A 70,917-nucleotide genomic window follows, 5' to 3' on the forward strand; every position below is an offset into this window, starting at 1 on the left:
CTACGACACCTCATATCAGATTTTCAGATTTCAGATTGCTTTTTTGATGAAGTGGAGACAGACAGACAGTCAGACACAGAGACCCAGCAGAGGAGAGCTGTGACATGTGTGCCAAGTTGTAAGTCCAGTGTCAAACAATAGTCTGTATTACATTTTATTAAATTCTACAAATCTGGCAGCTCTCCATTATCTTTCGCCTCAAACGGCAATCCTTATCTGTGGCTCGCCATCTAACAAGGAGAGAAAAGGAGAGGGAGAGACAAGCGTGTGTCTAACTGTACCTAACTTGTGAAGTTTTTGTTATGATTATGTGACATATGTTTGGCCCGCCAGGAATGGTGTGGGGGCATGTCAGACTTGTGCCCAGGGGCATACAATCTGCCTGAGAGCTTCTTCAGCACACAGACTACATAGTTAAACATTAATAACATTTTATATTAAACATTAAATGAATTGAGATTACGTGTTTGTGCAGACCACATTTATCCACCTTACACCTGAATCGGTATCGTCTCTCTTAAAATAACAGAATAATTAAAGAGATTTGTTATTTTTACACGTTGATGCTGTGTCGCATTTTAGCTGGTTGAAAAGAGGTCGTAGACTTTCAGGCCAAACATCACAGTTTTCAACTAGAAATCAAGCCTGTAACTCAGTGAACACCAACCGCGACTCACAGTGAGTTTAATCAGAATAACAAATCAGATTTATATAGCGCTTTTTAGGACACTCACAGCTTTACAGTGCTGAAAAATAACAATGATAATGAAATAAAAATGAGAAATGACTGGTGGAAACTAGGGAAATGCCAGTTTGAACACATGGGTTTTTAACAGTGATTTTAAAGTCTGTAGAGAGTCTGCATTTCTGACGTTGAGTGGGAGGGAGTTCCAGAGGGTTGGGGCAGCGGCGGCGAAGGCTCGATGTGTTTAATTCGTTGATGTTGAAGACATTCAGAGAAGGTTCGAAAGTTTTTATTAATTTAATGGTTACATTTATTACAATACTGACTTTCAACTGAGAGATGTGGTTGTGATTTCTTAGTTATGCTCCAAAATGATGACAGACCATTATTTGCTCACTGTGGAGATTAAAAATAAATCTCTTAAATTAAATTAAATCTCACCATTGCAGTATGTGCCACAGTTTGTTTGTTTTTTCATCTGTTTGTATTATTATTGTATATACCATTTTTTCGGTCACCTTTGTGTGTTTTAAATGTGAATTGGAGCCTTGTCAAAGGAGAATTTCTGTCACCTTTGGAACAGAAAATAAAGTTTATCTTATCATTTTGGCCAATAACAGCACTGCACAACTCAATGTCTCTCCCTCTGTCTCACCCTTCCTCCACAAACCTTTTTCTAATATATATATATAAATATATATATATTGAGGGGAAATCCAATTTTTCACTCTGTTGTCAATTACACACAGGTCCGATCACACACATGCACAAACAGGACCTATACATGCACTAAGTGGAGAGATGTCAGGGTGGGGCTGCCCATGACAGGCGCTCCGAGCAGCTGGGGGGGGTTGGTGCCTTGCTCAAGGGCACCTTGGCAGTGCCCAGGAGATGAACTGGCACCTCTCCAGCTACCAGTCCACGCGACCCTCCGGTTCCCAACCCAAGTCCCTATGGACTGAGCTACTGCCGCCCCCAATATAAATACATGAAAGAAAAAGTCTCTACATTATTCATACAGTCAAAAACCTTTTTTCTATAACAAGACATTGTTTCATTACTCAGGTCAGAAATAATATCTCCATGAATCTCTTCACAGTAAAAGCTGATATTTACCTGAAGCTGAGAAGGAACAGCAGGAGTGCAGATGTAACCACGAGAGTTGGGTGGATGTTGGTGTGCTGTGCCATTTTTCTACTTGGATATAATGTCCGTCTGTGTCTGCACTGAAACTGGTTGGTGCATCGACGCTGAGCAACATTGAAGAGGAAGTGAATAACATATGACTCAGACTGAGATGGTGGGGGAGGGGCAAAGTGAACGTTGGAGTTAATGCTGCTGCTCTCTGTGGTTGTTCCTAATCTCTTTCTGCTTCATGAGTCTGTTTTATGGGAGGTTTTCTTCAACACACAGTGTTCAAGTTTTGTTTTCTGTCAGTCACTCCAGAGAGATGACTGAGGAAATCTTTCTTTCTTTATTCAGTGTAACTTGGTTCAGTCAGTGACAACTCATGAAACAGGAAATGAAGCAGAGAACCACAGCGTGTGTCTTTGTTATCACACTGTTTATCAAAGTTAAACTCTGCTGATCAGCTCTCAGCTTAAAGTTACATATTTGCCTTCACATCTGGAGTTAAACCAGTGTAACCATGGAGATACAGGCTGAGACCTGCAGAGTGTTTATCAGAGACGAGGTGGAGTCTGTACTGCTGCACACAGAGACACACTGGGGACTTTTCTGTCAGCAGCTTCAGTTTTATCACACATCATGGTCTTTATCACACAAACAGAAAGCTGGAAAGAAGCCAACTCACAGGAACAGGTCACTGTGGGTCATTTACTCTGCACATGAGTGTTTTCTCTTCTCACAGCTCTGTGTGTTTCTGCTCCATCACATGTCAGAGGGAACATGTGACTGCACCACATTATGAAGGAGTCACTTTGGTCTCTGGCTCATTGTGACCAACATTTCTCACTCATTTCACTGTTTTTACAAACCAAACAATCAGTCCATTAATGGAGGAAATAATCAGCACATTCACACACAATGAACATGATCATGACTTCATGTGTTATAAGAAATAAACTTCAGCACAGCTCACAGGGTACAGGAAAAATCCAAAGACTCTTCTGAGGAGACAATCTCTGAGTGAACTACAGTAACATGAAGGTTTGTAGTTTATCAGTGATCCATGATTTAAAAGAACTTAGAATATCAGTGTGTGTAGTTTGTGTGTCTCACTTTGTCTTCAACCTGCAGAACAACACGCAGGGAAAACCCCTAAAATACAGCGTTGTTTCGTGTCAGCCATTACAGAGATGACTGAGGACACGTCTTCGGTCTGTTCGTTCAGTGTAACTTGGCTCACAGCCAGAGAGAACTTGTTAAACAGGAACTAAAATGGAAAACCACAGGGTGTGTCTTTGTTACAGTAAACACACAGTCAGAGTTTGAGTCTCCTGCTCAGCTCAGAGTTCATGGTGAAATATTTGACTTCATATTTGGTATTCAGAACAGTCTTATCATGGAGTCACAGGCTGCAGAGTGTTTATCAGAGAGAAGAGGAGGAGGAGGAGGAGGAGGAGGAGGAGGAGGAGTTGCTGCTGCAGCTGCTCTCTGTGCCTGATACTAATCTCTTCCAGAGTCTGTCCAGAATAAGTTTTAATAACACACAGTGAAAAGCTCTGAATCAAAACACAGTGTCAGTTTTATTCTCAGTGAATCATCAAACAGATGAAACTCTTTATTTCTTTGTTCAGTGACAACTCATGAAACAGGAAATGAAGCAGAGAACCACAGCGTGTGTCTTTGTTATCACACTGTTTATCAAAGTTAAACTCTGCTGATCAGCATTAATTATGCAAGAATGGGCTGCCATCAGTCAGGATGGGGCCCAGAAGTTGATCTCCATGGGATATTTAAAAACAGCAGCTTTGTGCATTTAGTCCTTCTCAGGCAAGCTCAGGGGTTTAGTGTTGCCCTAGCCCGACACTACGCAAACCTGTATTGATATGACAAGTACATACAGTATCAGTTCATGTTGTTATACCACTGCACCAGTAGGTGGCAGTAGTGTAAGGTTGTCGAGCCATCCTAGCGAGATATGTGGAAAGAGCCACGAATAAAAGACACTCTGAATCAAGACTCCGGTGTGCAAGCCTCGTCAATACATGGTACCAGGAGAAAATGAACTCCCTTCGTCAGCCAGACGAGTTAAAGCTGACAGGGAACATCGACGAAAACTGGAAAGCTTTCAAGCAAAGTTTTGAACTATATATTCTTGCTATCGGTCTAAAAGACGACGAAGAAAAGCGGAAAATAGTTGCTAAAGGCCCGAACATACTCGGGCGGACCGTACGCGGAACGGACTCCGCGAGGAATGTCCGCAGTCATTCGGGCTTTCATAGTCGAGCGCACTTCCGCGTTGTAGTTTCCTGTAAAAATGTCCGTGAAAAATCCCCGCGATGTGAAAAATACATGCCGAGCAGTCACTGGTGCGCGGAGCGGAGTCCGCGCGGTCGTAAAATCTGAGCTCTGCGCGCACAGGGCTTGCGGACGTCCGCTTTGAGTCCGCGCGGACCTCCGCGGAGTCCGGTCCGCCCGAGTATGTTCGGGCCTTAACGGTAGCAGGACGCGCTGCACTGGATGTGTACAACACGTTTGATTTTGCGGACGCAGAAAAAGACAAATACGAGGCTGTAATAACGAAATTTGACCAGTACTGCACACCGAGGAAAAACGTGACCTACGAAAGGTATGTTTTCAGAAGTCGTCTCCAAAAGGAGTCAGAGTCAATTGAACAGTATGTCACGGACTTACGGCTAAAAAGTCGTTCGTGTAACTTCAGGACATTATGTGAATCCCTGATCAAAGATCAAATAGTGATTGGAGTGAGGGACAAGAACGTGAGGATGCAACTTCTTAAAGACACGGACGTTAGACGTGAGAGAAGGCAATAAAAATTTGCCAAACGTTTGAAAGCACAAGGATACAAATAAAGACTTTTGATAATGGCACCGCGCCCGAAACAGCTGAGGTGGATGCTGTGCGGCTGAAAGGAAAGAGAAAAAGCAACATCAAGTCTAACAGAAAAGCGCTTCAACAGCAGGAGAGCGCGGGCTGCAATCGATGTGGCAGCAGGCACGCGCCTAAACAGTGCCCAGCCTTCGGGAAGGATTGCAGAAAGTGTGGAGGTAAAAATCACTTCGCCAAATGTTGTTTCACAAAGAAGAAAGTGCAGCTTGTGGAGAACAGGAGTGACAGCAGCAGTGCTGAGGATGAGACACCGTTCTTCGTGGATACAGTCGAGCTCGTGGAAAAAGAGAGTGACAAAGAGGAAGAGGAGCCTCCAATCTACGTCGACCTGGTGAATGATGCTGAGAGCACTACAGAGGACGAATGGATAGCACATGTGGATGTGAACGGCACAGATGTTTCACTGAAACTGGACACATGGGCACAAGTAAATATCCTGCCAATGAAAGACTTTTACAGACTGAGAAAAAAGCCCAAAGTGTGTGATAAAAAGGTGAATCTAAGAACTTATGATGACAAGCCTATACCTACAAAGGAAGTGTGTAGAGCTAACCTATCTTGCAATGGTAAGAATGTGAATGTACTTTTTGTTCTTGTAGATGGGAAAAGGCAAGCACTACTGGGGTTGAAAGCCTGCATAGCTTTAGGACTAATAAAAAGAGTCCATGTCATTAACACAGAGAAATTGACACAAAAGCAGACAGGAGAAACCAGTAACTGGGTTAAAGAATACAGAGAGGTGTTCAAAGGAATAGGCCATTTGCCAGGTGAACACAAAATTAAGCTGAGGGCTGATGCAGAGCCAGTCATACACCCAGCAAGGAAAGTGCCAGTAGCACTCAAAAAGAGGCTGAGAGCGAAGCTAGATACCCTGATAGAAGAAAACATTGTCAGGAAGATTGATGAGCCAACACATTGGGTTAATTCCCTAGTCATACTAGAAAAGTCAGATGGTGATCTAAGACTGTGCATAGATCCCAAGGATTTAAATAAAGGGATTCAGCGCGAGCATCACAGGTTACCAACCAAATCTGACATAACCAGTGCGATGAGTGGAGCACGCTACTTTTCCAAACTCGATGCCTCATCTGGTTTCTACCAAATAGTGCTAGATGAAGAAAGTGCCAAGTTATGCACATTCAACACACCATTCGGGAGGCATTGTTTCTTAAAATTACCTTTTGGTATAAGTTCTGCCCCCGAAGTATTCCACAAAACTATACAGCAGCTGTTCGATGGAATAGGGGTTGGTGTATTCATTGATGATGTGGTAATCTGGGGTCGCACGAAACAGGAACATGATGACAGGCTTCGAAAAGTGCTCAACAAAGCACAAGAAGGAGGTTTAAAACTGAACAAAAAGAAGTGCCAATTTGGTGTGAGTGACATAACTTACCTGGGGGAAAAGCTATCAGAAGCTGGGGTGCAGCCGGACCCCGAGAAAATCCGAGCTATAGCAGAAATGCCCATACCAGAAGACAAGAAGGACCTGCAAAGAGCCTTAGGTTTAGTAAACTACCTAGGGAAATTTATTCCTAACTTAACATCAAACACGAGGGCATTGAAAAGCCTGCTAGAGACAGACACAGTGTGGCAGTGGACCACAGAGCATGTGAATGAGTGGGAGTGGTTAAAGGACACTCTGACAAAAGAGCCTGTCCTGAGATTCTATGATGAAGAAAAGCCACTTAAAGTTTCCACAGATGCTTCAAAAGCCGGCCTAGGTGCTGTGCTACTCCAAAAACATGACACTGAGTGGTTACCAGTAGCATATGCCTCACGCACTATGACATCAGCGGAGAGGAATTATGCACAAATAGAAAAGGAGACACTAGGGGCAGTGTACTGCTGTGAGAAGTTTCATGAATATATACAGTACAGGCCAAAAGTTTGGACACACCTTCTCATTCAATGCGTTTTCTTTATTTTCATGACTATTTACATTGTAGATTCTCACTGAAGGCATCAAAACTATGAATGAACACATGTGGAGTTATGTACTTAACAAAAAAAGGTGAAATAACTGAAAACATGTTTTATATTCTAGTTTCTTCAAAATAGCCACCCTTTGCTCTGATTACTGCTTTGCACACTCTTGGCATTCTCTCCATGAGCTTCAAGAGGTAGTCACCTGAAATGGTTTCCACTTCACAGGTGTGCCTTATCAGGGTTAATTAGTGGAATTTCTTGCTTTATCAATGGGGTTGGGACCATCAGTTGTGTTGTGCAGAAGTCAGGTTAATACACAGCCGACAGCCCTATTGGACAACTGTTAAAATTCATATTATGGCAAGAACCAATCAGCTAACTAAAGAAAAACGAGTGGCCATCATTACTTTAAGAAATGAAGGTCAGTCAGTCCGGAAAATTGCAAAAACTTTAAATGTGTCCCCAAGTGGAGTCGCAAAAACCATCAAGCGCTACAACGAAACTGGCACACATGAGGACCGACCCAGGAAAGGAAGACCAAGAGTCACCTCTGCTTCTGAGGATAAGTTCATCCGAGTCACCAGCCTCAGAAATGGCAAGTTAACAGCAGCTCAGATCAGAGACCAGATGAATGCCACACAGAGTTCTAGCAGCAGACCCATCTCTAGAACAACTGTTAAGAGGAGACTGCGCCAATCAGGCCTTCATGGTCAAATAGCTGCTAGGAAACCACTGCTAAGGAGAGGCAACAAGCAGAAGAGATTTGTTTGGGCCAAGAAACACAAGGAATGGACATTAGACCAGTGGAAATCTGTGCTTTGGTCTGATGAGTCCAAATTTGAGATCTTTGGTTCCAACCGCCGTGTCTTTGTGAGACGCAGAAAAGGTGAACGGATGGATTCCACATGCCTGGTTCCCACTGTGAAGCATGGAGGAGGAGGTGTGATGGTGTGGGGGTGTTTTGCTGGTGACACTGTTGGGGATTGATTCAAAATTGAAGGCACACTGAACCAGCATGGCTACCACAGCATCCTGCAGCGACATGCCATCCCATCCGGTTTGCGTTTAGTTGGACGATCATTTATTTTTCAACAGGACAATGACCCCAAACACACCTCCAGGCTGTGTAAGGGCTATTTGACCAAGAAGGAGAGTGATGGAGTGCTGCGGCAGATGACCTGGCCTCCACAGTCACCGGACCTGAACCCAATCGAGATGGTTTGGGGTGAGCTGGACCGCAGAGTGAAGGCAAAGGGGCCAACAAGTGCTAAACACCTCTGGGAACTCCTTCAAGACTGTTGGAAAACCATTTCAGGTGACTACCTCTTGAAGCTCATGGAGAGAATGCCAAGAGTGTGCAAAGCAGTAATCAGAGCAAAGGGTGGCTATTTTGAAGAAACTAGAATATAAAACATGTTTTCAGTTATTTCACCTTTTTTTGTTAAGTACATAACTCCACATGTGTTCATTCATAGTTTTGATGCCTTCAGTGAGAATCTACAATGTAAATAGTCATGAAAATAAAGAAAACGCATTGAATGAGAAGGTGTGTCCAAACTTTTGGCCTGTACTGTATATGGGAGGTCAGCTATTTTAGAGACAGATCACAAACCTTTAATAGCCATATCTCAGAAACCACTAGGAGATGCGCCACCGCGTATACAGCGTCTAATGCTACGTCACCAAAAATACGACTTGAAGTTCGAGTTCACACCTGGCAAACACTTAATAGTAGCTGATACATTAAGTAGGGCCAGTTTACAGCATGACAAAAGTACTACTGAGGATGATGTGCAAATCCATGTGGATTATGTCAGAACACAAATGCCAGTGTCAAAAGCAAAATGGACAGAAATAGCTAAAGAAACTCAAGAGGATGAAACACTTAAGAGTGTGATCAAACAGATTAGCTTACATGGCAAAGTGAAACTAGTCAAGCCATACCAGCACTTTAAGGGTGAGTTATCTGTGGTGGTAGGGGTTCTGTTAAAGGGCACACAGATAGTAGTCCCCACCTCCATGAAATCACAGATGCTGAAGTTAGTGCACGAAGGACACCTGGGTATTGAAAAGTGTAAGAGACATGCATGTGATGTTCTGTATTGGCCGAACATGCATAGAGACATTCAGACATTGGTGCAACGCTGTGAGATCTGCCAGCAACATCAATACCAACAGCCTAAGGAGCCAATGATGCCACATACTAAACCACAAGAGCCATGGGAAAAGGTTGGAATGGACTTATTTCAGCTGAAAGGCAAGGATTACCTACTTGTGATTGATTACCACAGCAATTACCCAGAATTCTGTCAGCTGTCTACCACTACGGCAGAACATGTAATTGCACATACAAAGGTCATATTCGCACGACATGGGATTGCATCCACTGTGAAAAGTGACAATGGGCCTCAATTCAGCAGCCAGAGTTTCAAGGAGTTTGCAGAGACTTATGGTTTTGAACACATCACACACTCTAGTAGCGCCTTCTAAAGAAAGCCATAGAAAACTGTGAGGACCCGTATTTGGCTATTCTTAACTACCGAGCCTCACCACTGGAGGATGGACTTTCACCAGCAGAGATGCTCATGAAAAGGACGCTGAGGACCAGGCTTCCAGCAGCAAAACTGAGGATGGAGCACAGTGTGTCAAACATTCCTAAAGAGTGTCAGATCAACGCTTACAACAGAACAGCAGTGCCACTGAAGCCCCTGGCCCAAGAGGAAATTGTGATGTGATGGGCAGTGGGGACCACTGGCTAAAGTGATTAAAGAGACAACACCAAGGTCATATGAGGTCATCACAGAGCATGGGCTGACACTAAGGCGAAACAGGAGACACCTGCTCAAGGTGCCTCAGAGGAATATTGAGAGTATGGATAATTACACCAATAACATGACAAAACAACCAAATGAGACAAAACAACCGGATGTGACAATCCTGTCTGAGGAAACAGGTATGAAAGAAACCAAGAGCAGCGATACTACACTGAGAGAACGCCCTAAGAGGCAGATAGAGAAACCAAAAAGACTGATTGAGGAAATGTGAAAAAAAAGATTGTAAAGAGCATGTAAAAGGAAATGAGAAATATGTGTACATGGGCTTACAGTATAATGTTTTGTTTATAACTGAGTGTGTTGCTCACGGATTTTATGTTACCGTTTGCAGAGTAAAGGCGGAAATTTTGGGTAAAGAAAAAAAAAAGACAGGGCTATGGTTTATTGCATGTTATCGGTTTAAAAAAAAAAGGGAAGATGTATTGATATGACAAGTGCATACAGTATCAGTTCATGTTATTATACCACTGCACCAGTAGGTGGCAGTAGTGTAAGGTTGTCGAGCCATCCTAGCGAGATATGCGGAAAGAGCCACGAATAAAAGACACTCTGAATCAAGACTTCGGTGTGCAAGCCTCAATACAAAACCTTTTTTTTTCTCAGAGTGAGGATATTTAGAGGAGAGTCTCTTCTAGGTGCTCCAGACATTTGGTGCCTGAGACGAGCCCCCCCATTTGCTTCCAGTAACATGTTGGACATGTGTTATAATAATCATCAGTGTTTTTGAATTGGTGTTTCTTTTGTTTTTTGTTGTTATTTATTCTTCTTTTGTTTCCAAGGAAACACAGAAATCTAAAATCTAAATCTAAAATAAATGATCAGCTTTAAAGTCCTTCATTACACTGCTTTTGGATGAAATTCAATGAAACACATTTCTGAAAAAACCTTTAATGTAACCTTTCACATGAAAAAAATCATTTAAAAAAATAAACAAAAAGTCTTTTTGCTATATGTAATACATTATAATTTCCACTGTAATATCTGTTTTATAGTGCTGTGAAAACATCGACACGTTTCTACAACAAACAGCTGATTTATGAGAATGTTATAATTTACATAATACTGTTTTTTACTGAATAGAACTTGAACGCTTCACAATGTAAATCAATGCAACTTCTGCACTGTTGGTTGTGTCCACCGGCTGCTTAGTGGAAAACAAAACTAGCGGTGGTGTCAGGAACCCAGACAAGGGCCTCAATATTATGTAGTAAACTTTGTTATGTTGTTCTGGCCTTATGTCATATTTCAAAATAATACTGGTAATGGTATTAGTAAACATTATACTATTAGTCACAGTAAAGGATCAACATTTTGAATTGTTTTCTGACCTCATTGGTGGAGCCCCCTGTGGATGATGGCAGCCATGATTGGTTGAAACAGACCATCATGTTGAAGAGTCTCAAACAGCAGAGGTAAACATGAGCTGATTGTTTCCTGCTTCATCAGCAGCAGACTGTACTGATCTTTGGTACATACATCTTTTATATATCCAGACAACAAACACTACAGTAAAAGAAGCACTGCAACATATCCAAAAACTGCTCCCAGTCCAACGTGTAGAGGAGTGGAGTGTCCATCCTTTAAATCTGCAGATTAAATAAATCAGAGTCAGTAAATGTGTGATTAGTTGAACAGCCTTCATTTGTCTTGTGTATTTCTGATGTTTGACTCTCAGGAATAAACTGCAGCTCCAACCTGATACACAGACACACACACTGAGCTCCACACACTCACCTGTAACCTCCAGGTAGATGACTGTGATTGGATCAGTCTTAATGATGGCTCTCTTTCTACGTCTTGATCCACCTGCTGCAACTCGACACTCGTATCTTCCAGAGTCTCTGCTGGTCACATTCTTCAGAGTTAAAGACACGTCTCCGTCCTTCAGCTCTCTGTCCACCAGCTCCACCCTGCCTGTAAAGGATGGATGCTGGAGGGTTGGGTCTGAGCGTCCATCACTGTATAAGAGGACGTACTGTGGCTCCAGGTCAGGTCTGGTCCACTCTACAGCTCTGATGGAGACATTACCAGCTGTACAGTTCAGCGTGACGTCATCTCCAGGGTGCACTGTCACATGTTGGTCTGAAAAACAATAATAACCATCCAGAGTCAAAAAGTGTTTCCATCTGTAAAGTACAGAGAGTTTAAACAGGAGGTCTCCACACACACACACACACACACACACACACACACACACACACACACACACACACACAGATTTGTTGGGACACATGAAGCTGCTTTAACATTTGGACTGCACTTTGCACTTAAACTTCATTCAGTTCATTCAGTGTGTCTTTAATAAACATCTCTCTGAGTTGATCTCACTGTTTCACACTTCAACCAAAAGCTCTGCTTGTGTTTAACCACAGGTTCATCTGATGCGTCATCACCTCACCTCTGTCATCATTCAGCCAATCACAGCACAGCCTGATGCTCCTCCCCCTGTCTCACCCCTCCTCTACAAACCTTTCTCCAAACTGTGCAGCGTGAAACAGTTTGTATGATCATGATGATTGTGTTTGAAGTCACTGACAAAGTTACAACACTTATTAACTACACATCCAACAATATATATGTGGTGTATATATTATTATTATTATTATTATTATTATTATGTACACACCTCACATAAACAGTCAAAACATTTTCTGGAACAAGACATTGTTTCATTACTCAGGTCAGAAATAATATCTCCATGAATCTCTTCACAATAAAAGCTGATATTTACCAGAAGCTGCTGCACACAGAGGAAACAACAGGAGCAGGAATGGAGCCATGAGAGCTGAGAGGATCTTTATCTGCTGCTGCAGCTTCTGTCTGTTGCTTGTTGAGTCCTGTGTCTGAAGTGAACTGGCTGAAACTGGTTAGGGCTGGTTTTGTCTTTGTGGGCGGAGCTCACATCTGGGGTTACTGAGGACATGACATCACACCAGGAAGAGAACTGAAAGTGAAAGTCTTCCTACTTCAGACGTGACTTGTCTCTGTGACGCGTTGAACAGCTCATTTAGTCAGACAGTTCACTTTAATAACATATGAACATGTTTATTAGAAATAAGTTGTCAAATCCATGAGATATCTACAGCTATATACAGCTCAGCTTATTGAAGAATATACATGTGTCATTTCATGTTCCTGTTATGTTATTGAGCTGATTGATACGGGCTGGACAAAATAATAGAGACACCTCTCATTGTAACTCAGTGCAGCTCAACAGCAGCACAATCACCATCATCATCATCATCATCATCATCCACAATCATCCACATGATACATTCACTGTCACCCTGTGTAACATATGAACCAGAGTCAACACCGCCCTCTGCTGGACTCACAGTCACACTGCTTCTACTGTTCACCTCCATGTGCACCTCTGTCAACCAGCCATCAGGGCTCAGTGCACAGTTCCACTCAGACGTCCCCAAACTGTCCTCTGGGTTCAGTCAGGTGTCCTTCATTATTCTTAATATCAGGGTGTATCGTACTTTGACAGTTTCCATCAGTCAGCTGACTATGAAGGTGTAATCAATGGACTGGACAGTGAGGAAGGGTACGACTGCTCCAGCTGCAGGTTTGAATCATATAATAATGTTTGATAGATGATCTGATCACATCATTGGTATGACATCAACATACAAACAGTGTGACTGACATGTTGTTGATTAGACATGAAAACTTTTAGTTTAATGCTGTTTTTGGACACGAGGTCTGAATCCACCTTTGTGTGGAGTTTACATGTCCTCATGTCTGTGTGTGTGTCCTCTCACTGTCCAAAGACTGGACACTCTGAATGTCCCAGAGGTGTGAGTGTGTGTGTGTGTGTCCACCCCACGGCTGTGATAAACTCATGACCTGTCCAGGTGTTTCCCACTCCTCACCCACTGACAGCTGGGTCTGACCTCATTTGTGATGTTTTAAAGCCGTTAGTTTTACTTTACTCTGTTTGTTCAGACATGTATGACCTCTGAGATACAGATACACGTTGAACAAAAGGCCTATTTCCTGCCAACACCAACCCACAACAGAGACACACACAGAGGAAGGAGGTGGGCTTTACTCAGTGTGAACAGTTAACATTCATGCGCTGATCTCAGATGAGCGAGATATGAAATGGAGGAATCATGGTTACAGTGGCTGCTGGGTGAGGAAGACTTCATGACACTTGATCAATGCATGGTTGTTTGTCTGCGTACGACAAACAAAGTTTAGATGTCTCGTTACATGTGAAACCTCAAACTAACCTGAGTGTTCTTTGTCCTCAGTTGTGACCTCGCTGCTGAGCTGCACAACAAACCAAGGTCAGTAAACTTCTTCTGTCACGTCTGAAAAGTTCTTTACTCTCTGACAGACACATGAGTGTTGAGGACAGTGTCAGAGGAGGGACATTAGTGAATACAATAAAACACTGAGTGCAGTTTTGGTGGCTGCAGTCTGCACAGACTGAACAGCCGAAGCTAAAAATGATCATTTAAAAGGTTTAGTTATCCACAAACCTGCATGGCATGATGCTCCGGCTAACAGAGGAGAAAAACTGCTTCTATTGAAGGTCAGGTTTGAAGCTAGATGACATGATAACAGGAGGATGATGGAGCTGAATGAAAGTATTGATCAGAGATCAATAAACAGGAAATAAATTATTTATGAGAAACACATGTCACCAGATATTCTGCTGTGTGTTTAACACCAACTGTGACAGTGACGTTTAACAACATGCAGAAAGAGTCAGTCTGTCAGCTCACTGCCTGCCCTCAGTGCTGAAACACTGACACAGATCAGCAGTGAACACACACTGAGACAGTTGGAATATCAGCAATGTGACACAATAAGTCTTGTCAAAAATGCAGCTCATCATCTCTATTTGCATCTTTCTGTCCCTCCTCCTCCCTGCAGCCTCTCTGACTGTGAGTCCCAGCAGCTCTCAGATGTTTGAAGGACAGTCTGTCTCTCTGACCTGTGAGGAGGACGACAGCTCTGCTGGATGGACTCTGAGGAGGAACACAACCAAAGACACCAGAACTGAATGTGGAGCTGACTGGGGAAAACTTGCTGGTTCTGTCTGTAACATCAGCTTCATCTTCTTATGGCACAGTGGAGTTTACTGGTGTGAGTCCAGAGAGGGAGCAACCAGTAAGAGCATCACCATCAGTGTCACTGGTAAGATCAGACTGTGGAGTCAGTGTTGATGAAGCTGTGTGTAAATGGATGAAATGCTGTAGTTTGTCTCTGTGTTGAGGTGGATCAGTGATCCTGCAGAGTCCTGTCCTCCCTGTGATGGAGGGACATGATGTCACTCTGCACTGTAAAACAAAGACGTCCTCCAACCTCCCAGCTGCTTTCTATAAAGATGGCTCCTTCATCAGGACTGAGCCTGCAGGTCACATGACCATCCGCCATGTAACCAGGTCTGATGAGGGCCTCTACAAGTGTGACATCACAGGTCAAGGAGAGTCTCCACCCAGCTGGCTCACTGTCACAGGTCAGGAGGTCAAACATAATTATTAATATCCATAATCTGACAACATTTCTAACTTTGCAAACAGCAAAGAAACAAGTGTGTCAGCATTCAACATTCACATTAATAAGCTGAATATTAGGAATTATTTTCTGATTGTTTATTTTTTTGGATCTGGAACGCAAAATAACAACCTGAGACGACTTTAAAATCTGAATAACTGCATCAGAGGAACAGTGACATAAGTGAAGTTGTGCTTTTCATTGTTTTTTTTGTTTTTGATTTTAGGGAAACCCTCCACTACAAGTCCTCCTACATCTACTTCTGGTCTTTCCTCCTCTTCCTCACCTAAACCTACCTCTGGTTCCCCTCCTGACTCCATATTACCATCTGTGGTTTCACCTGTCTGTGCCCTGGTGTTGCTGGTGTTGCTGGTGTTGCTGGTGTTGCTGGTTCTACTGGTGAGACGATGCATCCACAGGAAACCTAAAGGTGAGATACAGACACAAAACAGACACACAGTGTTTCAGTGTTATTTACAAACTGACTCCTGAAGTCAAACGTCCATTTGATTTCTCATAAATTACTTTTCTGTTGTTAACAAACATCTTCACCACGAGGTCCATTTAGTTCACTCTGGAGCTTTTGATTGTATCACATGATCTTCCTCAGCAGATGAAGTTTGAAATTGTAGATGATCATTTTTCTTTAAAGGGGACTTATTCTGCTCATTCATACTTCATACTTGTATTTAAGGTTTTCATTTGTTTCCGTGTTTTAATGTTAAAAACACTTTATTGTCCTCATACTGTCTGTGCTGGAACACCTGCGTCCACTGTCTGTCTGAGACGCTCCGTATTACCTCCTGTCTCTTTAAGACCCCCTCCCCAAAAAGCCTCGTCTGTTCTGATCATTGTTTCTGGGTCCTCTGTATCTCTGCGTCTCTGCTCCGTCACTGCAGCCGGGGAACGATTGTAACAGAGAAGAGCAACATTGTACCATAAAAAAATCACCAATAAAAGCTTCTAAACATGGGCGGACACGTTCCAGCAGGAATATGATCCAAAGTCAACATCAGCAACCAAGATGACATGTTTTCCTGACGTTAGCATGTAGCTACATGTTCTAGAATACACCTACTGGTGCTACTTGGACACATCCTCAGTGATGAACCCGAGGTCACAGGGTGTTTGGGGTCTTTAATCTTCAGACACCCTCGCCCGGGCGACCCAGCCAGGGGTGATCAGTCCCCGACTTGTGTCCAAGTGGCCCACTACTCCACGGATCCCCCCTCCGGATCCACAGCCATCGTGAGGCTCATTCAGCAGCATTGAGGATGTTTATTGATGGCTCTTTTGCACAGCTGACCTTTTACTCCAAGGAGGTTGAGGATTCAACGCAATGACTGGCCAGCGAATCTGCAGCACCCAACCTCGATTGGTTCGACACGGGCTTTCCAGCCATTGTTCCTGCGCTCCACCACCAGTTCTGCGTATTTGGTCCTTTCCCGCTCATTGGCCTCTTCAATCCGGTCTTCCCAGGGGACAGTAAGTTCCATTGGGATCACTTGCTTTATTGGCTCCGATGTTAACACCATGTCTGGGCGGAGCAAAGTGGCTGAGGTGTGTTAAAGGGACTTGAGCTGCCTTCCCAGGTCGACTTGGAGATGCCAGTCCCGTGCGGTGACAAGAAGCCCTCCAGAGGCGCTTGGCTGATGTTGTGCCTTCTCCCCAGCTCTGACGAAGGTGATGGACTGCTTGGGGATGTGCTGGTACTTGAATCGCTGTGCTGACGGTATCTGCCAAGGCCCTAAGGACCTGGTCATGTTGCCAGCAGTACCACCCGTCCCCCAATGCCTTCGAGCAGCAGCTGAGGATGTGCTCCAAAGTGCCTTTCTTCTGGCACAGTTGGCATGCTGGAGTGTCTACCAAGCCCCAGCAATGCAGATTGGCTGGTCTGGGGAGAACGTTGTAAATTGACTGGATGAGAAAGTTGATGTTCTGAGGTCCGACTCTCCAGAGCTCTGACCAGATGATCTTACACTGTTCAGCATGCTCCCACCTGGTCTGGGCGCCTTGTTAATACATGCTGACTGTCTTGGTCCGGCGGTCTTCCTCCACCTCTGCTCGTATCTCATCCTGCACCAGTTGACGCTTCTCCCTCCCACTGGATTTGTCATAGTGTGATTTGGTAAAACTGCAGAGTCTTACCCGCCCCACAACCAAAATGTTGTGCTGTAGCTGTGCCTCCGCTCTGTCAACTGCTTCCTGTACCTTCCACTTCCTTCCGGTCTTTACAAGGATTCCTGCTGAGGTGACTTTAACATCAGAGGAATCTCGGTACATCATGACCTCCCTGGCATGTGTGACCTTGAATTCAAGTCGCTGATGGGAAGCTGCAGCTTAGTGGAATGCCCATACAGGGCAATGCTGCACAGGGACCGAGGGAGCCCCAACCACCTCCGGAGAAACTGGGTGGTGGTTCCTTCCAGCGCCTCCACAGTGTCATAGGCACCTCATAGACAAGAAAGGGCCACAGAAGTCTCGGCAGGACTCCATGTTGGTACATCCAGGCTTTGAGTTTTCCTGGGAGCCCCGACTTGTCGATCGCAGTGAGCCAGGTTGTTCTTGGTTTGTTGGAGTGCGGCTGTAGCAGTGTATGTAATGTTTCCCTGGTGTTAGCATGTAGCTACATGTAGCAGTGTATGTAATGTTTCCCTGGTGTTAGCATGTAGCTACATGTAGCAGTGTATGTAATATTTCCCTGACGTTAGCATGTAGCTATATGTAGCAGTGTATGTAATGTTTCCCTGACGTTAGCATGCAGTTACATGTAGCAGTGTATGTGATGTATTCATTCAAATAAACACAAGAAGTTTGTGCTCTAGAAAAGGATCAGCAGTCAGTGAATAACCTCCTAAGCCCTATGATAAGCTAATATGGCAAGGCTTAACTATACAGACCAGTGAGCAGTGATTACTAACATGTCTTTGGGGTCATCAGGTGGGAACCTCCTTTCACCAGTGTTTCATCTAGCTGGTCCCACGACACCTCCAGGAGGCTAGACAGTGATCTCTGGCATCTCAGAGACACTCCCCTAATGCCAGGGCTCACTGCTCCCCGCACCAACCCAATAACCTCCTTTACCTTACTTACACATGGCTTTCTCAGCCCAAACAGCACTGCCACCTTCAACCAAACCCAGGCTCCAGTCATGTGAGCTAAATATCCTTCGTCTTCCTCTAAACACCTGCAGTAGCGTGTCTGGAGCAGATGAGCACATAGAGGAATCCATGACGAGCTGACGTCAGCTTGTTTCATTCAGAACGGTCTGAAGCCTCCTGTGGTTTTTACTCTGACACACGTTGACCTTATTATTTGAAACTTTGGCCACGTTCAGCATCAGACACTGAAACATTATAAACATGACAGAAAACAAGGAAAAGCATAATAAGCCCCATTTGAGCATTTATTTTTCATGTTGTCTCAAACATCAGGATTAAAATTGTTTATTTCTGTTTATTTTGGTTCATTTACAGCTGCTGAAGTTGGAGATGATGACATCAGAGATGACATCACATACAGTGATGTCAAAATATCACGTAATCTACAACAGCCAATCAGACGGAGCAAAGGTAATGATGGTTTTATTGATTTTAAGGGGACTTTCAGGGACGGTGTGTGTGTGTGTGTGTGTGTGTGTGTGTCTGTGTGTGTGTGTGACCTTTTTTGTTCTTATATCCTTGTGAGGACTGTTCTAAGTTGTAGAACTTAACAGGACCTTTTGTAAAATCAGGACTTTTTTCAATTGAGGATATTTTATAAAGCGTGTAAATCAATGTTTTTAGTCCATGAAGTTTCAGACTGCAGTGGTGTATTTAAGTGTGTGTTGTGCTTTGCATGTGTGCATTTTGCACCATGTGGTTAACAGGCGCTAGCAGCTCTGTGGTCGTCCAGTTTCCAGTGTCTGATAAAAATACTTCAGCTGAATGTGAACCTGCACACATTTCACCGCAGGGCTGTGAACAAACAAATAACATGAACCAAATATAAATGTGCAGATTTACACATCTCTTTATACTCTGATCACATTTCATATATCTCAAAATGAGGGAACTGTTAGACTGTTTTACACAAACACTGTTTTTAATCAGTTTATTCAATGTTAATACTTAAATGCTCTTTTTCATTTCCTTGTTGTGTCACATTTAGTCCGTGTTCACGTTTGTGACTCCAACACTTTACAATGTTAGTATTTACATCTAAATGTTGACTCACATTTGTATTCCACATGTCGACCACATGTCGACCTATCTTTAGAAAAGCTCACAGCTCTGTGGTTAAGTCCTCGTCTCATAGGTTGGGTCTGTTTTCAGCCTTTTCCTTTAAAAAAAAATTAAAAATTAAAATTAAAAATTATCAAAACATAAATTGCACTTCAGTTTACCAAGTGACCTTTCACACATCTGTCTTTGAGTTATTTTCTGATATTTGCTGCTTTAACTGATCAACTACTTCCTTTTCTAATACTATATTAAATACATTATAATTATTGATTGTAGTAGGAGCTCATATAATCTGGATTAGTTTTGTTTAATGGTGACTACAGCAGCAGCAATGCTTATATTAACTGTTCTGGTATCAGTTGCAGAACCTGCAGTAATGTAATCTGTATTTTATTTCCCAGAGAGCAATCCAGCTGCCATCTACTCAGCAGTGAGAAGAGCAGACGACGTCAGCTATGGACAAATAGTCTTCAAAGACATCAGATCAAACAGGAAGAGAGGTACAGCTGTTTGTCTTTGTCTCCATGGCTGAATCCAAATGGCCGCACTTCACCACGCTTCCACGTTTAACATCAGACACTGAAACATTATAAACATGACAGAAAACAAGGAAAAGCATAATAAGCCCCATTTGAGCATTTATTTTTCATGTTGTCTCAAACATCAGGATTAAAATTGTTTATTTCTGTTTATTTTGGTTCATTTACAGCTGCTGAAGTTGGAGATGATGACATCAGAGATGACATCACATACAGTGATGTCAAAATATCACGTAATCTACAACAGCCAATCAGACGGAGCAAAGGTAATGATGGTTTTATTGATTTTAAGGGGACTTTCAGGGACGGTGACTGTGTGTGTGTGTGTGTGTGTGTGTGTGTGTGTGTGTGACCTTTTTTGTTCTTATATCCTTGTGAGGACTGTTCTAAGTTGTAGAACTTAACAGGACCTTTTGTAAAATCAGGACTTTTTTCAATTGAGGATATTTTATAAAGCGTGTAAATCAATGTTTTTAGTCCATGAAGTTTCAGACTGCAGTGGTGTATTTAAGTGTGTGTTGTGCTTTGCATGTGTGCATTTTGCACCCTGTGGTTAACAGGCGCTAGCAGCTCTGTGGTCGTCCAGTTTCCAGTGTCTGATAAAAATACTTCAGCTGAATGTGAACCTGCACACATTTCACCGCAGGGCTGTGAACAAACAAATAACATGAACCAAATATAAATGTGCAGATTTACACATCTCTTTATACTCTGATCACATTTCATATATCTCAAAATGAGGGAACTGTTAGACTGTTTTACACAAACACTGTTTTTAATCAGTTTATTCAATGTTAATACTTAAATGCTCTTTTTCATTTCCTTGTTGTGTCACATTTAGTCCGTGTTCACGTTTGTGACTCCAACACTTTACAATGTTAGTATTTACATCTAAATGTTGACTCACATTTGTATTCCACATGTCGACCACATGTCGACCTATCTTTAGAAAAGCTCACAGCTCTGTGGTTAAGTCCTCGTCTCATAGGTTGGGTCTGTTTTCAGCCTTTTCCTTTAAAAAAAAATTAAAAATTAAAATTAAAAATTATCAAAACATAAATTGCACTTCGGTTTACCAAGTGACCTTTCACACATCTGTCTTTGAGTTATTTCCTGATATTTGCTGCTTTAACTGATCAACTACTTCCTTTTCTAATACTATATTAAATACATTATAATTATTGATTGTAGTAGGAGCTCATATAATCTGGATTATTTTTGTTTAATGTTGACTACAGCAGCAGCAGTGCTTATATTAACTGTTCTGGTATCAGTTGTAGAACCTGCAGTAATGTAATCTGTATTTTATTTCCCAGAGAGCGATCCAGCTGCCGTCTACTCAGCAGTGAGAAGAGCAGACGACATCAGCTATGGACAAATAGTCTTCAAAGACATCAGATCAAACAGGAAGAGAGGTACAGCTGTTTGTCTTTGTCTCCATGGCTGAATCCAAATGGCCGCACTTCACCACACTTGCAGACTCGCAGACTTTGCGGGCACATTCCCGGGACGTGTGGGAGTGCTGAGGACTCCAAAGTCACAACTCATCCAGTCCACAAGGGGCCTCAAGTGGACTTTCTGCAGACTTCCAGAGAGTCCGCTTGGGGTGCTGACTATAGCAGGTGTCCCTGATTTAATAACCCACAATTCATTGCAATACGGATGAGACATTGTGGGTTTTTCAACAACCAAAAAAGGCTATACATGTGATTTATATCTCGTTATCAGCAGGGACACATGAGTTCAGCACTGTTCATCAACTTATATGACATATATATGAATATGACAGCAGAGATAGTTGGACGTTTCCATGGCAACGAGTAAAAGAGTCACTTGCAGTCTCTGCCCTCGCAGACTCCACGTGATGACAGTAAATAAGTCACTCTACGTACAGGTGAAGTCTGCGAGGGCTCAGTCTGCAGGTCCAGAGGGTGGACATTTAGATTCAGCCCATCGTGGACCAACTGTAGTTTGTGAGAGAAGAAGACAGAAGAGTTCAGCTGGTCACTGTAGCTTTAGTCAAAAAACGAGAGAATAATGCATGTTTGGGACTATTTTCAGTGGTGGACTGATACACATCTGGTGCTCTAGTGGCAGTGACGTGTATCTGGGATTGGGTCAAAATAAACTACAGTGACTTTACATGCACAAAATATTCTGGTTTTCACCCTTATTCCAAAAAAGACCATATTCCTACTGAGCGGTTAACATGACTCATGAACATGAATATTCCACTAATATTCCCATGGCGGGAAATCATGGTTCAAAGTATTCAAATGACTATCAGAAAGATTAATGATCATTAAAAATACTTATTAATTAATAATCAAAATAACTATAACCAAAATGACACACCAATAGTAAAGTTTTTGACACAGTAGAGGTTAACATTTATTCAAAAGAAAGAAAGCTAAATAACACACAGTATATCCTAACAAGTTACTATATTCAAGTGTGAGTGTATAAATGTGTGTGAAAAAAGGAGAGACAAAAACACTAGTGTGAACACACACAAAACAAAATGGCCGCCAACAGAGATCGCTGCATAGAAGCTAAGCCGCAGACCAAAGTTTCCTACGCCTCAAACTGACTTCTAATATTGTTTTTTTAACTGTACATGTAAAACCACAGCAGCTACTTCCTCCTGTTGATTCCAGTGAGCTGTGGCGTGAGGCTGGTCAGGTTTCTCACGATAGTCTCGTCTGCTTTACCTGACAGTGACGTCTTTTGTACCCTGTGGTTTAATGTGCAAACGTTCTTTTAATCGCAGTGAGCAGCTATGTGGTGGTCCAGTTTCCTGTTTCTGATAAATACCCTCCAGTTACATTTGGTCTTTCATTGTTCACAGCAGCGCCCACAACCTGCAGCCATTTTAGAGTCCATAACAAATCTGATAATAATTCAACATGAACAATAATCACACAGCAGTAGTGTTAATTGTCTTTATATTGCTATCAGTAGCTGGTGCTAATGCTAGCAGTCCTAAGCTAACAGTAACAGTATCAGGTGCACTACCTGCAGTAATGTACGTTCATATAAGTTGCATGTATTTTATTTTTCAGAGAGGGAACCAGCTGCAGTTTACTCAGCAGTGAGAAGAAAAGAAGACGTCAGTTATGGACAAATAGAGATCAGGCTGAACAGGAGGAGAGGTACAGCTGCTCTTTTTTACTGAACTCTACCACAGAGCCAGGCTAGCTGTTTCCCCCTGCTTCCAGTCTTTGTGCTAAGCTAAGCTAACCACGTCCTGACTCCAGCTCTGAATTGAACACACAAGCACAAAAAGCCAGATGCCTGCTGCACTGCTGTTTACATGATGGATCCAGCAAAGTGGAGCAGAGAGCAGTTTTCTGCTGTGATGTCACTGCAGCAAATATCAAAACTAAAAACTGTAGTTATAAACTTGAGAGAGGAAACACAACTAAACTTTTAGCTTCTTGAATAAGTTGTAAACTTGACAGAACTGAACTTTCTTGATGAACTCGATGCAGTTACGCTGCTCCTCATGTGTAAATGTGGAGTCGGACAGCAGCTCTGCTCTGATCTCTGCTCCGTTCATGTTTTACACAGTATCACTGCAGCAAAGATCAAAACTGAAAAATGAAGTTGTCAACTTGACAGAACTGAACTCTCTTGATGAACTCGATGAAGTTACGCTGTTCCTCATGTGTAAATGTGCACAGAGTCTCTCTCTTGATGTGGAATCGGACAGCAGCTCTGCTGTGGTCTCTGCTACATTCACATTTTACTAAGTTTTAAAATTTATTTAAAAATAAAAATATATTTTTCCATCCACGAGATACATTTTGCTGCAGGTTAACAAGGAGCATGGCATGGCCACTGTGTGTGACCCCTGATGGTCTGTGGGCTTATGGGAAATGGTGTTCTGCTAGCAAACAGAAACACTGAATAAACAGTGTTAGAAAGCACCGTCCTTATCCAGACATGAAGCGAGCCAAACAACATGCTGCTGAGAAACACTCTGGCTTTAGATATTAGCTGCTAACGTTAGCATGCAGCTGTCTGATAACAAGACTTTAGATTATATTTCACCTCACATTATAAACATTAGACTAATGTTATTTGTGTAGGTTATATTACAGCTCATGACGCGACACTGACTTCCTGTTTACACACAGATTATAGATCATATAGAATAATAATAATATATAAAGTGTTTGTGTCTTTGTCTCCAACAGTTTCTCATGTTGTTTAAACTGTGTGTGTGTTCAGAGCCTCCAGCAGAGCCACAGGTCGTCTACTCTTCACTGAGGTAGACCTTCACACCTTCACACCAGTCCAACCAGTGAATCCAGCTGGCCTGTCACTGGTCCCCGCAGCCCCTCACACCTCAGGACATTCATGGGCTTTATTTCTTATTTCTATATGTGAAAGTTAAATGAGACTGGTGCAGCTACAGAGAGACAAACAGCTTCACTTTACACATTATTGTTTTACTTTTCTTTGGATAAATAACTTGTTAAATACTTATTTGTTTAGGTGGTAGTGTTTCAGTAGGGTGAAGAACACCGACATGTTTCTACTGAACAGAAGCTGCTGATAATAATGAACTTTACTGCTCTGATATTGATATCAAGTGGTGTCTCTGCAGGATCAATAAACTCTGGTATCTCACTGGAAAGCTGGAAACTCACACAAACAGCTTCAGTACAGAGTGTGTGTATGTGTGTAGAGGTTTTGTTTTGTAGTCCAATTATTGAAACAGACTGCAGCTGCTTCTCTTTGACATTTTCACTGCACACACACATCTGCTGCTGTCACACATTTATTGATCGATCAGCTTTTTCAAACACACACTGAACTCATATGTGTCGCTCTGCAGCCTGCAGGACTTCTCTCATCTTAATGTTCTGCCCCCTGCTGGTGTTGAGTCGTACTGCAGCTCCACTGTCTCAGTCACTCACTGATCAATCAATCAATGTCAGCTGATCAGTTGTGTCCATGTTCTGTGTGACCTGCCGTCTCCATGGTGATGACCTCCTCAACATGTGAACCAACAGAGATCACAGAGAGCGTGTTGTTGTTCTCACCTGTGTGATGTCACTCTGTGAGCCTGCTACACCTGAACAGGAGGATCATCCAGCAGGAGCATGTCAGCCTCAATCAGCACACACACACACACACACCTGTTGGTGACGTCACATCGCAGCTGTGTTTGATCAGTGACTGACGGGGGGCGTGTCTACCAGGAGTCTGGTTGCTATGATACAGAATATGTGCAGAAGTAGACATGTCGTCACCAGGTGGAGCTCGTGCTCTGGATGAGGTGAAGCTGAAGCACCGAGGGAGAGAGGACGGTGTGTGTGTGTGTGTGTTCATGACAGGAAACATCAGACATGTTCAGTGTGATAACACACTCCTCACCAAACAAACAAAACTCAACAAATAAACAAACAAACAAGGTGTCTGAGAGGAGGTGCGTTCAATGACTGATTAATGAAGGCAGGTGTTTCCTTTTCTCTCCTGAACATTAAACACAGTCACACACAATAAAGTGTTCAGTGTTCATAAAGAAATAAAGATGATATGGTTTTTGATGGCCCCGAAGCACTGAAGTGATTGTGGTTTACCAGTGACTGTTTTTCCTGTTCTTGAAGGCATCAGCCCCAGTGTTACTCTGGCTGTTATTTCAATTGGAATCACCCCCCTCCACCCACGCTTTGGCCTTTGTTTTGTTTTCTTTCGCTTCACGTCACTCACATCTACATCACTGGCCGCACTCCATACTTTACTTTGTTACAATAAATATCCTTTAATCTAACATCACTCTCCAGTATGTGTCATGGCCTAAGAGCCGGGTTATGACAACATGAACCGGAGGGACTTTTATAGATACATACATTAAAGACAGAAGCATACCTGCCAACACTCCCGATTTACGCCGGAGTCTCCCTATTTTCAACCCTTTCTCCTGCACTGCTCCCAGTTGGTAATTTCTCCCGCTATTCTCCTGATTTCATAGTGATATGAGTCAAATTGGTGTTTTCTGTGTCGTAGTACCTGGCAACCCAACCCAAACGGCCCCGCCCGACCTGCTGTGTGTGCTGTGCGTGACTGCGCACGTTCAAGCTCACGTCCATGCCCAAGCTCGAGGCGGGACATTACAAACTGAAAATGAATGAAATGGCTCCCAAAAAGAAGAAGTAGCCTATGCGTCAAAATTTCAGCCTGCTTGGTGCCAGACCTTCATTTTCTAGTCGCTAGCTGTACTGAGGTTCAGTGTAATAACACTTGTGCCCGCTAGGCAGTGCCTGGAAGTTATGTTGGAGAGTGTTGACGTATGTAACAGGGGTAATGTGAAGCTTGGAGTAAAGCAGCGGTATGAAAAACACACCTGAAGTCTCCTGACTCTTTTTGGGATTATAAAACCTTCTCCATGGTGTCAGAAAGCGGCAAACCTACTGTGAGTAAAAAGTAGGTACAGGGCAGTGTTAGTTAGGGAAGAAAGTGTCTGAGATAGTCCGGTAGAAACGGGCATTGTTTACCTGGCTGGCGCAGTGGCTAAGCTAAAGCTACGGAGCTAACGGTGACCAGCTGAGGCGCATAGTGGCCCAGGGAGAGACGGGGAGATGTGATGGATCAAATATTCTCCATAGCACCTCCCGGTAACTTCAGTTTTGAGGAGCCCAGCTCATGGCCGCAATGGATAAGACGGTTCGAGAGGTACAGACTAGCGTCAGGGCTAACTGGAAAAGCAGAAGATTACCAAGTCAACTCCCTCCTTTACGTAATGGGCGACAAGAGCGACGACATTCTCAGCACACTGCCACTGACAGACCAACAAAAGGCAGTCTATGAGGACGTGAGAAAAGCCTTTGATGAACATTTTGTTGGTAAGCACAACGTGATCTATGAACGTGCCAAGTTTAATAGCAGACAGCAACAACAAGGCGAGTCAGCAGAGAACTTTATTACAGATGTGCATAAACTGGCAGAGCACTGTAAATTTGGCGCCTTAAAAGAGGAAATGATAAGAGATCGCATAGTGGTCGGGATAAGAGACTCCAGGCTGTCAGAGAGGCTTCAACTAGACCCCAACCTGACGCTGGCAAAGACAATAACACAGGTCAGGCAGCAGGAAGAAATAAAGAAACAACAGCAACTGCTCCGAGAGGAACACCCAGAAATTAAAGGTGCCAATGTGGATGCCATAAACACAGGCAGAGGGAGGACAAAATGTAGACAAACTCCCCCATGCAGGCCAGAGCAGTCAACATCCAAACCAAATATGGTAAACTTTGTTGAAAGATGTAAGAGGTGTGGCAAAACTCCACAACACCCATGGAAACAGTGCCCAGCCGAAGAAGCAGAGTGTCGGAAATGTAAGAAAAATCGTTTTCAGTTTGTCGACGTTCATAATGAATCATCCTTACGTACTAAAGTTTGTTTTGGAGTTCCACAAGGTTCTGTCCTCGGACCAATCCTATTTACTCTATATATGCTTCCTTTAGGTAACATCATTAGAAATCACTCTATAAATTTCCATTGTTATGCGGATGATACACAGTTGTATTTATCGATGAAGCCAGAAGAAAGTAATCAATTAACTAAACTTCATAACTGCCTTAAAGACATAAAAACTTGGATGAGCACCAATTTCCTGATGTTAAATTCAGACAAAACTGAAGTTATTGTTCTTGGCCCCAAACAACTCAGAGACTCTTTATCTGATGACATAGTTTCTCTAGATGGCATTGCTCTGGCCTCTAGCACTACCGTAAGAAACCTCGGAGTAATATTTGATCAAGATTTGTCTTTTAATTCTCATTTAAAACAAACCTCACGGACTGCATTTTTTCATCTGCGTAATATTGTGAAAATTAGGCCTATCCTGACCCGAAAAGATGCAGAAAAATTGGTCCACGCTTTTGTTACCTCAAGGCTGGATTACTGTAACTCTCTATTATCAGGTAGCTCTAGTAAGTCCTTAAAAACTCTCCAGCTAATTCAGAATGCAGCAGCTCGTGTACTAACAGGAACTAAGAAACAAGCTCATATTTCTCCTGTTTTAGCTTCTCTGCACTGGCTCCCTGTAAAATCCAGAATTGAATTTAAAATCCTACTGTTAACTTATAAAGCTCTAAATGGTCAAGCTCCGTCATATCTTAGAGAGCTCATAGTGCCATATTATCCCACCAGAACACTGCGCTCTGAGAACGCAGGGTTACTCGTGGTCCCTAAAGTCTCCAAAAGTAGATCAGGAGCCAGAGCCTTCAGCTATCAGGCTCCTCTCCTGTGGAATCATCTTCCTGTTACGGTCCGGGAGGCAGACACCATCTCCACATTTAAGACTAGACTTAAGACTTTCCTCTTTGATAAAGCTTATAGTTAGGGCTGGCTCAGGCTTGCCCTGTACCAGCCCCTAGTTAGGCTGACTTAGGCCTAGTCTGCCGGAGGACCCCCTATAATACACCGGGCACCTTCTCTCCTTCTCTCTCTCTCTCTCTCTCTCTCGTATTCTATTACTGCATCTTGCTAACTCGGCCATTCTGGATGTCACTAACTCGGCTTCTTCTCCGGAGCCTTTGTGCTCCACTGTCTCTCAGATTAACTCATATCACAGCGGTGCCTGGACAGCGTGACGTGTGTGGTTGTGCTGCTGCCGTGGTCCTGCCAGATGCCTCCTGCTGCTGCTGCCATCATTAGTCATTAGTCACACTTCTACTGTTATTATACACATATGATTATTGTCACACATGTATACTGTCAGATATTAATATATACTTTCAACATATTGTACCACAGTAGCCAGAACTATAACTATAATATTATTACTTTCATGAATGTTGTAAGCTACTGTTATTACCGTCTGTCCAGCATCTCTCTCTCTGTCTCTCTCTCTCTCTCTCTCTCTCTCTCTCTCTCTCTCTGTCTCATTGTGTCATATGGATTACTGTTAATTTATTATGCTGATCTGTTCTGTACGACATCTATTGCACGTCTGTCCGTCCTGGAAGAGGGATCCCTCCTCAGTTGCTCTTCCTGAGGTTTCTACCGTTTTTTTCCCCATTAAAGGGCTTTTTTGGGGAGTTTTTCCTGATCAGCTGTGAGGGTCATAAGGACAGAGGGATGTCTTATGCTGTAAAGCCCTGTGAGGCAAATTGTGATTTGTGATATTGGGCTTTATAAATAAAATTGATTGATTGATTGAAAGAGTAGAAGCTATAGTGGACAGTGATACAGAAAATGACATAGCATTTATGGGGACAGTTAACACAGAAGAAAAAGATGAGGTCTGGTTAAAAGATATCAGCCTGAATGGAGAGCAGATAAGGTTTAAACTGGACTCAGGAGCTTCAGTGACAGCCATTCCAGCTTCCATGTACTCCAGAAAGCGGGACGGCAAGCTGAGGAAACCACCTAAAAAGATTAAAGGTCCCGATAACTACCCATTAAAGGTTTTGGGTATAGTGAGGGCACACATGAAAACTGAAAGAAAGGAAACAAAGCAGAATGTGTACGTTGTAGCAAACCTAGTGATGCCACTAATGGGACTCCCTGCTTTAATATAGTTAAACCTGATTCAATAAGTAGCTTCAGTTCAGGAGGAGAAACGGGGACAGAGCCATCAGTACAAGGCTATGTTCCCAAAAGTGTTTACAGGGCTGGGAAAGCTACAAGGAAGCTACAAGATAAAACTAAAAGAGGGAGTGATTGCTTATGCACTCTCAGCTCCATGCAGGGTCCCATTACCCATGAAGGACCAGGTTAAAGAAGAGTTAAGCAGGATGGAATCAATGGGGGTCATAAGAAAAATCGAGGAGCCAACTGAATGGTGCGCAGGAATGGTGGTGGTCCCGAAACCAAATAAGAAACCCCGAATATGTGTGGACCTCACCCGACTCAATAACAGTGTCTGCAGGGAGAGACACATATTACCCGCAGTTGATGAGACATTAGCACAACTACAAGGGGCAAAAGTCTTCTCAAAACTAGACGCAACATCTGGTTTTTGGCAGGTTCCTCTGCATGAAGAATCACAGCCTTTAACGACTTTTATTACCCCCTTCGGAAGATACTGTTTCCAGCGGCTACCTTTTTGGTATTTCCTCCGCACCTGAACATTTTCAGTTGAGAATCTCCCAAATCATTGCAGGGACTAAGGGCGCTCTGTGCCATGCGGATGACATCTTAGTGTATGGAAAGGACAGAGCTGAACATGACGAAAGGCTGCAGGAAGTGCTTAAAAAGTGTGAAAAAGCAGGCCTTACTCTCAATGAAAAATGTCAATTTGCAACGGATAAAGTGAAATTCCTAGGACATACTGTAAGCGCAACAGGAATCGAGGCTGATCCAGACAAAATCAGCGCCATTGAGAAAATGCCGGAACCTCGCAATGTGGAAGAGGTCCGTCGTTTTATGGGAATGGTGAATTATGTAGGCAAGTTCTCATCCAGCCTACCAACCCTCACGAAACCATTACGTGACCTGTTAAAAAGCGACAGCACCTGGACATGGGACGCAAAAAAATTAAAAAAGAGCTAAGTTCACCCTCAATCCTAGCACAATACAGTCCTAAGAAAGAGACAATGGTATCGGCGGATGCCTCTTCATATGGACTTGGGGCGGTCCTCCTGCAGCAGCAAGCAGACGGCAGGTGGAGACCAGTGGTGTACATATCACGGAGCCTGTCACCCACAGAGGTCCAGTATGCACAAATAGAGAAAGAAGCTCTAGCAGCAACATGGGCCTGTGAGCAACTCAGCTCATATCTGCTAGGCCTGGACTTCACAGTGAGAACGGACCATAAACCATTAATCTCACTGCTAGGCCCTCGGTCCCTAGATGATCTACCTCCAAGAATCCTCAGATTTAGGCTAAGACTGATGAGGTTCAGCTACAGAATCATGTATGTCCCAGGCAAACAACTCGTCACTGCAGACGCTCTCTCTAGAGCCCCTGAAGGACTAGAAAACAGAGAGGCCAACAGCAGCTTGGAACATGAATGCTGTGCCTACATGACCATATTCTACGGCATCTACCGGCCACTGAACCTAAACTAGCTCATATCAGGGAAGCTCAGAACACAGGCAGCGTTTGTAAGCAGCTGAGGACACACACAGAGAAAGGCTGGCCCCCTCACAGGAGCGTCCCCGAGCACCTTCTGCCGTTTTGGCCAGAGAGAAATGACATTCATATGGCAGAGGGCCTGCTTCTCAAAGGAGTGAGGATTCTGATCCCTGGACGCATACAAGGGGAAATGCTGGAAAGACTACATGAAGGTCATCAGGGAGTGACTAAGTGTGTAGCAAGGGCACAAGAGTCCCTGTGGTGGCCAGGAAGACAGGAAGACAAATCAAAGAGCTGGTGGAAAGATGTGAAATCTGCTGCCAGTATGCACAGACAAAGACAGAGGCTTTAATGGCCACACCCCTACCAGCACGACCATGGCAAAAAGTCGCAGCTGATATCTTTCAGTGGAGGAATGGCCATTATATTGTGGTGGTAGACTACTACTCACGATATTTCGAAATGGCAAACCTCCCAACTCTGACAACATCTACAACTGTGGAGCGACTGAAAGTAATCTTAGCGTCGGCGGATCAACATCTGATCAGGATCCTCCAGACACGTCCCACTGGTAGGAGGCCCCGGGGCAGACCCAGAACACACTGGAGGGATTACATATCTCATCTGGCCTGGGAACACCTCAGGGTCCTCCAGGAGGAGCTGGGAAGTGTTGCTGGGGAGAGGGACGTCTGTAATACTTTGCTCAGCCTGCTGCCCCTGTGACCTGGCCCTGGATAAGCGGATGAAAAAGGATGGATGAGCTCCACCTCAACTCCAACAGTAACATCCTGCTGTTACAGTCACAGACGACACTTTACAGTACTGTAATACTTTAAGTACATTTTCCTGATCATACTTTTACTACAGTTACATTTTAAATGCAGGAATGTGACCTGTAACAGAGTATTCTCAGAGTGTTGTTAGTTACTGTTACTGGAGTAAAGGTTTTACTTCACCATTCAGCTCAGTTCAGACATTTGATCTGAAACTCATTTTGACACGTTCAGGATCTTCTGTGTACAGACACACACTCATAAATCACGACTGTGTTTACACTACAAGAAAAATATGTGAAACAAACACACCCAGTCAGACACACCTTCATGGAGTCTTCATCATGATGAAGAGATTAATCTGATCTGAGAGCTGATTCCCACTGTGTTTAGTCCAGATGGTCCACAGTGAGGATGAGGAGGAGACTCAAGTGATGAAGGGGTTAACTGCATGATTTTAGTATGACCTTTGTGAACACACACAGACAGTGACTCACAGTGTGACACACACATTTAACTATCATGTACATACAAATACACAAACAAACAACCAAAGTGTGTGTGAACTCACTCCTCTATGAATTTTGATCATGAGTTAATGAAGAACTGACCATTAACTAATAGTTAGTTCTTCATTAGTTCCTCAGTAACTACTTTAATTGTGTGTACCTTATTGTAAAGGGTATAAAATGGAGAACAGGGTGTGTCTTTGTTACAGCAAACACACTGTCAGTCTTTGACTCTCCTGATCAGCTCTGAGGTCATGGTTGAATTATTTTCCTCCACTTGGAATTCAAACATTTGCAGTGTTTAGTTTTGGGACAGAAGAGGAGGAGGAGGAGGAGGAGGAGGAGGAGGAGTTGCTGTCTGTGAATGATACTAATCTCTTCCAGAGTCTGTCCAGAACAAGTTTCATCTTCAATCTGCAGAATAACACACAGTGAAAAGCTCTGAATAAAAACACAGTGTCAGTTTTATTCTCAGTGAATCGTCAAACAGACTTCCTGTCTCAGAGTGAGATGGTGGGGGAGGGGCAGAGTGAACACTGTGAGCAGCAGCATTAACCTCCATTTAATCATGTCCGTTTACAGTGACAGGTCCAGACAGGTCAGCTTCATGTGTCAGTTACAGAGCTTCAGTTAAACACACTTAAGTTTTCTTCAGCACATTGTTTAAAAGTCATGATATAAAGCCGAGGCCTCCTGTCTGACTCATTCTGCACACACACTGTAACAACATCACTTCTTTCACATTAATGACACTGAGCAGCTGTTTGGCCTTAAAAACCTCAATGATCAGCTGTTACAGTAACACATACACTGTAACATGTCATCAGTGACATGAAGTCAACATGTCTTCTGTTCCTCAGTGTTGTGTTATTGATTAAAGGCTTCAGATGAAGAGATTTAGAAACACTGGAGGCTCAGTAGCTTTCAGCACTTGTTGAGGTCGTGATTCATGGAGGGGAGTAATTAGTGTTTTGAAGTGTTGATGTTTTTTTTCCAAGTAGCAGAACTTTTACCAAAGTTAAGTGTCTTTAATTTAACTGTACTTTCACTTAAATAAAATATTCTAGTCTTTCCATCTCTGGTTAAGGGTGGACATCTGAATCACATTCAGTCTGACCCTCCACTGGGACCAGTTTGCTCTGGGAGACCCTACCAGCAGCTCAGTGCTCCCAGGATCAACAGGTACACAAACCCTCCTCCACCATAAGGCACTGATTCATGGAGGAGAGACATGATTGGTTGAATCAGACCATCATGTTGAAGAGTCTCAAACAGCAGAGGTAAACATGAGCTGATTGTTTCCTGCTTCATCAGCAGCAGCAGACTGTGTTGATCTTTGGTCCTTACGTCTCTTATATCTCCAGACAGCAACAAACACTACAGTAAAAGAAGCACTGCAACAACTCCAAAAACTGCTGCCAGTCCAACGTGTAGAGGAGTGGAGTGTCCATCCTTTAAATCTGCAGATAGAAATAAATCAGAGTCAGTAAATGTGTGATTAGTTGAACAGCCTTCATTTGTCTTGTGTATTTCTGATGTTTGACTCTCAGGAATAAACTGCAGCTCCAACCTGATACACAGACATAGGGTGACCATATTTTGATTTCCAGAAAAGAGGACACTTGGCCGGCCACAACATAGCCTACTTAAATGATACTCGCAGTTTACTCAAAGATGCCTTAACATTTTAATATATTTAAAATTTATATGTATGGATAGAAAATTCAGTTATATTACAAAATAATAGGCCTATCTCTCAAAGACAGTGTTACATGCCGTAGAGTTTGTGGTGTGTGTGTGTGTGTGTTGGTGTCTTTGTGTTTGTTACAGGTGCGTGTTGCAGGTGTGTTCCCGGAATGGTGCCTCGCAGCTGGTGCCAATCAGGGAGAGGATAAGGGAGAGTGGACCGAGGCCGCCAGCTGTCAGTGGACCGCTAGTGCTCCTGGGAACCGTCTCACCACCACGTGTTTTAGTGTACCTCCTCGCAGTGTGTTAGTGTGTAGTGATTTTCCGTTTAGTGTCTAAGATCCGGTGTTTTCTGAGTTGTATTGATTGTGCATTGTCGTCCCTCCTTTTGAGTGGACTGTTTTCAGTTCATAGTTAGTACTTATCATCCTCAGTTTTTGGAGGATTGTTTTGTGTTCAAGTTTACATTTTTGTTTAGTTAATAAAACATTTGGCTTACGTAAATCCTACCAGCGCTTCATTTTTTGCCTCTCCGGTATGTGTTGTTTATTTAATTATTACGGTTACTCCTGAAACTTCCTAGACAAGTTGGAACGTAACAGACAGAAATTCAGATAGGCCCCAATAGGGGACACATACACACACTAGAGTGTGGCGATCCGAGCCCGACGGTGCCCGACGAGTCGGCCGGTTTGGTCAAAAATGTAGCTATAAATAGTATTCGGGCTCGGGTCGGATTTGGTCAGATTTCAGTGAAAATGTAGTGTAAAAATAAATAAAATCCTATTGTCTGTCCTGTTTATTGCTTGGGCGCCGTTATTTACGTGACAACACCTGAACACAACACACACAGACACACATTGGCTGTTTGTTTCTACCTCTCTCCTCTCTGGAAGTCTCGGACCTCCAGCCGCCCGCCTCCGCCTTGATTAAACGCTGAAAATAAAATAAAAGAGGGAGACAGGTTTTTCCTATTTTATCTTATTTTGTTTTATGTCTCCCTCTCCTCTCGCTGGAAGCGTCGGACCTCCCGCCTCCCGCTCCTGTCTCAAACACGGAGGTCTCCCTCTCCGCAGAGCACGCCCGGCCTGTTAAATAGCCTGTAACCACTGTGTGACACAAACTCAGTGCTCAGTGTCATTAAATAATGTCGGGCTCGGTTCGGGTTCGGACAGAAATATGCTGCCCATGCCACACTCTAACACACACACACACACACACACACACACACACGGAAAACCGGACATTATCATCAGTTTATAAAAACCCCCCGGACAGGACGTGAAAAGTGGACATGTCCGGGCAAAAGAGGACGTTTGGTCTGCCTACACAGACACACACACTGAGCTCCACACACTCACCTGTAACCTCCAGGTAGATGACTGTGATTGGATCAGTCTTAATGATGGCTCTCTTTGTACGTCTTGATCCACCTGATTTAACTCGACACTCGTATCTTCCAGAGTCTCTGCTGGTCACATTCTTCAGAGTTAAAGACACGTCTCCGTCCTTCAGCTCTCTGTGCACCAGCTCCACCCTGCCTGTAAAGGATGGATGCTGGTGGGTTGGGTCTGAGTGTTTGTGTCTGTAAAAGAGGATGTACTGTGGCTCCAGGTCAGGTCTGGTCCACTCTACAGCTCTGATGGAGACATCAGCAGCCTCACATCTCAGAGTGACGTTATCTCCAGGGTGCACTGTCACATGTTGGTCTGAAAAACAATAATAACCATCCAGAGTCAAAAAGTGTTTCCATCTGTAAAGTACAGAGAGTTTAAACAAGAGGTCTCTACACACACACACACACACACACACACACACACACACACTTGATAGTGTCAGATTTGTTGGGACACATGAAGCTGCTTTAACATTTGGACTGCACTTTGCACTTAAACTTCATTCAGTTCATTCAGTGTGTCTTTAATAAACATCTCTCTGAGTTGATCTCACTGTTTCACACTTCAACCAAAAACTCTGCTTGTGTTTAACACAGGTTCATCTGATACGTCATCACCTCAACTCTGTCATCATTCAGCCAATCACAGCACAGCCTGATGCTCCTCCCCCTGTCTCACCTCTCCTCTACAAACCTTTCTCCAAACTGTGCAGCGTGAAACAGTTTGTATGATCATGATGATTGTGTTTGAAGTCACTGACAAAGTTACAACACTTATTAACTACACATCCAACAATATATATGTGGTGTAGATATTATTATTATTATTATTATTATTATTTACACTCCTCACAAAAACAGTCAAAACATTTTCTAGAACAAGACATTGTTTCATTACTCAGGTCAGAAATAATATCTCCATGAATCTCTTCACAATAAAAGCTGATATTTACCAGAAGCTGCTGCACACAGAGGGAACAACAGGAGCAGGAATGGAGCCATGAGAGCTGAGAGGATCTTTATCTGCTGCTGCAGCTTCTGTCTGTTGCTTGTTGAGTCCTGTGTCTGAAGTGAACTGGCTGAAAAATGGTTGGTAGGGCTGGTTTTGTCTGAGTGGGCGGAGCTCACATGTGACATCAGACCAGGAAGAGAACTGAAAGTTAAAGTCTTCCTACTTCAGACGTGACTTGTCTCTGTGACGCGTTGAACAGCTCATTTAGTCAGACAGTTCACTTTAATAACATATGAACATGTTTATTAGAAATAAGTTGTCAAATCCATGAGATATCTACAGCTATATACAGCTCAGCTTATTGAAGAATATACATGTGTCATTTCATGTTCCTGTTATGTTATTGAGCTGATTGATACGGGCTGGACAAAATAATAGAGACACCTCTCATTGTAACTCAGTGCAGTTCAACAGCAGCACAATCACCATCATCATCATCATCATCATCATCATCATCACCATCATCATCCACATGATGCATTCACTGTCACCCTGTGTAACATATGAACCAGAGTCAACACCGCCCTCTGCTGGACTCACAGTCACACTGCTTCTACTGTTCACCTCCATGTGCACCTCTGTCAACCAGCCATCAGGGCTCAGTGCACAGTTCCACTCAGACGTCCCCAAACTGTCCTCTGGGTTCAGTCAGGTGTCCTTCATTATTCTTAATATCAGGGTGTATCGTACTTTGACAGTTTCCATCAGTCAGCTGACTATGATGGTGTAATCAATGGACTGGACAGTGAGGAAGGGTACGACTGCTCCAGCTGCAGGTTTGAATCATATAATAATGTTTGATAGATGATCTGATCACATCATTGGTATGACATCAACATACAAACAGTGTGACTGACATGTTGTTGATTAGACATGAAAACTTTTAGTTTAATGCTGTTTTTGGACACGAGGTCTGAATCCACCTTTGTGTGGAGTTTACATGTCCTCATGTCTGTGTGTGTGTCCTCTCACTGTCCAAAGACTGGACACTCTGAATGTCCCAGAGGTGTGAGTGTGTGTGTGTGTGTCCACCCCACGGCTGTGATAAACTCATGACCTGTCCAGGTGTTTCCCACTCCTCACCCACTGACAGCTGGGTCTGACCTCATTTGTGATGTTTTAAAGCCGTTAGTTTTACTTTACTCTGTTTGTTCAGACATGTATGACCTCTGAGATACAGATACACGTTGAACAAAAGGCCTATTTCCTGCCAACACCAACCCACAACAGAGACACACACAGAGGAAGGAGGTGGGCTTTACTCAGTGTGAACAGTTAACATTCATGCGCTGATCTCAGATGAGCGAGACATGAAATGGAGGAATCATGGTTACAGTGGCTGCTGGGTGAGGAAGACTTCATGACACTTGATCAATGCATGGTTGTTTGTCTGCGTACGACAAACAAAGTTTAGATGTCTCGTTACATGTGAAACCTCAAACTAACCTGAGTGTTCTTTGTCCTCAGTTGTGACCTCGCTGCTGAGCTGCACAACAAACCAAGGTCAGTAAACTTCTTCTGTCACGTCTGAAAAGTTCTTTACTCTCTGACAGACACATGAGTGTTGAGGACAGTGTGAGAGGAGGGACATTAGTGAATACAATAAAACACTGTCTATCCCCACTTTTACAGCAAGATGATTTCATCCCCCCCCCACATTTTCCAAAGGTAAACCCGTTTGCCCACCCTGACAGTGCACCAGCATACAAAAATGGAGCGCACCTCACCCCCCCTTATGCTGCATGAAAAGGCATTGGTCAAATTGAATGGACATTCACCCAATCACAGACTGTTGTCCGCGACCGGCCGCCGGCCCGCGAAATTTGAAGTTAGGTCAGTCAGAGCTTTTGTCACTCATCGATGGCTGACATTGAACAACATTGACACACAACAGAGAGAAGAAGGAGGCAGAGATGCCAAAAAGGAAGAGGCAGCAGCAGAAAATTGACTTCTTTTTCAAGTCAAGTTGTCATGTAAGTGAATGCAGAGGAAACCGGCTCTCCGCCGCCCCCTCAAATTAACATCATCTCTCTGTCGGCGGAGACCCTGCTCTCCCCCGCAGCCCGCACCACACCACACAAAGGAACTTAATGGGGAAAACTGTGACCAGAAGCTGACTCTTTTGACGATCTACAGTGGGCTCAGGACAAACTTTTCGAGAAAGTTTTCAATCCAGCCGTTAAGTGCAGAGGTTTTTGTTCTCTCCCAAGAACCTCGTAGCCTAGGCTACAGTAAATCCACCGTGATAATTAAATATTACATTTTGTGATTAAAAACGTGTAAATTATGATACCGGACCTCCATTGTGAGGCTTGACCTTTTTTATAAACAGTCTATGGGCTTGACGTAAACAATGAGGACTTCTGGTCAGTCTCTCGACCAATCAGATGCTACTCTTTCTTCTTCTTTTGTTTTTTGACGGTAGCATCCAATCAGGAGCAGCCAAACATCAACTTGAGGCAAGATAGTTTTCTGCCAGAATTGAAAAGAAAGGAATAGCCTAATAAGCCTCCATGATAAAATAAAGATAAATTGATAACTGTTGATATGTGTGTTTTTTAAAAATAAAATTCTGTGAAATTCAATTCCCGGTTAATTTTTTAAATTTTTTCTTTTGTTTTTGTAGTCATATAACTTTTGATCCATTCAGGTGACATAATTAAATGATGTCACATGAATGAATATACATATTCTGATTTTCCAGGTTGTCCTGAAAAAGAAAGATATTCATTACTTGACTGTACTTTATGTGTGGATGTCTTGTCTCAGTTCTCAGGTAGCCTACAATGATATGGTTTGGTATATGTTCATATTAAAAATTGATAACAGATTAAATTTGTTTTAATAAATATGCATGTTCATAATGAATGACTCTCAGTTCATAATGACCGACTCTATGTTGGAAGAACCTCTGAATACTGTCTGGAAGCATTAATTTTGGTGAGGGAAACAGCCAAAGGCAGGCAGGATGTGGTGCTCATGTGCCACCCCTGGAACACCCCCACATTTAAAATCACTGCTCCACCCCTGGAGGCTTGGCTATGTTTGCAGCTGATGTCAGAGGGTTACTCACGTCATGTCACAGTAGTGTCGGTGAGGTTTTTATTCTGAGGAAAGTGAAGCCACAGGCAAAACCACATGATAACAAGGAAAGAAAACACAGAGAGAAAAGATGTTCATCATTTTTATTTTTATTTCATGTGAGAAATTTAGAATTTGAAATCTAACATTTACAAAATACACAATAAACTTTGGTCTTGGACATGAATTATAAAAGTCAAGTAGATTGTAGATAATCACAGTAATAAAAACAAAAAATAAACACAGTATAATAACACTGTATAAAGTGTTCAGTGAGATCTAACTTGGACTTCAGTACTTTTATAAACTGCAGCTGCTGAGTTTGTATTGTCTCTTCATCTCTGTGACGGCTGCTTATTCCAGGCTTTAACTGCTTTAAAAGTATATTTTAACTTTGGCTTTGCTTTTATCTGAATATATTTTTCACAAGAAACTGTATTTGTATCTGAGTTAAGTGTCTTTGAAGTATCAGTGCCTTTGAGTGAAATGTCTCTATTGTAACAGCAGGTGTAAAACAGCCACCAAAGATGAAAGATTAAATAATGTTTAATATTATATTTGCGTTCACTGTATATGATAAGGCAGTGCTTTATGGAGGAGTGAACTTATTTACTGCAGCCATCAAAACACAACATATGAAACAGACATGAAGAAATCAACATGGAACACAAACAAAACAAAACAAAGATAAATAGATAAAGAACATCAGCAGTAACAGTACCTGTAAAAGTGCTAATTATCACATCATCATAATCCAGTGCATATTCTGGCTTTATGTGTCATGACTGCAAAGCTTTATATACACTGGTATAAATCAGTTGTAAACCTGCAGTGAGGCGCTCTGGATCTTCCAGAAGGTCTGCAGGGCTCCTTAATACTAATGATGTTCTATGCAGTACAGATCAACCAGAGGAAGAGCTATTTAATATTCTACTACTCTGCCGGGTTGAGGGTAGTGTTTGAAATGTGACATGTTTAGTCTGACCCTCCACTGGGACCAGTTTGCCATGGGAGACCCTACCAGGAGCTCAGTGCTCCCAGGATCAACATGTACACAAACCCTTCTCCACCATAAAGTAGTGATTCATGGAGGGAGAATTATTTACTGCAGTGAAATGCCTCTATATTCACAGTACTTTTACTGGAGTGAAGTGTTGTTCTGACAAAAGTAGAAATACAAGTACAAAATTCAAAATACTTCATTGATGTATGAAAAATAAAATGAAAGCTGATCTGTCAGTAAAACTTCAGTAAAACAGATTCTGTTCACACTGACTGTAAATGATGAGGTAGTGATTCATGGAGGAGAGACATGATTGGTTGAAACAGACCATCATGGTGAAGAGTCTCAGACAGCAGAGTGACACAAGAGCTAATTGTTTCCTGCTTCATCAGCAGCAGGCTGTGTTGATCTTTGGTACATACGTCTCTTATATCTCCAGACAGCAACAAACACTGCAGCAGCTACAAGAAGCACTGCAACAACTCCTGCTGCCAGTCCAACGTGTCCACGAGGGAAGTTTCCATTTACGGGGTGTTCACTCTCTGTGTTTCCACCCATGTAGTTTTCCTTCTCTGCACCTGCAGATCAACTAAGTAGTCTGTGTGCTGAAGAAGCTCTCAGGCAGATTGTATGCCCCTGGGCACAAGTCTGACATGCCCCCACACCATTCCTGGCGGGCCAAACATATGTCACATAATCATAACAAAAACTTCACAAGTTAGGTACAGTTAGACACACGCTTGTCTCTCCCTCTCCTTTTCTCTCCTTGTTAGATGGCGAGCCACAGATAAGGATTGCCGTTTGAGGCGAAAGATAATGGAGAGCTGCCAGATTTGTAGAATTTAATAAAATGTAATACAGACTATTGTTTGACACTGGACTTACAACTTGGCACACATGTCACAGCTCTCCTCTGCTGGGTCTGTCTGTCTGTCTGTCTGTCTGTCTGTCTCCACTTCTGCCTTCTGATTATAAAACGTTGCATATAACCACCTCTGCCTCTCTTTCCTCCCTTTCTCTCTTTTTTCGCCCACTGGCGTCACTTGTTTTACTTTTATCCATCTTCGTCATCGATTCATCAATAAAGCAATCTGAAATCTGAAAATCTGAGATCTGAGGTGTCGTAGTAGCCTAGTACTAGTCTCTGAAGTTGACTGGATAAAAGTTATAGCGTGATGGGCGAAACCAACAGGTGCCTGAGTACTGAGTTACAATGAGAGGTGTCTCTAATATTTTGTCCAGCCCGTATCAATCAGCTCAATAACATAACAGGAACATGAAATGACACATGTATATTCTTCAATAAGCTGAGCTGTATATAGCTGTAGATATCTCATGGATTTGACAACTTATTTCTAATAAACATGTTCATATGTTATTAAAGTGAACTGTCTGACTAAATGAGCTGTTCAACGCGTCACAGAGACAAGTCACGCCTGAAGTAGCAAGACTTTAACTTTCAGTTCTCTTCCTGGTCTGATATCGTGTCCTCAGTAACCCCAGATGTGAGCTCCGCCCACTCAGACAAAACCAGCCCTACCAACCATTTTTCAGCCAGTTCACTTCAGACACAGGATGAAGGACACGTGCCAGACAAAAGATGGAGCAGCAGATCAACATCCTCTCAGCTCTCATGGCTCCATTCCTGCTCCTGTTGTTCCCTCTGTGTGCAGCAGCTTCTGGTAAATATCAGCTTTTATTGTGAAGAGATTCATGGAGATATTATTTCTGACCTGAGTAATGAAACAATGTCTTGTTCTAGAAAATGGGTTCTTACTGTTTTTTAAGTGTATGAATAATGTAGAAACTTTTATTAATTGTATTCATTTAAATCTAGGCTTATGTGTTGTAGTGGCACTCCCTCTGAATATCAAAACAGCTGCTAATGAGCAGAAGGTACAGTAACTTTAAGGAGCTATATGTAAGAAATCTAAAGCAAATAGTCATAAAATCCTCCTAATATGTCACAGAGACTAAGGAATAATGTTCATATAACATACTGATCTCACCGACAACAATAGAACAGCCAGAATATTCGCATTTAAAAAAAAAATTTACGGTACGCAAATCATGTTTATGTTTTGAATTTGTGTTTTGGCCTGTTGCGCCACCCGCCACCATCTACCAGTCACGCAGTCAGTAGAGTCTCAGCAGCAGTTACAGTTACGACTGAGCTACAGCAGCACGGCAAGCAGCATTAGCAGTGTCCCGGTACATAGCATTAGCATAGACTGTATCAGAGCATTAGCAGCCGGCTCCTCCTCAGCTGTATCCCTGCAGCAGTGTTAGCAGCAGAGAAGCTGGACATGCTCGAGCGGTCCGCTGGAAAACCGAAGATCAAGGACGCGGCAACGCAGCCCTGCCACGGCAGCTGCCCGTGGGCAAACAAATCAGTCTCCAGCGTGTCGCTGTCCAGCAACCTCAAATCTGTAGGGGAGGGGGGGCGGACACGACTCGCGGCAGTATTTTGAATTTGAGTGCAGTAACTGTTTTGGCCACATTCTTACATACAGCGCCTTTAAGTCTTACATGAATGACAGGAAAGGTAATCCACCTTAAAATGTTCGGGTCTACCCTCCTCTTATCCTAGCCATTCACAGTAACTGTATCACTGTCCAAATAATTATAGACCTGGCTGTATATATACACACTAGGGATGGGTATCGTTAAGATTTTAACGGTACTACTACACTTATCGATACTTTTTGAGGAAGAAAAAAAAATTAAGGACATAAATTGATTATTCTCAATTCTCATTATGCAACAAAATAGTTTTTTAACAAAACATTTTACTTTTTACAACTTGAAATGTAAAATACATAAAATAATAGTGTTGTCACGGTACCAATATTGGGACCCACGGTACGATACCAGTGAAAGTATCATGGTTCTGAGTAGTATCATGATACCACAGCGAAAATGAGGCAGATGTGCCTTTTGTCATTTATAAAAAGATAAATCACTTTTCTATAATACATCAATGATATTTCAATGGAATAACTTACTTATTGACTTATTCATACTTCAAAAACAGCATCAATAAGTGATTAACATAGGGGGCATCAAAATAAAATAAATAAATAAATAAAAATCAACCAGCCACCCTCCTCCCCTGACAAGTTAAGAACAGTCCCTTCATAAGTAAAGAACAGTCCCTAAAGTGCGGTGAGGTTTGTGGACCGTTACCTGCCACAAAGAGAGAAATGTGAACGGGTCGTTTCTCCTCTGACACATCACATACCTGTGTGCCGCCACAGCTCAGCTGTTCAGGTACTACTGGGCAGTCATGACTTCAACAAAGAGGAAAATATTGGACCTTGAGCCGGACTTCTCTGTCGCCGGTAAGCTGTTATCTTGCGCCGTGGAGCACTATGGCCGCCGTATTTGACAGGAATACATTCTCGTCTGTGTCTGTGACCCCCGTTCAACCCACAGCCGACTGCTGCTGGTTGAAATCTGTACTCGCACAGCGTGCTCCTGAATGATTTTTTACTTGCACAAAACTATTTTTAGTGGCAAATGCAGTAAAATGCTCGCACTGTAGAGCTCTGTGGAAAACAAATCACTGCAGCATACATAAACAAATCTGGCCTACAAGTAAAAATATTCTAGGTATGTTAGGAATTCTAGGCATTTTATAATGTGATGTAACATTAATCACTATGGATATATAGACCAGAGGGGGGGGAATCCCATGCACCCAGCCCAGGCTATAATTATGGTTATATTCATGTATTTAGAAGTATCTGAAAAATACACAAATAAAATCCCAAATCTGAAACCCTATTTAGTAAATAGGGTGGCAAAATAGCTAACGGTTATTAACTCCACGTGTTGGCTGCTAGCATAATGTTACAAACCTGGACTGGATGTAGACGAACTAGCTGTGCTAGGGCAGTCAAACCCTGTACATCTTTCTGTCTGAATATGATCCACTTTAGCAAGGTGTTTGACAAATTACTAGTGTTGCCGCCCTTACACGCAAAACAGTTGTCACACTTGTGACAACGCACTGTGTCTGCATCAACTCTTGTAATGTAAAGCCACACTTTTGACCGTTTGGCTCTCTCCGCCATCGTTATCAGCAGACCACACAGCATATTTATTTCTTATTTCTATATGTGAAAGTTAAATGAGACTGGTGCAGCTACAGAGAGACAAACAGCTTCACTTTACACATTATCGTTTTACTTTTCTTTGGATAAATAACTTGTTAAATACTTATTTGTTTAGGTGGTAGTGTTTCAGTAGGGTGAAGAACACCGACATGTTTCTACTGAACAGAAGCTGCTGATAATAATGAACTTTACTGCTCTAATATTGATATCAAGTGGTGTCTCTGCAGGATCAATAAACTCTGGTATCTCTGCCTGTCCTCCTCGTGTGCTTCTGTGGGTTTCACTAAGCTGACACATGGAACATTTGACTTGTTCTGGTTTGGTTGTGGCTAACTGCTCGGTGCAGACAACAGAACAAACACACCGCAGACTATAAACAGCACCAACATCAGTCAGCAGCTGGAAACTCATACAAACAGCTTCAGTGTGTGTGTGTGTGTGTGTGTGTGTGTGTGTAGAGGTTTTGTTCTGTAGTCCATGAATTATTGAAACTATCCAGTGTGTAAAGTTTCTTTAAGAAGTTTGAACATCAGAAATCATCAGGTCCTGTTTTTCATGTGAGACTCAAACAAGCAGCAACATGACAAAGTGATCACCTGCATCAGGTCGCCACATTTAAAGGTCAGGTTCAGGTGTCAGAGAAGCAGCATCGGGCACTGAGTGCACATCAGACATTAAAGACATCTGCTGCTGTCACACATTTATTGATCGATCAGCTTTTTCAAACACACACTGAACTCATATGTGTCGCTCTGCAGCCTGCAGGACTTCTCTCATCTTAATGTTCTGCCCCCTGCTGGTGTTGAGTCGTACTGCAGCTCCACTGTCTCAGTCACTCACTGATCAATCAATCAATCAATCAATCAATGTCAGCTGATCAGTTGTGTCCATGTTCTGTGTGACCTGCCGTCTCCATGGTGATGACCTCCTCAACATGTGAACCAACAGAGATCACAGAGAGCGTGTTGTTGTTCTCACCTGTGTGATGTCACACTGTGAGCCTGCTACACCTGAACAGGAGGATCATCCAGCAGGAGCATGTCAGCCTCAATCAGCACACACACACACACCTAGGACAGTGTGTGTGTGTGTGTGTGTGTGTGTTCATGACAGGAAACATCAGACATGTTCAGTGTGATAACACACTCCTCACCAAACAAACAAAACTCAACAAATAAACAAACAAACAAGGTGTCTGACAGGAGGTGCGTTCAATGACTGATTAATGAAGGCAGGTGTTTCCTTTTCTCTCCTGAACATTAAACACAGTCACACACAATAAAGTGTTCAGTGTTCATAAAGAAATAAAGATGATATGGTTTTTGATGGCCCCGAAGCACTGAAGTGATTGTGGTTTACCAGTGACTGTTTTTCCTGTTCTTGAAGGCATCAGCCCCAGTGTTACTCTGGCTGTTATTTCAATTGGAATCACCCCCCTCCACCCACGCTTTGGCCTTTGTTTTGTTTTCTTTCGCTTCACGTCACTCACATCTACATCACTGGCCGCACTCCATACTTTACTTTGTTACAATAAATATCCTTTGATCTAACATCACTCTCCAGTATGTGTCATGGCCTAAGAGCCGGGTTCTGACAACATGAACCGGAGGGACTTTTATAGATACATACATTAAAGACAGAAGCATACCTGCCAACACTCCCGATTTACGCCGGAGTCTCCCTATTTTCAACCCTTTCTCCTGCACTGCTCCCAGTCGGTAATTTCTCCCGCTATTCTCCTGATTTCATAGTGATATGAGTCAAATTGGTGTTTTCTGTGTCGTAGTACCTGGCAACCCAACCCAAACGGCCCCGCCCGACCTGCTGTGTGTGCTGTGCGTGACTGTGCACGTTCAAGCTCACGTCCATGCCCAAGCTCGAGGCGGGACATTACAAACTGAAAATGAATGAAATGGCTATAGCCTATGCGTCAAAATTTCAGCCTGCTTGGTGCCAGACCTTCATTTTCTAGTCGCTAGCTGTACTGAGGTTCAGTGTAATAACACTTGTGCCCGCTAGGCAGTGCCTGGAAGTTATGTTGGAGAGTGTTGACGTAGGTAACAGGGGTAATGTGAAGCTTGGAGTAAAGCAGCGGCAGTGGCGTCGCCTGGCCTGGGCATCCGGGGTTTTAGCCCCGAACGTTTTTTCTTAAGCCCCGGATAATTCAACTTCAGAAGAAATAATGATAACTGTACATTAACGAGCCACTAAAGAAGGTGTAGTTTTCCATTTTCATTGAATGCAACACAGGATGACGTTGAGACTGGTTAATCAGAGAGAGGGGTTGCGTGAAGCATCCGTGTTTTATTGGCTGATAGCCTCGCATCACCAGGCTCTTCCGGTATCTAAACCGTTGGCGTGCTGGAGGGAGACGTTTTAGCAACAACACGAAAGATCATGGATATAAGACGTTTTTTCAAAAACAAGGAGGCTGACTCAGCTGAGGCTCACGTCTCCGGGGAGCCGTTACCAGAAACAGGTAAATGAATAATTTAAATTCTGTTTATTCCTTCAAAATTATGTGAAACGTGTAGTGTTAGGGGGGCGTGCCGGCGGAGCTGCGGAACAGTCCTCCCCGGTGATAGACGGTCTTAGGCGGGCTGAAAATCCCTGAAGGCTCGGTACGGCTGGCGACTTTTCCCACACATAAATTCAGAGATATTTTTCTCACATAAGTTACCAAAGATACCGCACACAACTACGTAACTGTTGTTATGTCCTTCTAACGTTGCTGTGTGGGTTGAAGTGTTGGCCTTTTTCTTTTTATTGTGAAAGCTGAGCTTTCACAATAAAACTCCCGAGGACTTCCGAAGGGCTGCCGAGCGCTGCCGAGCACCTCTATCTCATTTTGCCTGCATGTATACAGTTATTCATGTAGATATTTGTCAATGTTGTTGTGTGTGCCTGAAATCAGTTTGTTTATCTGTTTTTTTTTTTTGTTTTGTTTTTTCAGAAGATGTGTGACAGACAGAAACATGAGTCATGGAGGGAAACAGCAGCAGTCTGGAAAAGTGAAAGGTACAGTAACACTCAGTGACATTTATCTGAAAATTGTCCAAGTGAAAAAAAATGTTTTTAAAATATTTCATTTAATATGTTTTGTTGTCATTCAGTATACATTTCTTTGTTTTTCTGGCAGCAGATTCAAAGGATGGAAGGAATGAGCAGATGGAGAAAAAAGAGCAGCAGAGACAGAGGTGCAACACAACACAGTAGGGGTGGAAGGAAAAATAAAATACCAAAAATTAAACTGACTCATGTAATGTGCATTTTTTGGGGAAAATATGGCTCCTGATATAGTCTGTAGGCATCATCACTCAACTGGTGTTAAAAAAAAAAAGCAAACTAAAAATCGCAAATCATGTAACCTCTAACATTTTTTAAAAATTGAGAGGGAATATGACTTGGCTTCAGTCAAAATATTTACAAAATATTTATTTTTTTGGCTTTAATTCCTGTGTTATCTATAAGTGCATCATCCTGTTTCTATCAATATAATATAATTTTATTTTGACACATTTTGAAGTACATATTGGCAGTATTTGGCTGTAGACAAGACGCAATAAGGCTCAAGAAAGCATAGAGCTTTTTTTCCCCAGGTAGGATCCCCTAGACTTCCCTATAAGGTTCTGGGCTCAGCCCCCAATGTTCTCAGTCCCAAGAAACGCCCCTGAGCAGCGGTATGAAAAACACACCTGAAGTCTCCTGACTCTTTTTGGGATTATAAAACCTTCTCCATGGTGTCAGAAAGCGGCAAACCTACTGTGAGTAAAAAAATAGGAACGCAGGGTTACTCGTGGTCCCTAAAGTCTCCAAAACACAATCAGATATTAATATGTACTTTCAACATATTGTACCACAGTAGCCAGAGTTATAATTATAATATTATTACTTTCATTAATGTTGTTGTAAGCTACTGTCATTACCGTCTGTCCTGCATCTCTCTCTCTCTCTCTCTCTCTCTCTCTCTCTCTCTCATGTCCTGTTACTACATGTCACTAACTCGGCTTCTTCTCCGGAGTCTTTGTGCTCCACTGTCTCTCAGATTAACTCATATCACAGCGGTGCCTGGACAGCGTGACGTGTGTGGTTGTGCTGCTGCCGTGGTCCTGCCAGATGCCTCCTGCTGCTGCTGCCATCATTAGTCATTAGTCATACTTCTACTGTTATTATACACATATGACTATTGTCACACAAGTATACTGCCAGATATTAATATTTACTTTCAACATATTGTACCACAGTAGCCAGAACTATAACTATAATATTATTACTTTCATGAATGTTGTAAGCTACTGTCATTACCTGCATCTCTCTCTCTGTCTCTCTCTCTGTCTGTCTCTCTCTCTCTCTCTCTCTCTGTCTCTGTCTCATTGTGTCATGCGGATTACTGTTAATTTATTATGCTGATCTGTTCTGTACGACATCTATTGCACGTCTGTCCGTCCTGGAAGAGGGATCCCTCCTCAGTTGCTCTTCCTGAGCTTTCTACCGTTTTTTTCCCCGTTAAAAGGTTTTTTTGGGGAGTTTTTCCTGATCAGCTGTGAGGGTCCAAAGGACAGAGGGATGTCGTATGCTGTAAAGCCCTGTGAGGCAAATTGTGATTTGTGATATTGGGCTTTATAAATAAAACTGACTGATTGATTGAAAGAGTGGAAGCTATAATGGACAGTGATACAGAAAATGACATAGCATTTATGGGGACAGTTAACACAGAAGAAAAAGATGAGGTCTGGTTAAAAGATATCAGCCTGAATGGAGAGCAGATAAGGTTTAAACTGGACTCAGGAGCTTCAGTGACAGCCATTCCAGCTTCCATGTACTCCAGAAAGCGGGACGGCAAGCTGAGGAAACCACCTAAAAAGATTAAAGGTCCCGATAACTACCCATTAAAGGTTTTGGGCATAGTGAGGGCACACATGAAAACTGAAAGAAAGGAAACAAAGCAGAATGTGTACATTGTAGCAAACCTAGTGATGCCACTAATGGGACTCCCTGCTTTAATATAGTTAAACCTGATTCAACAAGTAGCTTCAGTTCAGGAGGAGAAACGGGGACAGAGCCATCAGTACAAGGCTATGTTCCCAAAGGTGTTTACAGGGCTGGGAAAGCTACAAGGAAGCTACAAGATAAAACTAAAAGAGGGAGTGATTCCTTATGCACTCTCAGCTCCATGCAGGGTCCCATTACCCATGAAGGACCAGGTTAAAGAAGAGTTAAGCAGGATGGAATCAACGGGGGTCATAAGAAAAATCGAGGAGCCAACTGAATGGTGCGCAGGAATGGTGGTGGTCCCGAAACCAAATAAGAAACCCCGAATATGTGTGGACCTCACCCGACTCAATAACAGTGTCTGCAGGGAGAGACACATATTACCCGCAGTTGATGAGACATTAGCACAACTACAAGGGGCAAAAGTCTTCTCAAAACTAGACGCAACATCTGGTTTTTGGCAGGTTCCTCTGCATGAAGAATCACAGCCTTTAACGACTTTTATTACCCCCTTCGGAAGATACTGTTTCCAGCGGCTACCTTTTTGGTATTTCCTCCGCACCTGAACATTTTCAGTTGAGAATCTCCCAAATCATTGCAGGGACTAAGGGCGCTCTGTGCCATGCGGATGACATCTTAGTGTATGGAAAGGACAGAGCTGAACATGACGAAAGGCTGCAGGAAGTGCTTAAAAAGTGTGAAAAAGCAGGCCTTACTCTCAATGAAAAATGTCAATTTGCAACGGATAAAGTGAAATTCCTAGGACATACTGTAAGCGCAACAGGAATCGAGGCTGATCCAGACAAAATCAGCGCCATTGAGAAAATGCCGGAACCTCGCAATGTGGAAGAGGTCCGTCGTTTTATGGGAATGGTGAATTATGTAGGCAAGTTCTCATCCAGCCTACCAACCCTCACGAAACCATTACGTGACCTGTTAAAAAGCGACAGCACCTGGACATGGGACGCAAAAAAATTAAAAAAGAGCTAAGTTCACCCTCAATCCTAGCACAATACAGTCCTAAGAAAGAGACAATGGTATCGGCGGATGCCTCTTCATATGGACTTGGGGCGGTCCTCCTGCAGCAGCAAGCAGACGGCAGGTGGAGACCAGTGGTGTACATATCACGGAGCCTGTCACCCACAGAGGTCCAGTATGCACAAATAGAGAAAGAAGCTCTAGCAGCAACATGGGCCTGTGAGCAACTCAGCTCATATCTGCTAGGCCTGGACTTCACAGTGAGAACGGACCATAAACTATTAATCTCACTGCTAGGCCCTCGGTCCCTAGATGATCTACCTCCAAGAATCCTCAGATTTAGGCTAAGACTGATGAGGTTCAGCTACAGAATCATGTATGTCCCAGGCAAACAACTCGTCACTGCAGACGCTCTCTCTAGAGCCCCTGAAGGACTAGAAAACAGAGAGGCCAACAGCAGCTTGGAACATGAATGCTGTGCCTACATGACCATATTCTACGGCATCTACCGGCCACTGAACCTAAACTAGCTCATATCAGGGAAGCTCAGAACACAGGCAGCGTTTGTAAGCAGCTGAGGACACACACAGAGAAAGGCTGGCCCCCTCACAGGAGCGTCCCCGAGCACCTTCTGCCGTTTTGGCCAGAGAGAAATGACATTCATATGGCAGAGGGCCTGCTTCTCAAAGGAGTGAGGATTCTGATCCCTGGACGCATACAAGGGGAAATGCTGGAAAGACTACATGAAGGTCATCAGGGAGTGACTAAGTGTGTAGCAAGGGCACAAGAGTCCCTGTGGTGGCCAGGAAGACAGGAAGACAAATCAAAGAGCTGGTGGAAAGATGTGAAATCTGCTGCCAGTATGCACAGACAAAGACAGAGGCTTTAATGGCCACACCCCTACCAGCACGACCATGGCAAAAAGTCGCAGCTGATATCTTTCAGTGGAGGAATGGCCATTATATTGTGGTGGTAGACTACTACTCACGATATTTCGAAATGGCAAACCTCCCAACTCTGACAACATCTACAACTGTGGAGCGACTGAAAGTAATCTTAGCGTCGGCGGATCAACATCTGATCAGGATCCTCCAGACACGTCCCACTGGTAGGAGGCCCCGGGGCAGACCCAGAACACACTGGAGGGATTACATATCTCATCTGGCCTGGGAACACCTCAGGGTCCTCCAGGAGGAGCTGGGAAGTGTTGCTGGGGAGAGGGACGTCTGTAATACTTTGCTCAGCCTGCTGCCCCTGTGACCTGGCCCTGGATAAGCGGATGAAAAAGGATGGATGAGCTCCACCTCAACTCCAACAGTAACATCCTGCTGTTACAGTCACAGACGACACTTTACAGTACTGTAATACTTTAAGTACATTTTCCTGATCATACTTTTACTACAGCTACATTTTAAATGCAGGAATGTGACCTGTAACAGAGTATTCTCAGAGTGTTGTTAGTTACTGTTACTGGAGTAAAGGTTTTACTTCACCATTCAGCTCAGTTCAGACATTTGATCTGAAACTCATTTTGACACGTTCAGGATCTTCTGTGTACAGACACACACTCATAAATCAGGACTGTGTTTACACTACAAGAAAAATATGTGAAACAAACACACCCAGTCAGACACACCTTCATGGAGTCTTCATCATGATGAAGAGATTCATCTGATCTGAGAGCTGATTCCCACTGTGTTTAGTCCAGATGGTCCACAGTGAGGATGAGGAGGAGACTCAAGTGATGAAGGGGTTAACTGCATGATTTTAGTATGACCTTTGTGAACACACACAGACAGTGACTCACAGTGTGACACACACATTTAACTATCATGTACATACAAATACACAAACAAACAACCAAAGTGTGTGTGAACTCACTCCTCTATGAAATTTGATCATGAGTTAATGAAGAACTGACCATTAACTAATAGTTAGTTCTTCATTAGTTCCTCAGTAACTACTTTAATTGTGTGTACCTTATTGTAAAGGGTATAAAATGGAGAACAGGGTGTGTCTTTGTTACAGCAAACACACTGTCAGTCTTTGACTCTCCTGATCAGCTCTGAGGTCATGGTTGAATTATTTTCCTCCACTTGGAATTCAAACATTTGCAGTGTTTAGTTTTGGGACAGAAGAGGAGGAGGAGGAGGAGGAGGAGTTGCTGTCTGTGAATGATACTAATCTCTTCCAGAGTCTGTCCAGAACAAGTTTCATCTTCAACCTGCAGAATAACACACAGTGAAAAGCTCTGAATAAAAACACAGTGTCAGTTTTATTCTCAGTGAATCGTCAAACAGACTTCCTGTCTCAGAGTGAGATGGTGGGGGAGGGGCAGAGTGAACACTGTGAGCAGCAGCATTAACCTCCATTTAATCATGTCCGTTTACAGTGACAGGTCCAGACAGGTCAGCTTCATGTGTCAGTTACAGAGCTTCAGTTAAACACATTTAAGTTTTCTTCAGCACATTGTTTAAAAGTCATGATATAAAGCCGAGGCCTCCTGTCTGACTCATTCTGCACACACACTGTAACAACATCACTTCTTTCACATTAATGACACTGAGCAGCTGTTTGGCCTTAAAAACCTCAATGATCAGCTGTTACAGTAACACATACACTGTAACATGTCATCAGTGACATGAAGTCAACATGTCTTCTGTTCCTCAGTGTTGTGTTATTGATTAAAGGCTTCAGATGAAGAGATTTAGAAACACTGGAGGCTCAGTAGCTTTCAGCACTTGTTGAGGTCGTGATTCATGGAGGGGAGTAATTAGTGTTTTGAAGTGTTGATGTTTTTTTTCCAAGTAGCAGAAGTTTTACCAAAGTTAAGTGTCTTTAATTTAACTGTACTTTCACTTAAATAAAATATTCTAGTCTTTCCATCTCTGGTTAAGGGTGGACATCTGAATCACATTCAGTCTGACCCTCCACTGGGACCAGTTTGCTCTGGGAGACCCTACCAGCAGCTCAGTGCTCCCAGGATCAACAGGTACACAAACCCTCCTCCACCATAAGGCACTGATTCATGGAGGAGAGACATGATTGGTTGAATCAGACCATCATGTTGAAGAGTCTCAAACAGCAGAGGTAAACATGGGCTGATTGTTTCCTGCTTCATCATCAGCAGCAGACTGTGTTGATCTTTGGTCCTTACGTCTCTTATATCTCCAGACAGCAACAAACACTACAGTAAAAGAAGCACTGCAACAACTCCAAAAACTGCTGCCAGTCCAACGTGTAGAGGAGTGGAGTGTCCATCCTTTAAATCTGCAGATAGAAATAAATCAGAGTCAGTAAATGTGTGATTAGTTGAACAGCCTTCATTTGTCTTGTGTATTTCTGATGTTTGACTCTCAGGAATAAACTGCAGCTCCAACCTGATACACAGACATAGGGTGACCATATTTTGATTTCCAGAAAAGAGGACACTTGGCCGGCCACAACATAGCCTACTTAAATGATACTCGCAGTTTACTCAAAGATGCCTTAACATTTTAATATATTTAAAATTTATATGTATGGATAGAAAATTCAGTTATATTACAAAATAATAGGCCTATCTCTCAAAGACAGTGTTACATGCCGTAGAGTTTGTGGTGTGTGTGTGTGTGTGTGTGTTGGTGTCTTTGTGTTTGTTACAGGTGCGTGTTGCAGGTGTGTTCCCTGAATGGTGCCTCGCAGCTGGTGCCAATCAGGGAGAGGATAAGGGAGAGTGGACCGAGGCCGCCAGCTGTCAGTGGACCGCTAGTGCTCCTGGGAACCGTCTCACCACCACGTGTTTTAGTGTACCTCCTCGCAGTGTGTTAGTGTGTAGTGATTTTCCGTTTAGTGTCTAAGATCCGGTGTTTTCTGAGTTGTATTGATTGTGCATTGTCGTCCCTCCTTTTGAGTGGACTGTTTTCAGTTCATAGTTAGTACTTATCATCCTCAGTTTTTGGAGGATTGTTTTGTGTTCAAGTTTACATTTTTGTTTAGTTAATAAAACATTTGGCTTACGTAAATCCTACCAGCGCTTCATTTTTTGCCTCTCCGGTATGTGTTGTTTATTTAATTATTACGGTTACTCCTGAAACTTCCTAGACAAGTTGGAACGTAACAGACAGAAATTCAGATAGGCCCCAATAGGGACACATACACACACTAGAGTGTGGCGATCCGAGCCCGACGGTGCCCGACGAGTCGGCCGGTTTGGTCAAAAATGTAGCTATAAATAGTATTCGGGCTCGGGTCGGATTTGGTCAGATTTCAGTGAAAATGTAGTGTAAAAATAAATAAAATCCTATTGTCTGTCCTGTTTATTGCTTGGGCGCCGTTATTTACGTGACAACACCTGAACACAACACACACAGACACACATTGGCTGTTTGTTTCTACCTCTCCCCTCTCTGGAAGTCTCGGACCTCCAGCCGCCCGCCTCCGCCTTGATTAAACGCTGAAAATAAAATAAAAGAGGGAGACAGGTTTTTCCTATTTTATCTTATTTTGTTTTATGTCTCCCTCTCCTCTCGCTGGAAGCGTCGGACCTCCCGCCTCCCGCTCCCGTCTCAAACACGGAGGTCTCCCTCTCCACAGCTGAGCACCCACGGCACACGCCCGGCCTGTTAAATAGCCTGTAACCACTGTGTGACACAAACTCAGTGCTCAGTGTCATTAAATAATGTCGGGCTCGGTTCGGGTTCGGACAGAAATATGCGGCCCATGCCACACTCTAACACACACACACACACACACACACACACACACGGAAAACCGGACATTATCATCAGTTTATAAAAACCCCCCGGACAGGACGTGAAAAGTGGACATGTCCGGGCAAAAGAGGACGTTTGGTCTGCCTACACAGACACACACACTGAGCTCCACACACTCACCTGTAACCTCCAGGTAGATGACTGTGATTGGATCAGTCTTAATGATGGCTCTCTTTGTACGTCTTGATCCACCTGCTGCAACTCGACACTCGTATCTTCCAGAGTCTCTGCTGGTCACATTCTTCAGAGTTAAAGACACGTCTCCGTCCTTCAGCTCTCTGTCCACCAGCTCCACCCTGCCTGTAAAGGATGGATGCTGGAGGGTTGGGTCTGAGTGTTTGTGTCTGTATAAGAGGACGTACTGTGGTGGCTCCAGGTCAGGTCTGGTCCACTCTACAGCTAAGATGGAGACATCACCAGCCTCACATCTCAGAGTGACGTCATCTCCAGGGAGCACTGTCACATGTTGGTCTGAAAAACAATAATAACCATCCAGAGTCAAAAAGTGTTTCCATCTGTAAAGTACAGAGAGTTTAAACAAGAGGTCTCTACACACACACACACACACACACACACACACACACACACACACACACACACTTGATAGTGTCAGATTTGTTGGGACACATGAAGCTGCTTTAACATTTGGACTGCACTTTGCACTTAAACTTCATTCAGTTCATTCAGTGTGTCTTTAATAAACATCTCTCTGAGTTGATCTCACTGTTTCACACTTCAACCAAAAACTCTGCTTGTGTTTAACACAGGTTCATCTGATACGTCATCACCTCAACTCTGTCATCATTCAGCCAATCACAGCACAGCACAGCCTGATGCTCCTCCCCCTGTCTCACCTCTCCTCTACAAACCTTTCTCCAAACTGTGCAGCGTGAAACAGTTTGTATGATCATGATGATTGTGTTTGAAGTCACTGACAAAGTTACAACACTTATTAACTACACATCCAACAATATATATGTGGTGTAGATATTATTATTATTATTATTATTATTATTATTTACACTCCTCACATAAACAGTCAAAACATTTTCTAGAACAAGACATTGTTTCATTACTCAGGTCAGAAATAATATCTCCATGAATCTCTTCACAATAAAAGCTGATATTTACCAGAAGCTGCTGCACACAGAGGGAACAACAGGAGCAGGAATGGAGCCATGAGAGCTGAGAGGATCTTTATCTGCTGCTGCAGCTTCTGTCTGTTGGTTGAGTCCTGTGTCTGAAGTGAACTGGCTGAAAAATGGTTGGTAGGGCTGGTTTTGTCTTTGTGGGCGGAGCTCACATCTGGGGTTACTGAGGACACGATATCAGACCAGGAAGAGAACTGAAAGTTAAAGTCTTCCTACTTCAGACGTGACTTGTCTCTGTGACGCGTTGAACAGCTCATTTAGTCAGACAGTTCACTTTAATAACATATGAACATGTTTATTAGAAATAAGTTGTCAAATCCATGAGATATCTACAGCTATATACAGCTCAGCTTATTGAAGAATATACATGTGTCATTTCATGTTCCTGTTATGTTATTGAGCTGATTGATACGGGCTGGACAAAATATTAGAGACACCTCTCATTGTAACTCAGTGCAGTTCAACAGCAGCACAATCATCATCATCATCATCATCATCACCATCATCAGCATCATCATCATCATCATCATCATCATCATCATCATCATCCACATGATACATTCACTGTCACCCTGTGTAACATATGAACCAGAGTCAACACCGCCCTCTGCTGGACTCACAGTCACACTGCTTCTACTGTTCACCTCCATGTGCACCTCTGTCAACCAGCCATCAGGGCTCAGTGCACAGTTCCACTCAGACGTCCCCAAACTGTCCTCTGGGTTCAGTCAGGTGTCCTTCATTATTCTTAATATCAGGGTGTATCGTACTTTGACAGTTTCCATCAGTCAGCTGACTATGAAGGTGTAATCAATGGACTGGACAGTGAGGAAGGGTACGACTGCTCCAGCTGCAGGTTTGAATCATATAATAATGTTTGATAGATGATCTGATCACATCATTGGTATGACATCAACATACAAACAGTGTGACTGACATGTTGTTGATTAGACATGAAAACTTTTAGTTTAATGCTGTTTTTGGACACGAGGTCTGAATCCACCTTTGTGTGGAGTTTACATGTCCTCATGTCTGTGTGTGTGTCCTCTCACTGTCCAAAGACTGGACACTCTGAATGTCCCAGAGGTGTGAGTGTGTGTGTGTGTGTCCACCCCACGGCTGTGATAAACTCATGACCTGTCCAGGTGTTTCCCACTCCTCACCCACTGACAGCTGGGTCTGACCTCATTTGTGATGTTTTAAAGCTGTTAGTTTTACTTTACTCTGTTTGTTCAGACATGTATGACCTCTGAGATACAGATACACGTTGAACAAAAGGCCTATTTCCTGCCAACACCAACCCACAACAGAGACACACACAGAGGAAGGAGGTGGGCTTTACTCAGTGTGAACAGTTAACATTCATGCGCTGATCTCAGATGAGCGAGACATGAAATGGAGGAATCATGGTTACAGTGGCTGCTGGGTGAGGAAGACTTCATGACACTTGATCAATGCATGGTTGTTTGTCTGCGTACGACAAACAAAGTTTAGATGTCTCGTTACATGTGAAACCTCAAACTAACCTGAGTGTTCTTTGTCCTCAGTTGTGACCTCGCTGCTGAGCTGCACAACAAACCAAGGTCAGTAAACTTCTTCTGTCACGTCTGAAAAGTTCTTTACTCTCTGACAGACACATGAGTGTTGAGGACAGTGTCAGAGGAGGGACATTAGTGAATACAATAAAACACTGTCTATCCCCACTTTTACAGCAAGATGATTTCATCCCCCCCCCACATTTTCCAAAGGTAAACCCGTTTGCCCACCCTGACAGTGCACCAGCATACAAAAATGGAGCGCACCTCACCCCCCCTTATGCTGCATGAAAAGGCATTGGTCAAATTGAATGGACATTCACCCAATCACAGACTGTTGTCCGCGACCGGCCGCCGGCCCGCGAAATTTGAAGTTAGGTCAGTCAGAGCTTTTGTCACTCATCGATGGCTGACATTGAACAACATTGACACACAACAGAGAGAAGAAGGAGGCAGAGATGCCAAAAAGGAAGAGGCAGCAGCAGAAAATTGACTTCTTTTTCAAGTCAAGTTGTCATGTAAGTGAATGCAGAGGAAACCGGCTCTCCGCCGCCCCCTCAAATCAACATCATCTCTCTGTCGGCGGAGACCCTGCTCTCCCCCGCAGCCCGCACCACACCACACAAAGGAACTTAATGGGGAAAACTGTGACCAGAAGCTTACTCTTTTGACGATCTACAGTGGGCTCAGGACAAACTTTTCGAGAAAGTTTTCAATCCAGCCGTTAAGTGCAGAGGTTTTTGTTCTCTCCCAAGAACCTCGTAGCCTAGGCTACAGTAAATCCACCGTGATAATTAAATATTACATTTTGTGATTAAAAACGTGTAAATTATGATACCGGACCTCCATTGTGAGGCTTGACCTTTTTTATAAACAGTCTATGGGCTTGACGTAAACAATGAGGACTTCTGGTCAGTCTCTCGACCAATCAGATGCTACTCTTTCTTCTTCTTTTGTTTTTTGACGGTAGCATCCAATCAGGAGCAGCCAAACATCAACTTGAGGCAAGATAGTTTTCTGCCAGAATTGAAAAGAAAGGAATAGCCTAATAAGCCTCCATGATAAAATAAAGATAAATTGATAACTGTTGATATGTGTGTTTTTTAAAAATAAAATTCTGTGAAATTCAATTCCCGGTTAATTTTTTAAATTTTTTCTTTTGTTTTTGTAGTCATATAACTTTTGATCCATTCAGGTGACATAATTAAATGATGTCACATGAATGAATATACATATTCTGATTTTCCAGGTTGTCCTGAAAAAGAAAGATATTCATTACTTGACTGTACTTTATGTGTGGATGTCTTGTCTCAGTTCTCAGGTAGCCTACAATGATATGGTTTGGTATATGTTCATATTAAAAATTGATAACAGATTAAATTTGTTTTAATAAATATGCATGTTCATAATGAATGACTCTCAGTTCATAATGACCGACTCTATGTTGGAAGAACCTCTGAATACTGTCTGGAAGCATTAATTTTGGTGAGGGAAACAGCCAAAGGCAGGCAGGATGTGGTGCTCATGTGCCACCCCTGGAACACCCCCACATTTAAAATCACTGCTCCACCCCTGGAGGCTTGGCTATGTTTGCAGCTGATGTCAGAGGGTTACTCACGTCATGTCACAGTAGTGTCGGTGAGGTTTTTATTCTGAGGAAAGTGAAGCCACAGGCAAAACCACATGATAACAAGGAAAGAAAACACAGAGAGAAAAGATGTTCATCATTTTTATTTTTATTTCATGTGAGAAATTTAGAATTTGAAATCTAACATTTACAAAATACACAATAAACTTTGGTCTTGGACATGAATTATAAAAGTCAAGTAGATTGTAGATAATCACAGTAATAAAAACAAAAAATAAACACAGTATAATAACACTGTATAAAGTGTTCAGTGAGATCTAACTTGCACTTCAGTACTTTTATAAACTGCAGCTGCTGAGTTTGTATTGTCTCTTCATCTCTGTGACGGCTGCTTATTCCAGGCTTTAACTGCTTTAAAAGTATATTTTAACTTTGGCTTTGCTTTTATCTGAATATATTTTTCACAAGAAACTGTATTTGTATCTGAGTTAAGTGTCTTTGAAGTATCAGTGCCTTTGAGTGAAATGTCTCTATTGTAACAGCAGGTGTCTCTATTGTAACAGCCACCAAAGATGAAAGATTAAATAATGTTTAATATTATATTTGCGTTCACTGTATATGATAAGGCAGTGCTTTATGGAGGAGTGAACTTATTTACTGCAGCCATCAAAACACAACATATGAAACAGACATGAAGAAATCAACATGGAACACAAACAAAACAAAACAAAGATAAATAGATAAAGAACATCAGCAGTAACAGTACCTGTAAAAAAGTGCAAATTATCACATCATCATAATCCAGTGCATATTCTGGCTTTATGTGTCATGACTGCAAAGCTTTATATACACTGGTATAAATCAGTTGTAAACCTGCAGTGAGGCGCTCTGGATCTTCCAGAAGGTCTGCAGGGCTCCTTAATACTAATGATGTTCTATGCAGTACAGATCAACCAGAGGAAGAGCTATTTAATATTCTACTACTCTGCCGGGTTGAGGGTAGTGTTTGAAATGTGACATGTTTAGTCTGACCCTCCACTGGGACCAGTTTGCCATGGGAGACCCTACCAGGAGCTCAGTGCTCCCAGGATCAACATGTACACAAACCCTTCTCCACCATAAAGTAGTGATTCATGGAGGGAGAATTATTTACTGCAGTGAAATGCCTCTATATTCACAGTACTTTTACTGGAGTGAAGTGTTGTTCTGACAAAAGTAGAAATACAAGTACAAAATTCAAAATACTTCATTGATGTATGAAAAATAAAATGAAAGCTGATCTGTCAGTAAAACTTCAGTAAAACAGATTCTGTTCACACTGACTGTAAATGATGAGGTAGTGATTCATGGAGGAGAGACATAATTGTTGAAACAGACCATCATGGTGAAGAGTCTCAAACAGCAGAGTGACACAAGAGCTAATTGTTTCCTGCTTCATCAGCAGCAGGCTGTGTTGATCTTTGGTACATACGTCTCTTATATCTCCAGACAGCAACAAACACTGCAGCAGCTACAAGAAGCACTGCAACAACTCCTGCTGCCAGTCCAACGTGTCCACGAGGGAAGTTTCCATTTACGGGGTGTTCACTCTCTGTGTTTCCACCCATGTAGTTTTCCTTCTCTGCACCTGCAGATCAACTATGTAGTCTGTGTGCTGAAGAAGCTCTCAGGCAGATTGTATGCCCCTGGGCACAAGTCTGACATGCCCCCACACCATTCCTGGCGGGCCAAACATATGTCACATAATCATAACAAAAACTTCACAAGTTAGGTACAGTTAGACACACGCTTGTCTCTCCCTCTCCTTTTCTCTCCTTGTTAGATGGCGAGCCACAGATAAGGATTGCCATTTGAGGCGAAAGATAATGGAGAGCTGCCAGATTTGTAGAATTTAATAAAATGTAATACAGACTATTGTTTGACACTGGACTTACAACTTGGCACACATGTCACAGCTCTCCTCTGCTGGGTCTGTCTGTCTGTCTGTCTGTCTGTCTGTCTCCACTTCTGCCTTCTGATTATAAAACGTTGCATATAACCACCTCTGCCTCTCTTTCCTCCCTTTCTCTCTTTTTTCGCCCACTGGCGTCACTTGTTTTACTTTTATCCATCTTCGTCATCGATTCATCAATAAAGCAATCTGAAATCTGAAAATCTGAGATCTGAGGTGTCGTAGTAGCCTAGTACTAGTCTCTGAAGTTGACTGGATAAAAGTTATAGCGTGATGGGCGAAACCAACAGGTGCCTGAGTACTGAGTTACAATGAGAGGTGTCTCTAATATTTTGTCCAGCCCGTATCAATCAGCTCAATAACATAACAGGAACATGAAATGACACATGTATATTCTTCAATAAGCTGAGCTGTATATAGCTGTAGATATCTCATGGATTTGACAACTTATTTCTAATAAACATGTTCATATGTTATTAAAGTGAACTGTCTGACTAAATGAGCTGTTCAACGCGTCACAGAGACAAGTCACGCCTGAAGTAGGAAGACTTTAACTTTCAGTTCTCTTCCTGGTCTGATATCGTGTCCTCAGTAACCCCAGATGTGAGCTCCGCCCACTCAGACAAAACCAGCCCTACCAACCATTTTTCAGCCAGTTCACTTCAGACACAGGATGAAGGACACGTGCCAGACAGAAGATGCAGCAGCAGATCAACATCCTCTCAGCTCTCATGGCTCCATTCCTGCTCCTGTTGTTCCCTCTGTGTGCAGCAGCTTCTGGTAAATATCAGCTTTTATTGTGAAGAGATTCATGGAGATATTATTTCTGACCTGAGTAATGAAACAATGTCTTGTTCTAGAAAATGGGTTCTTACTGTTTTTTAAGTGTATGAATAATGTAGAAACTTTTATTAATTGTATTCATTTAAATCTAGGCTTATGTGTTGTAGTGGCACTCCCTCTGAATATCAAAACAGCTGCTAATGAGCAGAAGGTACAGTAACTTAAAGGAGCTATATGTAAGAAATCTAAAGCAAATAGTCATAAAATCCTCCTAATATGTCACAGAGACTAAGGAATAATGTTCATATAACATACTGATCTCACCGACAACAATAGTACAGCCAGAATATTCGCATTTAAAAAAAAAATTTACGGTACGCAAATCATGTTTATGTTTTGAATTTGTGTTTTGGCCTGTTGCGCCACCCGCCGCCATCTACCAGTCACACAGTCAGTAGAGTCTCAGCAGCAGTTACAGTTACGACTGAGCTACAGCAGCACGGCAAGCAGCATTAGCAGTGTCCCGGTACATAGCATTAGCATAGACTGTATCAGAGCATTAGCAGCCGGCTCCTCCTCAGCTGTATCCCTGCAGCAGTGTTAGCAGCAGAGAAGCTGGACATGCTCGAGCGGTCCGCTGGAAAACCGAAGATCAAGGACGCGGCAACGCAGCCCTGCCACGGCAGCTGCCCGTGGGCAAACAAATCAGTCTCCAGCGTGTCGCTGTCCAGCAACCTCAAATCTGTAGGGGAGGGGGGGCGGACACGACTCGCGGCAGTATTTTGAATTTGAGTGCAGTAACTGTTTTGGCCACATTCTTACATACAGCGCCTTTAAGTCTTACATGAATGACAGGAAAGGTAATCCACCTTAAAATGTTCGGGTCTACCCTCCTCTTATCCTAGCCATTCACAGTAACTGTATCACTGTCCAAATAATTATAGACCTGGCTGTATATATACACACTAGGGATGGGTATCGTTAAGATTTTAACGGTACTACTACACTTATCGATACTTTTTGAGGAAGAAAAAAAAATTAAGGACATAAATTGATTATTCTCAATTCTCATTATGCAACAAAATAGTTTTTTAACAAAACATTTTACTTTTTACAACTTGAAATGTAAAATACATAAAATAATAGTGTTGTCACGGTACCAATATTGGGACCCACGGTACGATACCAGTGAAAGTATCATGGTTCTGAGTAGTATCATGATACCACAGCGAAAATGAGGCAGATGTGCCTTTTGTCATTTATAAAAAGATAAATCACTTTTCTATAATACATCAATGATATTTCAATGGAATAACTTACTTATTGACTTATTCATACTTCAAAAACAGCATCAATAAGTGATTAACATAGGGGGCATCAAAATAAAATAAATAAATAAATAAAAATCAACCAGCCACCCTCCTCCCCTGACAAGTTAAGAACAGTCCCTTCATAAGTAAAGAACAGTCCCTAAAGTGCGGTGAGGTTTGTGGACCGTTACCTGCCACAAAGAGAGAAATGTGAACGGGTCGTTTCTCCTCTGACACATCACATACCTGTGTGCCGCCACAGCTCAGCTGTTCAGGTACTACTGGGCAGTCATGACTTCAACAAAGAGGAAAATATTGGACCTTGAGCCGGACTTCTCTGTCGCCGGTAAGCTGTTATCTTGCGCCGTGGAGCACTATGGCCGCCGTATTTGACAGGAATACATTCTCGTCTGTGTCTGTGACCCCCGTTCAACCCACAGCCGACTGCTGCTGGTTGAAATCTGTACTCGCACAGCGTGCTCCTGAATGATTTTTTACTTGCACAAAACTATTTTTAGTGGCAAATGCAGTAAAATGCTCGCACTGTAGAGCTCTGTGGAAAACAAATCACTGCAGCATACATAAACAAATCTGGCCTACAAGTAAAAATATTAGGTATTCTAGGTATGTTAGGAATTCTAGGCATTTTATAATGTGATGTAACATTAATCACTATGGATATATAGACCAGAGGGGGGGGGAATCCCATGCACCCAGCCCAGGCTATAATTATGGTTATATTCATGTATTTAGAAGTATCTGAAAAATACACAAATAAAATCCCAAATCTGAGACCCTATTTAGTAAATAGGGTGGCAAAATAGCTAACGGTTATTAACTCCACGTGTTGGCTGCTAGCATAATGTTACAAACCTGGACTGGATGTAGACGAACTAGCTGTGCTAGGGCAGTCAAACCCTGTACATCTTTCTGTCTGAATATGATCCACTTTAGCAAGGTGTTTGACAAATTACTAGTGTTGCCGCCCTTACACGCAAAACAGTTGTCACACTTGTGACAACGCACTGTGTCTGCATCAACTCTTGTAATGTAAAGCCACACTTTTGACCGTTTGGCTCTCTCCGCCATCGTTATCAGCAGACCACACAGCATATTTATTTCTTATTTCTATATGTGAAAGTTAAATGAGACTGGTGCAGCTACAGAGAGACAAACAGCTTCACTTTACACATTATTGTTTTACTTTTCTTTGGATAAATAACTTGTTAAATACTTATTTGTTTAGGTGGTAGTGTTTCAGTAGGGTGAAGAACACCGACATGTTTCTACTGAACAGAAGCTGCTGATAATAATGAACTTTACTGCTCTAATATTGATATCAAGTGGTGTCTCTGCAGGATCAATAAACTCTGGTATCTCTGCCTGTCCTCCTCGTGTGCTTCTGTGGGTTTCACTAAGCTGACACATGGAACATTTGACTTGTTCTGGTTTGGTTGTGGCTAACTGCTCGGTGCAGACAACAGAACAAACACACCGCAGACTATAAACAGCACCAACATCAGTCAGCAGCTGGAAACTCATACAAACAGCTTCAGTGTGTGTGTGTGTGTGTGTGTGTGTGTGTGTAGAGGTTTTGTTCTGTAGTCCATGAATTATTGAAACTATCCAGTGTGTAAAGTTTCTTTAAGAAGTTTGAACATCAGAAATCATCAGGTCCTGTTTTTCATGTGAGACTCAAACAAGCAGCAACATCACAAAGTGATCACCTGCATCAGGTCGCCACATTTAAAGGTCAGGTTCAGGTGTCAGAGAAGCAGCATCGGGCACTGAGTGCACATCAGACATTAAAGACATCTGCTGCTGTCACACATTTATTGATCGATCAGCTTTTTCAAACACACACTGAACTCATATGTGTCGCTCTGCAGCCTGCAGGACTTCTCTCAGCTTAATGTTCTGCCCCCTGCTGGTGTTGAGTCGTACTGCAGCTCCACTGTCTCAGTCACTCACTGATCAATCAATCAATCAATCAATCAATGTCAGCTGATCAGTTGTGTCCATGTTCTGTGTGACCTGCCGTCTCCATGGTGATGACCTCCTCAACATGTGAACCAACAGAGATCACAGAGAGCGTGTTGTTGTTCTCACCTGTGTGATGTCACACTGTGAGCCTGCTACACCTGAACAGGAGGATCATCCAGCAGGAGCATGTCAGCCTCAATCAGCACACACACACACACCTAGGACGGTGTGTGTGTGTGTGTGTGTGTGTGTTCATGACAGGAAACATCAGACATGTTCAGTGTGATAACACACTCCTCACCAAACAAACAAAACTCAACAAATAAACAAACAAACAAGGTGTCTGACAGGAGGTGCGTTCAATGACTGATTAATGAAGGCAGGTGTTTCCTTTTCTCTCCTGAACATTAAACACAGTCACACACAATAAAGTGTTCAGTGTTCATAAAGAAATAAAGATGATATGGTTTTTGATGGCCCCGAAGCACTGAAGTGATTGTGGTTTACCAGTGACTGTTTTTCCTGTTCTTGAAGGCATCAGCCCCAGTGTTACTCTGGCTGTTATTTCAATTGGAATCACCCCCCTCCACCCACGCTTTGGCCTTTGTTTTGTTTTCTTTCGCTTCACGTCACTCACATCTACATCACTGGCCGCACTCCATACTTTACTTTGTTACAATAAATATCCTTTGATCTAACATCACTCTCCAGTATGTGTCATGGCCTAAGAGCCGGGTTCTGACAACATGAACCGGAGGGACTTTTATAGATACATACATTAAAGACAGAAGCATACCTGCCAACACTCCCGATTTACGCCGGAGTCTCCCTATTTTCAACCCTTTCTCCTGCACTGCTCCCAGTCGGTAATTTCTCCCGCTATTCTCCTGATTTCATAGTGATATGAGTCAAATTGGTGTTTTCTGTGTCGTAGTACCTGGCAACCCAACCCAAACGGCCCCGCCCGACCTGCTGTGTGTGCTGTGCGTGACTGTGCACGTTCAAGCTCACGTCCATGCCCAAGCTCGAGGCGGGACATTACAAACTGAAAATGAATGAAATGGCTATAGCCTATGCGTCAAAATTTCAGCCTGCTTGGTGCCAGACCTTCATTTTCTAGTCGCTAGCTGTACTGAGGTTCAGTGTAATAACACTTGTGCCCGCTAGGCAGTGCCTGGAAGTTATGTTGGAGAGTGTTGACGTAGGTAACAGGGGTAATGTGAAGCTTGGAGTAAAGCAGCGGCAGTGGCGTCGCCTGGCCTGGGCATCCGGGGTTTTAGCCCCGAACGTTTTTTCTTAAGCCCCGGATAATTCAACTTCAGAAGAAATAATGATAACTGTACATTAACGAGCCACTAAAGAAGGTGTAGTTTTCCATTTTCATTGAATGCAACACAGGATGACGTTGAGACTGGTTAATCAGAGAGAGGGGTTGCGTGAAGCATCCGTGTTTTATTGGCTGATAGCCTCGCATCACCAGGCTCTTCCGGTATCTAAACCGTTGGCGTGCTGGAGGGAGACGTTTTAGCAACAACACGAAAGATCATGGATATAAGACGTTTTTTCAAAAACAAGGAGGCTGACTCAGCTGAGGCTCACGTCTCCGGGGAGCCGTTACCAGAAACAGGTAAATGAATAATTTAAATTCTGTTTATTCCTTCAAAATTATGTGAAACGTGTAGTGTTAGGGGGGCGTGCCGGCGGAGCTGCGGAACAGTCCTCCCCGGTGATAGACGGTCTTAGGCGGGCTGAAAATCCCTGAAGGCTCGGTACGGCTGGCGACTTTTCCCACACATAAATTCAGAGATATTTTTCTCACATAAGTTACCAAAGATACCGCACACAACTACGTAACTGTTGTTATGTCCTTCTAACGTTGCTGTGTGGGTTGAAGTGTTGGCCTTTTTCTTTTTATTGTGAAAGCTGAGCTTTCACAATAAAACTCCCGAGGACTTCCGAAGGGCTGCCGAGCGCTGCCGAGCACCTCTATCTCATTTTGCCTGCATGTATACAGTTATTCATGTAGATATTTGTCAATGTTGTTGTGTGTGCCTGAAATCAGTTTGTTTATCTGTTTTTTTTTTTTGTTTTGTTTTTTCAGAAGATGTGTGACAGACAGAAACATGAGTCATGGAGGGAAACAGCAGCAGTCTGGAAAAGTGAAAGGTACAGTAACACTCAGTGACATTTATCTGAAAATTGTCCAAGTGAAAAAAAATGTTTTTAAAATATTTCATTTAATATGTTTTGTTGTCATTCAGTATACATTTCTTTGTTTTTCTGGCAGCAGATTCAAAGGATGGAAGGAATGAGCAGATGGAGAAAAAAGAGCAGCAGAGACAGAGGTGCAACACAACACAGTAGGGGTGGAAGGAAAAATAAAATACCAAAAATTAAACTGACTCATGTAATGTGCATTTTTTGGGGAAAATATGGCTCCTGATATAGTCTGTAGGCATCATCACTCAACTGGTGTTAAAAAAAAAAAGCAAACTAAAAATCGCAAATCATGTAACCTCTAACATTTTTTAAAAATTGAGAGGGAATATGACTTGGCTTCAGTCAAAATATTTACAAAATATTTATTTTTTTGGCTTTAATTCCTGTGTTATCTATAAGTGCATCATCCTGTTTCTATCAATATAATATAATTTTATTTTGACACATTTTGAAGTACATATTGGCAGTATTTGGCTGTAGACAAGACGCAATAAGGCTCAAGAAAGCATAGAGCTTTTTTCCCCAGGTAGGATCCCCTAGACTTCCCTATAAGGTTCTGGGCTCAGCCCCCAATGTTCTCAGTCCCAAGAAACGCCCCTGAGCAGCGGTATGAAAAACACACCTGAAGTCTCCTGACTCTTTTTGGGATTATAAAACCTTCTCCATGGTGTCAGAAAGCGGCAAACCTACTGTGAGTAAAAAAATAGGAACGCAGGGTTACTCGTGGTCCCTAAAGTCTCCAAAACACAATCAGATATTAATATGTACTTTCAACATATTGTACCACAGTAGCCAGAGTTATAATTATAATATTATTACTTTCATTAATGTTGTTGTAAGCTACTGTCATTACCGTCTGTCCTGCATCTCTCTCTCTCTCTCTCTCTCTCTCTCTCTCTCTCTCATGTCCTGTTACTACATGTCACTAACTGGGCTTCTTCTCCGGAGCCTTTGTGCTCCACTGTCTCTCAGATTAACTCATATCACAGCGGTGCCTGGACAGTGTGACGTGTGTGGTTGTGCTGCTGTCGTGGTCCTGCCAGATGCCTCCTGCTGCTGCTGCCATCATTAGTCATTAGTCATACTTCTACTGTTATTATACACATATGACTATTGTCACACAAGTATACTGCCAGATATTAATATTTACTTTCAACATATTGTACCACAGTAGCCAGAACTATAACTATATTATTACTTTCATGAATGTTGTAAGCTACTGTCATTACCTGCATCTCTCTCTCTGTCTCTCTCTCTGTCTGTCTCTCTCTCTCTCTCTCTCTCTCTCTCTGTCTCTGTCTCATTGTGTCATGCGGATTACTGTTAATTTATTATGCTGATCTGTTCTGTACGACATCTATTGCACGTCTGTCCGTCCTGGAAGAGGGATCCCTCCTCAGTTGCTCTTCCTGAGCTTTCTACCGTTTTTTTCCCCGTTAAAAGGTTTTTTTGGGGAGTTTTTCCTGATCAGCTGTGAGGGTCCAAAGGACAGAGGGATGTCGTATGCTGTAAAGCCCTGTGAGGCAAATTGTGATTTGTGATATTGGGCTTTATAAATAAAATTGATTGATTGATTGAAAGAGTAGAAGCTATAGTGGACAGTGATACAGAAAATGACATAGCATTTATGGGGACAGTTAACACAGAAGAAAAAGATGAGGTCTGGTTAAAAGATATCAGCCTGAATGGAGAGCAGATAAGGTTTAAACTGGACTCAGGAGCTTCAGTGACAGCCATTCCAGCTTCCATGTACTCCAGAAAGCGGGACGGCAAGCTGAGGAAACCACCTAAAAAGATTAAAGGTCCCGATAACTACCCATTAAAGGTTTTGGGCATAGTGAGGGCACACATGAAAACTGAAAGAAAGGAAACAAAGCAGAATGTGTACATTGTAGCAAACCTAGTGATGCCACTAATGGGACTCCCTGCTTTAATACAGTTAAACCTGATTCAACAAGTAGCTTCAGTTCAGGAGGAGAAACGGGGACAGAGCCATCAGTACAAGGCTATGTTCCCAAAAGTGTTTACAGGGCTGGGAAAGCTACAAGGAAGCTACAAGATAAAACTAAAAGAGGGAGTGATTCCTTATGCACTCTCAGCTCCATGCAGGGTCCCATTACCCATGAAGGACCAGGTTAAAGAAGAGTTAAGCAGGATGGAATCAATGGGGGTCATAAGAAAAATCGAGGAGCCAACTGAATGGTGCGCAGGAATGGTGGTGGTCCCGAAACCAAATAAGAAACCCCGAATATGTGTGGACCTCACCCGACTCAATAACAGTGTCTGCAGGGAGAGACACATATTACCCGCAGTTGATGAGACATTAGCACAACTACAAGGGGCAAAAGTCTTCTCAAAACTAGACGCAACATCTGGTTTTTGGCAGGTTCCTCTGCATGAAGAATCACAGCCTTTAACGACTTTTATTACCCCCTTCGGAAGATACTGTTTCCAGCGGCTACCTTTTTGGTATTTCCTCCGCACCTGAACATTTTCAGTTGAGAATCTCCCAAATCATTGCAGGGACTAAGGGCGCTCTGTGCCATGCGGATGACATCTTAGTGTATGGAAAGGACAGAGCTGAACATGACGAAAGGCTGCAGGAAGTGCTTAAAAAGTGTGAAAAAGCAGGCCTTACTCTCAATGAAAAATGTCAGTTTGCAACGGATAAAGTGAAATTCCTAGGACATACTGTAAGCGCAACAGGAATCGAGGCTGATCCAGACAAAATCAGCGCCATTGAGAAAATGCCGGAACCTCGCAATGTGGAAGAGGTCCGTCGTTTTATGGGAATGGTGAATTATGTAGGCAAGTTCTCATCCAGCCTACCAACCCTCACGAAACCATTACGTGACCTGTTAAAAAGCGACAGCACCTGGACATGGGACGCAAAAAAATTAAAAAAGAGCTAAGTTCACCCTCAATCCTAGCACAATACAGTCCTAAGAAAGAGACAATGGTATTGGCGGATGCCTCTTCATATGGACTTGGGGCGGTCCTCCTGTAGCAGCAAGCAGACGGCAGGTGGAGACCAGTGGTGTACATATCACGGAGCCTGTCACCCACAGAGGTCCAGTATGCACAAATAGAGAAAGAAGCTCTAGCAGCAACATGGGCCTGTGAGCAACTCAGCTCATATCTGCTAGGCCTGGACTTCACAGTGAGAACGGACCATAAACCATTAATCTCACTGCTAGGCCCTCGGTCCCTAGATGATCTACCTCCAAGAATCCTCAGATTTAGGCTAAGACTGATGAGGTTCAGCTACAGAATCATGTATGTCCCAGGCAAACAACTCGTCACT

The 70,917-nt window shown here is 42.9% G+C and overlaps 6 protein-coding genes and 2 long non-coding RNA genes across 10 annotated transcripts in view; 4 read left to right on the forward strand and 4 right to left on the reverse strand.

The window, feature by feature from the left end:
• Positions 1-10,217: 10,217 nt before the first annotated feature.
• Positions 10,218-12,351, reverse strand: LOC144459739 (butyrophilin subfamily 2 member A1-like). The gene is made up of 3 exons (XM_078164324.1): positions 12,215-12,351; positions 11,218-11,565; positions 10,218-11,069 (listed from the first exon to the last, which is right to left on the reverse strand). Exons 1-3 carry the CDS (start codon positions 12,261-12,263, stop codon positions 10,987-10,989), a joined length of 480 nt encoding a protein of 159 aa, XP_078020450.1. The 5' UTR covers positions 12,264-12,351; the 3' UTR covers positions 10,218-10,986.
• Positions 12,352-13,223: 872 nt separating this feature from the next.
• LOC117246013 (uncharacterized) lies at positions 13,224-25,382 on the forward strand. 3 transcript variants are annotated; one of them, XM_078164278.1, is made up of 11 exons: positions 13,224-13,624; positions 13,746-13,781; positions 14,374-14,637; positions 14,717-14,959; positions 15,224-15,427; positions 18,474-18,569; positions 19,622-19,720; positions 19,930-20,025; positions 21,076-21,174; positions 22,822-22,911; positions 23,993-25,382. In XM_078164278.1, exons 1-11 carry the CDS (start codon positions 13,594-13,596, stop codon positions 24,034-24,036), a joined length of 1,302 nt encoding a protein of 433 aa, XP_078020404.1. In that variant the 5' UTR covers positions 13,224-13,593; the 3' UTR covers positions 24,037-25,382. The 3 variants fall into 3 exon arrangements, with proteins under 3 accessions (XP_078020404.1, XP_078020405.1, XP_078020406.1); XM_078164279.1 differs by lacking the exon at positions 19,930-20,025 and having other exon boundaries at positions 23,993-25,381; XM_078164280.1 differs by lacking the exons at positions 19,930-20,025; positions 21,076-21,174 and having other exon boundaries at positions 23,993-25,381.
• A 7,136-nt stretch (positions 25,383-32,518) lies between these two features.
• Positions 32,519-36,291, reverse strand: LOC144459917 (butyrophilin subfamily 2 member A1-like). The gene is made up of 3 exons (XM_078164731.1): positions 36,108-36,291; positions 35,120-35,467; positions 32,519-33,532 (listed from the first exon to the last, which is right to left on the reverse strand). The coding sequence occupies exons 1-3, from the start codon at positions 36,289-36,291 to the stop codon at positions 33,450-33,452; spliced, it is 615 nt and encodes a 204-aa protein (XP_078020857.1). The 3' UTR covers positions 32,519-33,449.
• Positions 36,292-46,357: 10,066 nt separating this feature from the next.
• Positions 46,358-47,622, forward strand: LOC144459743 (uncharacterized). The gene is made up of 3 exons (XR_013488551.1): positions 46,358-46,847; positions 47,322-47,386; positions 47,511-47,622. It is a non-coding gene; the product is annotated as an uncharacterized LOC144459743 (long non-coding RNA).
• Positions 47,623-52,594: 4,972 nt separating this feature from the next.
• LOC144459738 (butyrophilin subfamily 2 member A1-like) lies at positions 52,595-56,362 on the reverse strand. Its single transcript, XM_078164323.1, has 3 exons — positions 56,224-56,362; positions 55,213-55,563; positions 52,595-53,608 (listed from the first exon to the last, which is right to left on the reverse strand). Exons 1-3 carry the CDS (start codon positions 56,270-56,272, stop codon positions 53,526-53,528), a joined length of 483 nt encoding a protein of 160 aa, XP_078020449.1. The 5' UTR covers positions 56,273-56,362; the 3' UTR covers positions 52,595-53,525.
• Positions 56,363-57,499: 1,137 nt separating this feature from the next.
• LOC144459733 (uncharacterized) overlaps positions 57,500-70,917 on the forward strand; it is a 42,465-nt gene continuing 29,047 nt past the window's right edge. The window contains exons 1-2 of the mRNA XM_078164309.1: positions 57,500-57,669; positions 57,791-57,826. Coding sequence (XP_078020435.1) covers positions 57,639-57,669; positions 57,791-57,826 — 67 coding nt within the window. The 5' untranslated portion in view covers positions 57,500-57,638. The remainder of the gene's footprint in view (positions 57,670-57,790; positions 57,827-70,917) is intronic.
• LOC144459891 (butyrophilin subfamily 2 member A1-like) overlaps positions 60,785-70,917 on the reverse strand; it is a 27,636-nt gene continuing 17,503 nt past the window's right edge. Inside the window, exon 3 of the mRNA XM_078164694.1 lies at positions 60,785-60,993. Within this exon, the coding sequence (XP_078020820.1) occupies positions 60,785-60,993 (209 nt within the window). The remainder of the gene's footprint in view (positions 60,994-70,917) is intronic.
• Positions 66,530-67,795, forward strand: LOC144459742 (uncharacterized). Its single transcript, XR_013488550.1, has 3 exons — positions 66,530-67,020; positions 67,495-67,559; positions 67,684-67,795. It is a non-coding gene; the product is annotated as an uncharacterized LOC144459742 (long non-coding RNA).

Source organism: Epinephelus lanceolatus, chromosome 22, assembly GCF_041903045.1.
Source record: "Epinephelus lanceolatus isolate andai-2023 chromosome 22, ASM4190304v1, whole genome shotgun sequence".
Taxonomy (NCBI): Eukaryota; Metazoa; Chordata; class Actinopteri; order Perciformes; family Serranidae; genus Epinephelus; species Epinephelus lanceolatus.

Bases quoted from the DNA above. Each gene is read 5' to 3' on its own strand.
- LOC144459739 (XM_078164324.1), bottom strand. From the start codon at position 12,263: ATGGCTCCATTCCTGCTCCTGTTGTTTCCTCTGTGTGCAGCAGCTTCT. The intron at 11,566-12,214 runs GTAAATATCAGC...ATTGTTTTTCAG, and splicing joins TCTGTGTGCAGCAGCTTCTG to ACCAACATGTGACAGTGCAC. The intron at 11,070-11,217 runs GTGAGTGTGTGG...TTTAATCTGCAG, and splicing joins CATCTACCTGGAGGTTACAG to ATTTAAAGGATGGACACTCC.
- LOC117246013 (XM_078164278.1), top strand. From the start codon at position 13,594: ATGGAGGAATCATGGTTACAGTGGCTGCTGG. The intron at 13,625-13,745 runs GTGAGGAAGACT...CTTTGTCCTCAG, and splicing joins ATGGTTACAGTGGCTGCTGG to TTGTGACCTCGCTGCTGAGC. The intron at 18,570-19,621 runs GTAATGATGGTT...TTTATTTCCCAG, and splicing joins GCCAATCAGACGGAGCAAAG to AGAGCAATCCAGCTGCCATC.
- LOC144459917 (XM_078164731.1), bottom strand. From the start codon at position 36,291: ATGTCACATGTGAGCTCCGCCCACTCAGACAAAACCAGCCCTACCAAC. The intron at 35,468-36,107 runs GTAAATATCAGC...ATTGTTTTTCAG, and splicing joins TCTGTGTGCAGCAGCTTCTG to ACCAACATGTGACAGTGCAC. The intron at 33,533-35,119 runs GTGAGTGTGTGG...TTCTATCTGCAG, and splicing joins CATCTACCTGGAGGTTACAG to ATTTAAAGGATGGACACTCC.
- LOC144459738 (XM_078164323.1), bottom strand. From the start codon at position 56,272: ATGGCTCCATTCCTGCTCCTGTTGTTCCCTCTGTGTGCAGCAGCTTCT. The intron at 55,564-56,223 runs GTAAATATCAGC...ATTGTTTTTCAG, and splicing joins TCTGTGTGCAGCAGCTTCTG to ACCAACATGTGACAGTGCTC. The intron at 53,609-55,212 runs GTGAGTGTGTGG...TTCTATCTGCAG, and splicing joins CATCTACCTGGAGGTTACAG to ATTTAAAGGATGGACACTCC.